This window comes from Amblyomma americanum, chromosome 7 (genome assembly GCF_052857255.1).
Source record: "Amblyomma americanum isolate KBUSLIRL-KWMA chromosome 7, ASM5285725v1, whole genome shotgun sequence".
Classification (NCBI taxonomy): domain Eukaryota; kingdom Metazoa; phylum Arthropoda; class Arachnida; order Ixodida; family Ixodidae; genus Amblyomma; species Amblyomma americanum.
Genome location: NC_135503.1, coordinates 27089722 through 27152875, shown reverse-complemented (window position 1 = coordinate 27152875; position 63154 = coordinate 27089722). Strand labels below are relative to the sequence as shown.

The 63154-nt window shown below is 47.0% G+C and overlaps 2 protein-coding genes and 3 pseudogenes across 3 annotated transcripts; all 5 read right to left on the bottom strand.

Annotated features, from left to right (window-relative positions):
• Positions 1-2899: 2899 nt before the first annotated feature.
• Positions 2900-20057, bottom strand: LOC144097627 (uncharacterized). The gene is made up of 10 exons (XM_077630282.1): positions 20047-20057; positions 19167-19321; positions 18482-18650; positions 14117-14336; positions 12921-13018; positions 10466-10668; positions 7741-7928; positions 5792-5931; positions 4937-5214; positions 2900-4138 (listed from the first exon to the last, which is right to left on the bottom strand). The coding sequence occupies exons 1-10, from the start codon at positions 20055-20057 to the stop codon at positions 3246-3248; spliced, it is 2355 nt and encodes a 784-aa protein (XP_077486408.1). The 3' UTR covers positions 2900-3245.
• Positions 20058-20081: 24 nt separating this feature from the next.
• Positions 20082-51558, bottom strand: LOC144097028 (solute carrier family 22 member 7-like). Its single transcript, XM_077629818.1, has 3 exons — positions 51436-51558; positions 22228-22685; positions 20082-20199 (listed from the first exon to the last, which is right to left on the bottom strand). Exons 2-3 carry the CDS (start codon positions 22648-22650, stop codon positions 20092-20094), a joined length of 531 nt encoding a protein of 176 aa, XP_077485944.1. The 5' UTR covers positions 22651-22685; positions 51436-51558; the 3' UTR covers positions 20082-20091.
• Positions 34363-35309, bottom strand: LOC144096795 (very long chain fatty acid elongase 4 pseudogene; annotated as a pseudogene).
• LOC144098721 (very long chain fatty acid elongase 4 pseudogene) lies at positions 42761-44799 on the bottom strand (annotated as a pseudogene).
• A 7834-nt stretch (positions 51559-59392) lies between the features above and the next one.
• On the bottom strand, positions 59393-61110 carry LOC144097026 (very long chain fatty acid elongase AAEL008004 pseudogene; annotated as a pseudogene). Its single transcript, XR_013306892.1, has one exon. The product of XR_013306892.1 is annotated as a very long chain fatty acid elongase AAEL008004 pseudogene (transcript).
• Positions 61111-63154: the final 2044 nt, after the last annotated feature.

Sequence of the window (63154 nt, the reverse complement as noted above, 5' to 3'; positions counted from 1 at the left end):
GTGTGCGTAGAACAGATTTTTGCGCAGCGACAAATTTCCTATCCTCGCTTGTAAGCGGCGTTAAAAGCAGCGGAAACCATCGGGATCTCGACTAATAATGCCGCTTATGTCTGTGCCGCTACGGTTTTCCTAACGCGCGGAAAAGGCAGTCGGTGAGGAATCCATGATTGTAAGCCGCTACTCGCGAGCTACGTGGCGGATTTTTTGTGCTGCTAGGTAGATGCACGTCAAGAAAAATTTATTATCTCGTGAATGACGGTCGAAATGTAACTATGTGTTACTTAGCGCCTTGTGAGCTCGATTTACCTGGCGCCTCCGGAAAGGCACACTCGCATTCTGTGGTGGAATACGTTTATATTTTTAATCTTTATGTTATCGCCTGTCCGAATCATGGAATGCTGTTCATCGAGCGGCATGCATCGCGCTTTACGTGTAGACGCTCTGTCGGTGCGCTTCGTGGATAGCGACGCTGAACCAAGACGTTTTGTAACCCTATAGACTGGCCATGGAGCACGTGATGTTTTTCAAAGGTAGTCAAGCGGCGCCGTAAGAATGCTAATATTGTGACGGTTGAATAGCATCCACTGTCGACGCGATCGGCCAACGCGTACAAACACCGAGAACAACCTATGAGCTGCGCCAAGTCTCCCCTCTCGTAGCCCAACCTTTTATCAGAGTCATGTCTGAGCCGCAGGCCACCGCCGCCGCTGGATGGAGCGCTCTTCGTTTTCAAAGCTGATTAAAGGTCGCCTCGACAAGAGGTGGCTTGCATTTCGTTTCCAGAATCTTCTTCACGAACCCTGCTCACGTGTGCACAAATTTCTTCAACGCGATTTTCGCGAAAGACAGAGTATGCGTTTCTGATCCCAGACTACCGCAATACGGAAACGCCAGTGTAACTTGGCGCCGATTTTTTTTCTTTTATTGTTCTTTGGTGCACTGCAAGAAATACGCAGACACTACTTGCGCAGACGAATGCAATTCAGCTCGCGCTGCGCTGTTATGGATTCGCCTGTGGTTGAAGACGTTTCATTTAAATAATTCTTGTTTGGAGCGCGTTCGTTGTTTTCGTTAACATTTCTATACCTTCATTTAGGTTACCTACATCCAAAAACCACCTCTTTACTGCGCCGCTTGGGCTACTCTTTAAAGAAAAACAAAGTTAATTTCAGATGTATTTGATCATGACGGTAATGCGTATGTTGTCTGAAGTTCAGGTCTGCTTTCGGAAGGGCGCAGCTGCAGACGCAATGTACTCCTTGAGCGAGGCATATCTGTTAGACAGGCGACACGACTGGGAATATAAACCGACGGCGACAGCTATTTGAAACCTCTCCACTCATTAAAAAACACCCTAATTTATAGCAGCCCTCCCACGAACTCCCTGAATATGACTTTCTGACGTGCAACTAGCCTGGAACAAGGCGACGTACTTGAAAGGCGACCAACGGCTGACATTGAGGGGAACCGTGCATTTACAACGACATACTAGAATGCCGTTCCTAAAATAAACAATGTTGTGCAAAATATCAAACAGCTTTTTCTTTCTATTTAAACTTCTACTGTGCATCACTTCCTATCATTTCTCAGCGACCTTTGGATCCGGCAAACCTTCGCCCCTTCCCCTTCCCCCCCTTTTTTTTTACCCTTTCCTGGAACGAGGACGAGAAGCAGAAACACGAAACAGGACAGCGGCCTTCCTGTGTTTCGTGTTCCTTCTTCTCGTCCTCCTTCCCTTGCGCTGTGTCAATCTGTTTCAATGCGCTAGCGCCGAATCACCCAATCTCAGATGTCACTGATTTTTGTCACCGATTTTGGCCCCAGGCCTTTGGAAGTGTTGGACGGGTTAGTTGCTTGGCCTACTTTCGCAAAATCGGTCCGTCTTGTTGTATGACGCCGCCACCGTCCAGGAGTCCTCCATCGACTACCAAACCACCTGCGCACTCCATCCATCCAAACCCTCCAGAATTCTCTACCCGCCACCAAACAACCGGCACGCACCTTCCGTCGACATCAAGAAGAAGAAATGGGCTTGGACAGAGCATGTATAGCAGCAGCAGCAGCCTTACGCAGCAGGAGCAGCACCAGACGCCAAAGATGTTGACGCCGAAGTGCAGCCGAATTGAGCCCCCTCCTCGTGCCGGCGTCACGCGCCTTTCGGCTGTACACCATCATACGTTCTAGCACTTCAGCCAGTAAATCAATCATTTCCTTCATCATTCCGGCCTCATACTGATTGGGGCGGCACATGTATTGCGAAGGCAAGATAACCGCTGGTCCTTAAGGGTAACGGAGTGGATTCCAAGAGGATGCCTTGCGTGCAAGGGGCGGGAGAAAGTTCGGTGGGCGGATGAGATTAAGAAGTTTGCGGTCATACGGTGGGCGCAGCTGGCAAAGGACAGGGTTAATTCGAGAGACATAGGCAAGGCTTTTTCCCTGCGGTGGGCGTAGTCAGGCTGATGATGACGACGCCCTCCTGAAATCGCAAACTTCCACCGACAACCCATCCTCCTCTAAGCTCCGCCAAAGTTCATGGTCCAGAAGTCACCAGCCACTAGCAACGAACACACCTACACTTTCACCCACCCACTTTGACTCTACACCCACCGCCCATCCACTCATTTCCGCCCTCCAGACTCCTCCATACACGAGAAACCTACGCAGGGCTGGAACGAAAGAGGGACGGCCAAATACAATGCAAAGCTGTGACGGGATAGCGATCACTTACAACCAACACGACTACAATACTGCACAGCCAAAACAGCTAACGCTGATTTGTCGCATCACATGGTATGGGCACCTGTGCATTTTTATTGCTGGGATCAAACAGTTTCGTTTTCCTCCTGATAATAAAGAAAAAAAATTATCCAAACACACGACAATAAAATCTCATTCAAGGTCTAAAGGTCGGTAGGGGAGAAACCCCCTCTAAAATACTGCCGCTAAAACGAATGGTAATTGAGTCCTAAATAAAAGACCGCGCATTCCTTGCGATTCAGCTTGGTTTACATCGGCCAAATAATCAGCCAACAGAAAGCGAGAATATTTTCGGATCATTTACGGCGCTATTGTACGCAGATAGTATCAATGCTGAAAAAAAGTCCAAAGACTAGCGGCGATAGATTTTTGAAAAGCCTTGAAGCCTATGCTAGCGTGCACTGTTGGGACATATGCCTAAACGCGAGTCTTAAATCAAGCTGAAACCCTCATTATAGAGAAGCGAGAACCTGGACTACTCGTATACACTACTTGCGGTTATTAAAATGTCTATGTCGTTGCCGCTTCTTTGTCTTCTTCTTGAAACCTGAATCCTTCGTCGTATGCGCAGTATCAGTGAACGACGACGAAAGTGCTGGTGTCTCAGTCATGCTCACATTGCCGGAATCGACACCAGAGGGCATGTCCGCTGAACGCAGTCTTTGAGAGCGAGCTTTGCCCTTGTGAGAACTCGCGGTTTCCGGAGTTTTCGCCAGGGCCGGTGTGACGGCGCCACTGCTAGCGCCTGCTGACGACAGTGGTGTCTGAACGCCGCTCGGTGATCCGCTGTGCAGTTTAAGCGGCGATCCAGGGCTCCTTGTTGGGCTTCCTGGTGCGGAGGGTGTTCCTACTACCGGATTCGAAACCCTTCCTTGACGCATACCAGGCGAGCCTCTTCGACTCGACACCGCGCTTGATGATTTTCTGGCGGGCACAGAAGAGCCGGGTGCTTGGTTTGACTCAATGGTATCCGAGTTCGGAAGCGGTACGGGCTCAAAGAAACTTCCGTCGATAGCTGGAGACGGTTGGTGGCCAGCAGCATTTTGATGCGCAGAAACACCGTTCGTATTAGCGAGGCCGCATTCTGCGAGGCTTCTGCTAGGCTGATTTTCAGCTTTCCCTACTAGCCCAACGCTACCGACGACTTTGGGGCCAGTTTCCCCAGAACTTCTTTTCACTGATGATGCCTGTGGCCTTGCAATTGCAGCGAGTTCCGTGGCTGATGGGGCAGCATCTGGCTCACTTTCTGCAGAGAGCGCGTGCTCTGAGGTCCGCTTTGGTACGTGCAGTCCATCCTGTTTCTGACGTTTCGCAGCTTCTACCGGCTTCGTTTCGGGCTTCTGGCTCAGTGGCCCCTGTAGAGGCTTCACGGTGAGGTCCTCTGCCAAAAAAAAAAAAAAAGTTGAGAAGGGACACAGATTAAACGCTGTACCTGAAATGAGATACAAAATGTTAGGACATGCACCTTATTGATATTAAATTCTCGAACACAAGGTCATCTTTGAATTTTATAAAACAATGTCGTTAGTCTGTGCGAAGTGTCCACATTAACGCTGGAAAACAGAATACCTTGGTATTTAGACATGCTGATTATGCATTATGTAAATTAGGATCCAATAAAACTATTCTTCGTTCTTCTACAGCCTTTCCTGTATTAGGTCTATAGCTCACATTTTTTGTGAATGCCCTGCCTACAACACCGAAATACAGTCTCTCTGCCGTGCACTGAAGCATCTCGACCTGCGCCCACGGACGGAAACGAAGATTCTCGGCCTCTGGCCGCGGTGGTCGTCGGCGGTGAAGGCCTCCAAAGCACTGCTCCGCTTTTTGAGGGCTTCTGGCCTGCACGATAGGCTGTGACTTTACTGAACGCTGTGACTTTGCATAGTGACTAATTTCCTGCAACTGTCTTTTCTCCTTCATCTTTTTCTCCCCTCACCCCTTTCCCACCGTGCAGGGTAGCAAACCGGCTATTCGTCTGGTTAACCTCCCTGCCTTTCCTCCTCCTCCTCCCCCTCCTCCCCTGTATTAGACGACCCTACTTGAAAAGTAGATCGCTTCCAAGTGCATTTTCAATTTGCCTAGCTTTGTTACTCGTATAAATAAAATCCTTTCCATGGGATCATAATACAAAGCCGTAAGTGAGAAGCGCTAATGAAGTAAATTGAAGCCTACAGACCTGACGACCGTTGACACGGCACCGCACCCGGCCCACCCACGCAAGGCTTGTTGCTGTGGCTGGAAATGGTCGTACGATCGTCGATAGCGGCGTTCGCCGCAGCCAATCTGTCAAGTCTGGAAGATCTACGCCTGCCGCTGCTGAAAAGCTCCATCGCCGCAATCAGGCGGAACACGTTAGTCAGATGAGTGGAGCCAGTTTCGGCCCACGTCTCGGCATAGGTGTCCCTCCGGCGGTCCTTGTGACTGCGGCCGCCAGAGAATCTCATCGGGGCGAAGCTGTTGGTTCGCAAGAGCAGGGCGAAAACACACGGTTAATGGGGAATATGCTGCGCGCTTTCGTCGCATCTGGCATCTAAATTGCAGAAGGATCATTTCAATTCGCTTTTCTCTCAGTTTCATTTCCAAAAGCAGAAAATCGAATTTTCTAGGTTGCCTTGCTGGTTTCGGGGAAACTTTTTTTTTTGTTTACAGATACTGCGATCTTGCGGGAAGGTCACAGCAGGTGGAAACTCTAGTCTGTAAAATATAAGCGCACGATACATTTATTGGTTGATTGATTGATTGATTGATTGATTGATTGATTGATTGATTGATTGATTGATTGATTGATTGATTGATTGATTGATTGATTGATTGATCGGTTGTTCGATTGATCGATTGGATTGATTGATTGATTGATTGATTGATTGATTGATTGATTGATTGAGATCGATCGATCTATAGATTTTCCACTTATAGTCACTGCCATCAGATTCCTGAGGGGAAAGGGTTGCCAGCTGTGAGTGCTCCACCACCCTACTTTTGGAACAACACTCCCAGATATCAGCTATGACTACAAGAAATACGAACGTACTCGAATAGGTTCTGTTCGGTCTTGATTTCCTCTGGAAGGTGGGCCTCCTTGGTCTCCGGAAGCTTGGTCACAAGGAAACCGGTCAAGCCGCAGATCAGGGACAAGGTCGCGAATACCGCCAACCGCCACTCGTACTTGTCCTTGAGAGACAGGGAGAAAGCGCAAGCGGAAAAGGATACAGAAAATTACCCGCCGAAGTAACAATCCTGCACGTGTCACCAAGTGTCACAAGCTTCGTCGACAGTGAAAACACCGAATATAAAACGAAAAGAACAGTCGTGGTCGCAGACAGTTTTGGTCACGAAGGCAAATTCCTTGGAGGCACCAACGCTTCATCTTTTACTAGATTTGCAACTGCTGTTCAATTTAAGCCCGTGCCTTCCAACTCGATATAAGTGTACGCTGTCGCAGTTTTCACAGAGCCTACAGCCAAAAATGTCTTCGTCAAAATGTTTTTAAAATAGAGTACTGCTCTCAAATAGCTAAACCAGTGTGGCACAAGCAGCTGAAAAGTGTATTAAGCGACCATCGAGAGTGAGTTCACTTGCCAGCCGAAAAATTTCTTCATTCAGCGAAATTAAGTTTAAAGTTTTTGGCTGATTGTACGACCCTTCTAATTTCATAGTTCAAAAAAGACATTTCTCTCTCTAGTGCGAATTTGCAGATACTTGCGTCAAGCATATGATTATGATGATTATTGGTTATCAGGAAATGAAAGTCGCGGTAACTGCCTCACTTCTCGCGGTAGACACCTCAACTGCGCCGTGAGGGAAGGCAGGAAGTTGGGAGTGATAAAAGAAAGGAAGAAAGAGGTGCCGTAGTGGAGGGCTCCGGAATAATTTCGACCACCTTTGGATCTCTAACGTGCACTGACATCGCACAGCACACGGGCTTATTTTGCGTTTCGCTCCCATCAAAACGCGCCGCCGCGGCCGGGTTCGAACTTCAGTACTGGGGATCAGTAGTCGAGCGCCCTAACCACTGAGCCACCGCGGCGGGTTCAAGAACTAACCAAAATGCGCGAGCATTCTTTTAAGATCAGAATGAAGAGACCAAGCTTAGGTGCAGCATCCTAAGGAGTTCGAATGAATGAGTCCACGTCGTACTTATTTTACAAGTGGAAAAGTTCAGCAAAGTTTGTGGTAAATATGTCACAAAATAGAGTTTGAACATACGAATGCACCAGCTCATACTGTCCTGAAAGCAGTAGCGTGAATACGTAAGAAGTCATTACCTAGAGGTGGAAGTATTATGCATTCCGGCATAGCATACGCTGCATACCATGGGAGCGGGCAGAATTCAGGACTTAAAATGCAGACGACTTAGGCATGAAAGATCAGCGCTCTTATCATGCGGTCCTTTGAAACAACAAAAAAAACTGCTTAATTCCAAATAGTGAAATGTCGGTCATCCACGTAAAAATTATTCAGCACACTGCTTCCTTTCTGTACGAGCACGGATAGCGGTATAGCACCGGTGTGTTCCCCCCAGTGCCTCTGGGGGGAACACTCAGAATAAAGGAACACAGGCAAACCCACATTACGAACGATTCGTTCTATTTGCTCGTGCCCTTCGCGTTCTTTTTCAATGATGCAGTACTAAATGGTGCCACCGGACAATGCGGTAACGATGTCCCGTTTGCTGGGCACGTTTTCCGGCATCTTGCTTTAGCTTTGAGGTCCCTCTTTGGTGGTTTCAGTACCACATGCGGCTCTTGTATTGTCACAGTGGTCGATGTACATATAAGTTTTTATGCAACACAAGGATTCGTCTCATTCGGTTTGCCATCTTGGCAGTGGTTAACGTCTTGAAAGAAAAAATGCACGGCTGCATTTGATCCCAGTGCCTCTGTTTTTATCAGAACACTGACGTTGACTCTTTATGATGACCTATAAGTGTGCTGCACTGTTATCGACATTGGCACAAAGAGGAGCACAAAAATCACTCACCGTCATAGACTTCCCGTAGATCAGAGGCGCTATTAATGTACCGATTCGGCCGAAGGCGGCGCAGAGATTGAAGCCCAGAGCCCTGATGGTCGTAGGGTAGAGCTCCGCGGCGTAGAGGAATACCACGGTGTAAGCAATGTTAATAGAGAACCACGCTACCATAACAGTGAAGTAGGTCTCCACTTGATCTGGCGGAATAAAAAACAAGGGAGAAGAATTTGAACAGCTGTTTTGTATATTGAAAGTCTAATTCCTCCATTTTCATGCTTACAGAGTGCTTGGTTTGGTTTATGAGGGTTTAACGTCCCAAAGCGACTATGGCTACGAGGGACGCCGTAGTGAAGGGCTCCGGAAATTTCGATCACCTGGGGTTCTTTAACGTGCACTGACATCGCACAGTACACGGGCCTCTAGAATTTCGCCTCCATCGAAATTCGACCGCCGCGACCGGGATCGGACCCGCGTCTTTCGGGCCAGCAGCCGAGCGCCATAACCACTCAGCCACCGCGGCGGCCAAAAATAAACAGGCATTCACTAGGATGCGAACCCATGGTGCCACGAACATTTTTTTCGCTGGCCACTGCAAGAGATCGCTATGAAGTCTCCGCAGCCTTTCACAGAATGCGTTACTCCAAAAATTCACAAAGTACCCTCAAAGCTTGCCTCTTGTGTCTGTCACAAACTTGGCGCATTCGCATTTACGAATAGGAGATTCGAGACTGTCGTCTTATTGAGAATAAATATGGTAGCATTTCTTAGCTAATTAATTTGTATCCGCCATTAAGTCAGCCTCCAAACATAAAGGTTTGCGTTACAAAACATACAGTGAGAGAGTCCGCTCTGCCATTATTTAATCTCGCCAAAACAAAGCGGTCGATACTCAGAAAGGCTCTCGAACAAATTCTCGATGGCCAATGGTTCGATGATAGCGCTATTTTTCTCCTACTGTGTCAACGCTGCTCTTGAAGTGTAGTCGTGCATAACAGCCGCCATGAGAGCCGTGTTTTTGGTGCCTTGCTTCGAGGCTGGTCGTGTTAGTCAAACAATGAATAATATCGCTTCATATCGGCGGGTAATTCGAATGTTCGAAAGCGGCAGCAAATACTATGTTAAATCCTCCGCGCATTGCGCCAGTTAAATTTTATCGAATCATAATTTTTTTCAAGTTAATGCTTAACCTTCAAAGCTTTAGTCATAGCATGGAAGTGGTGGCTACACTCTTAACACGGGTAAGATTCTTTGCTTCGAAACAAGGCAAGAAATATGGCTCGCTTGCAATGTATATGGCATAAATAAACCCTCGTTAATTCTGGCGGCAGATGTCCGCACAGAAATGCCTTGCAAAGAGGCTGAGCCGATCACATCAAAAAGCAGTCAACGGCAGCATAACCCGTAAAGCAGCATAAGCCGTGCACTCTGTGTATTTCTGTCCGAGATTTCAAGATCAAGGCGTACGCTTTTTGCACCCAAGAACACCTGTCAAACTGTATAAGGTGCCGTTGTCGACTATGTGAAGACTTTGCCTGTCGGCGCGTGAGTAAATGATCTGCAGAAGCACATTTCTCATGCTTCATCTCTTGCTTTGAAGTCCATGAAAGGTAACAGAGATGCATTTATGGCTCACGACCCGGTCCGCTTCTTTTTCTTTATACATTCCCACGTTATCTCTTTATTTCTGTTGCTAGTTTCCACTTAAGCCCCTGACGAGGAAGAGGAATAAATTTTATTTATAAAAATAAATAAATAAAAATAGCTCTGGGAGGGCTCCTAAACGTCCGACTGGTCACCTGGGCGAGGCGTGAGGCAAAGGTCAGAGGGCTCCTAAACATCCAGGAGCCCTCTGGCCTTTGCCTCACGCCTCGCCCTGCTAACCAGCCTTCGCTAGCTCATTAGGTTGGCGGCAAGCAGAGCATCCTTCCAGGAAGAGCGAGATAAGTTCAGAATGGGCCCGACAGCCCGCGGTTGCAGGCAGGCCTAACGATAATGGTAGAGGTCGGCCGCTGGGGCCTGACAGTGTGTTGGGTATAAGGCCGGGTGAATGCGGCTCGCTATTACCGGCTAGGCATAAGAGTTGTTCTGGAGTTGCCTCCAAACTGCCCTCTCGTGTGTCGAGTGAGTGGTGTGGCGGTGGGCAAAGGCGCCTATATATAAGAGCCGCCGCGGTGGCTGAGTGGTTCTGGCGCTCGGCTGCTGGCCCGTAAGGCGCGGGTTCGATCCCGGCCGCGGCGGTCGAATTTCGATGGAAGTGAAATTCTAGAGGCCCGTGTACTGTGCGATGTCAGTGCACGTTAAAGAACCCCAGGTGGTCGAAATTCCCGGAGCCCTTCACTACGGCGTCTCTCATAGCCTGAGTCGCTTCCGGACGTTAAACCACCATAAACCAAACCAAGCCAAAGGCGCCTATACTCTTGCGGTAGTAAGTCATGATCGCTTGATAGTAAGGGATGCCGTCGTTTCCCCTGCCACGGGGTTTGGGACAGGGTTCCATCAGCGCTCGGAAAGTAATTTCTCGAGCGTACGCCTGAACGCACAGATTACCGAGGAGACCCTCCGGCTCATGGAATGTCATAATGACTCAAGCAGCACTCGAACTGTGCCCTGCCGTACAAGTCCTATCCGCAGCCATCCGAGATGGAAGCCCGCCTTGCGCACGAATGATTTGTGTTTCTGCACATTTCCGGGGCTCCGTAGCAGCAGCCCCCATGTTTCGCATAACTAAGCTTACCTTTGGGCAGGACAGCGGCAGGTACGCAGCTCGCACAGGTGGCAGCGAGCGATCCGGAGAGAACCTGCCTCCTCCCTCGACGAACGATGAGGAAATATGCCGCCACTGGCGCCACCGAAGCGACCAGGAATTGCGATACGTTGCTCGCTGACTGGGCGAGCACGTCGAGGGCGATGCTGTAGTAGGTAATCGAGCACGAGAACCTGCACACCCGTGAATGGAATCCGCCATGCGCAGGATTTGATGAGTATGTGCAGCTCAACTAGCAAAAATTTATGGATTTCTTTGAAGTCCTAAACTCTGAAAGGACGAGCGAATCAATATTCTCAAATAAGGAGGGCAGAGTCCACTGAAGGGAGAGAACAAATAGACGGGAAAATATATCATCTTAGGGACGTCTATTCCAGGCTCCATCTTCTCATGTGACAAAACGGAGCCGGACATATGCTGCAGAGTCCCATAGTCTCTGCAGTGTGTTATATCGTCCCTGTTAAACAAGCTCCAAGGGCATCCAGAAACAAACTCCAAGAGCATCAAGACCAGAGTTCTAAAATATTTGGATGCTAGCAATGAAAAAACGCTCCCGACCGCATGACCTGAAAGGAGACTCATTGGGCTGTATATTGTTTATAAAGGCGGTGCCTACACTTTTATAAAGTGCCAAAAATAATAGACAGTTTTAGCAGAGCGTATCTGCGCTTCCGCTCCGCTCAGCCGGCAAGCGGGAGCGCTACTGCGCATGCACCAAGCGCTCAGATGGGAGCGCGCGAGCGGACCGGCAGTTCCGCTCCGCTCGTACGCAATGCTAGCGGAGCGCGGAACGGTGCGACGATCGTGGCTCACGCAAATCCTTCTGTTCTCGCGCTTGTTTGCTAGTTCAACATGGCGGCCGGTTCAACAGATGCCCCATGTGCCGCAACCCCTGCAGAACGCACAGGCGTCTCTAGCCGCGAACCTAGAAGAAAGAGGTTGCGCGCTGATAAATATTTGAGACTTTTGCACGAGGTGGTTGCGCCAAACCCATTCAACAATCTCTGTGTTTGGGAGAAAATGCGCCGAAATAAGAAAATTAACAAACGTCTATCCAACAACAACGTGTGTCTTTCACTTCACATGTTATAAAATGTTCACGCCAAAAATATTTTTTAGAAGTGTGGCGGAAAAATAAAGCTCTTTTTTTTATTATCTGGTATCACTTTTTATCACCAGGGAGCTCCTCGTGCAGTTCGTATGTGTGCCTCCGTTTAGTTAAAAAGCTGTTTTACAGCCAACGCTCCGGTAAGGCTGAGCGGGTACCGTGAGCGGAGCGGAGACACAAATACGCTCTGCTAAAACTGTCTAATATCGCTCTTATGAATGACATCATTTGCTTGACGTTATTTCAACCAGGGCATGTGGTTATGTGATGCATCGTGGCCTCAGACTTTCCCCGCACGCTGGAACGCGTCAGAAGCGAATGGCTTTGGACATGCATCAAGGTAGTACATTTTTAAAAAGGAACCATAGCACGACAATGAAGACTTGACGAGAGACAAAGCACGGAGAAGCAATATCCGTCCGTGTCTGAGCCGCGCCTTGTGTCTCGGCTCGTCTTTATTTGCGCGCCATGGCTTCGTTTTGAAGCTTGAACGCAATTAAGTGTCAAGCGTGTGGCCAAATGAGCCGCAGCAATAAACGCCGGTGTCTCAGCAAACTTTTAAGGTCCGCGAAAGTGTGTGCCTCAGTCGCATGAGCTCGAAGGACTGTGAAGTATGATGACTTCTAAAAAAAAGAAAAACTATCGCTGCAACTGAAATAATGTACAATATGCACGTATATAGCCGAATTTTCTTTTCGTGCCATATCGTTATGCAACGCTCCAAAATTTTGGTCAGAGTTGGACACAAACATAGTTTCAAGGTGTTCAAGCGAAATTAAATGTTAACTCATGTCGTTGCATGCTTAATTCATCCAAGCCCAAGAGAACGTAGAGAGTAATGCGTGTGCGTCACGAAGGCGTTTGGACTTCAAGTTGCCATATATACAAAGGAATGTTCGCGTAACCACTGGTTAAGGCATATTTTAAGTCATTATAACGCGAAGACTTCCATAAAATTTCAGGATGCAATTACAGAATTTTCGCACCAAACGCACATATGTTGGACAGGCTTCAGCCGTCCAAGTGTTCATGGTCATGTCCTGACATTCACATGTGAGGTGTCATTAGGTGAAGTCGTGGAATTTATAGCTAAAGAGAGGGGAGGGGAGAATGATTCGTCAGTTTTGTCCCCAGTAGTACATTATGACCAAAGTTTAAATTCATGTCACGATAATTCCAGATGACGTGTCCGGAACAACCTTCCCGCTTTGTTGAACATTACTTGTTCATCTTTGTTTTACAGAAAGCCGTACTCAGCCAGCGTTTGCAATGATCCAAACAGTGCAGTGAGAGTAGAAAACTCCTCTGTGTGCTCACCAGCAAAGGCTCAGCACCGTTCCCGAAAGCTGGTACTGTGTCCCGAAGATGACCAGCAGGTCCCGTAGTGACTTCTCCTGATGCTCTAGGTCTTGAGCCTGCAGGTGCCGTAAAATTTCCCCCTGAGTTTCATGTGCCCAGCGTGAGCCTCCTTAATAAAATGCCCAATAAGACAATAAGAATTATGAAAAAAAGGGAAAGTGCATGGAGAGACGAATATAACAGTGGCTTAAGTGTATCCCTATTGGTGGAGACACATCCAAAGCACGATATACTCATTATAAGACATTCCACGTTTCCATTTCAATAAAATTCCCTCGATTCCATTCGTAGTCGTCAAGGCTGCATTTATGGAACATTGCTCGTAAATGCTACCGAAACCTAACCCGAGATGCCGGTGTTTGGGGATAGACGGGATGGAAAACGTATTCAGCGAGGCTGCCTTGAGAACGGCGGTTGCATTCCCTCTCAGTTTTCGTTACTTTGGGGACTAATTTGATGCAATAGGCTGCAACACTTGATAACGATGGCGCAGGTCGACTAAGTTTCTTGAGTAAGCTTTTCCGGACGTTACACTTTATATGGGCACACTTTATGTGAACAGTTAGTTAAAAGCAACCACCTGCACTTCGAATCTCCTAAATAGGCACATTTCTGTTAAAGAAAATTGGCAGTGGCCTAACGCGGCTAACCCAGGAATCCAGCGAAAAGCGAGGACGCTTGCTAAGCGTGTGAGGCCCGTCCATGGCAGCTCCGCTGCACGCTCGCGACAGCCGTTCGATATATACCCACACGACCACTTTGCTATGACGTGGTTTCACATGGTCTTACGACACCCCCTCTGATGTTCTTAAGGTCAGAGTAGAAGGTCAGTTCAAAGGTCACCCAATGTCAAAGATCAACTAAAGGTCACGGATCAATGTCAGGGGTCAAAGGTTCGACACCATAAATGTACGACATATGGTCATACACGGCTGACGTCGTTGGGCTGAAGGTCGTTCAAGGTCACTCTCCAGCCTACGCGACGACTTCTTTACCTAGCGTAGTCAAGCTTTCCGCTTCAGAAATTCGGTACCGTTTCCGGACCTAACAGCATCGCAAGTGAGTAGCACTAGATGTCCTCAGCCTGCACGGTCGGCCCAGCATTTCTTAAACCAGTGTTGTTTCTCTAAAAATGGGGCGAAGTTTTTCCGCACCATTCCCATTCGCCGAGGCGAGCAATTCTTTCCACTCTCGAGATCCGCGTCGACGCTCTTGCGGCACAGCATGTTGATAGGCTGCGTCTTGATACGCCTGCAGACGACCCGGATGGACTTGGGCGGCATCCGGTTCTTGCGCAGCACGAGAGACACCACCACACAGGCATCGCGGATCCGAAGCGTGGTGATCAGCCAGCGAGGAGACTCCGGCAGAATCCTGTGCAGATACGGAGGAGGCCTTGAAGCAAGGCAGCAGCTGAGCAGTCATAGGAGTTAGAGATTGAGGGCGACGCCATTTAATTTTTGTTATTAGGAAAACTCATTTGTTTTGCTTCTTTCGTTTCTGTTGAAATTTGTTCGATAGAGATTATTGTTCAAGGAAGATTATTGCTGATAAAATTGGGTCAAGAAAATGATACTTTTTCACCCGCGTTTCGACTAAAATAATCAGTATAATAACTCAGGCCTGCTTCAATTCACCCTCGATGTACCTTAAAACTGCACTGCAGTAGTTGTCCGAGAAAATTTGTCAGAGAAAATTTATACACGGCAATGCTCGTGGGAGAGCCACTGAACAAATCAGACGTACAACTGGTGAACGCATGGGATGCGACGTAATTTTGAGTACTTTAAGTTTTTAATACAATAGGTTTAACTGTCGATCTCACAATATATTAAAGCTTTTTTTTTTGTCTGCTCGTAGTAACTTGCCTTTGTTAAATAACCGACTTCCCTTCACAGTCTCGGTGTTAAACTACTACTACCTTACGCCGGAAGCTCGCAAAGGCGAGAGCAGCCTCTAGTAAAACAGGACTTCCAGCTCTCGAGTGCAACTCACTTTCACGAAGCCATATCGGTCGCTTCGGCGCAGGCGGTGGCTGGAACAAGTCACTATTTTCTCCACACCTTTCTGTCACATCTCTTTCTTTTATCTGCTTTCTGTTCACACATGGTAGTGATGGTGCCTCGGTTGGTGCCAGCCGACAGGCCCGCGCACTTTTTTCTCCTTCATACACCCACTTGCTATTGCCAAAGCACGAATCCTCGGATTGGAAGAATGTTCAAAAGATGCTGTGTTTTGTAAAAGCTTCCACATATCAAGCAGACTATTGACATTACCATTGCAGAAGCCGCATCTGAACGTGAACATTAAGAATTTCTGGAAAGCTGTACTCATCATTTATCGTCACCACGACCATCATCATTGATTATACCTTTAAAAGCCAAGGCCATTACATAAGGGAGATGATAAAAGATTCAAGGTATTTCTGCACGAGAGATATAGCAGGGATAACCGAAGGATAAATCACAAAAGTGGTAATCAAAAACGCTTAATAAAGGCCAAGGGCCGCACATTCAAATTTTTAACTATAACAGCTGAGTGACAACAGTGTACAGGCACCAGTGCTTGATGTCCGCAGATAAAACCGAAATGCGCTTGGGAGATCCTCAAAAAGCACGCCCTAAATCCCGCTTTCAGGTAGATATTTAGAGATATTTACAGGCTGCTTCTTGCTATCACCCGACCACCTCTCTTATTTACTCATAGGTTTCATTGCAGCACCATTTTTCTGGCTAATTTCATTACTTCCTCCTTGTGCAGTGGCGTAGCCAGAAATTTTCTTCAGGGGAGGGGGCTCATGCTGCATCGCGGCCTCCTCATATAATTTGTGGAAGGATAAAACGCAAAAATAATAACTGCATTGCCATTGTCATTGACAATGCCATTGTGTATTAGATAACGCTGCGCACTGTCTAGACAAGTTAAATATGTATTTTTTTTAAATAAAAGGACGTATTCTTATGTCTTAAAAATCGTGGCAGACATGATTACAAAATATAAAACTGAGCAGGGGACAAGACACAGGAGAGAAGGACACAGGACGAGCTCGTCCTGTTTGTTTATCTTCTGTGTCTTGTCCCCTGCTCAGTTTTATGTCTTGTAATAATGTAATACCAACTATCGCCTTATCGTTCACTCGTGGGAGACATAACTGATATTAATGCTTCCATGTTTTTGCGCATTTAATAAGTAAAAAAATATCGCACGAAGTCTAGAACTATATCGGTCCGGAACCATCAAAGCAGTGCGTGCCGCTGATATGGAAAACGTAAAGACCATGAAATTAGTAAGTAGAGGACAAATATTTTAATTAATATTTGTCGTTCAAGAACCTTTACATTTTTGTACATATGCAACGGGCAGGGAAAAATCCCAGTGACGCTGTCCTTTGCACTGCGCAGCAGCAGCTGTCAGCGGTCATGTATTGCGAGTAATTGCACCGAAATTTTAGTCGCAACAGCGAGCCATCGACAGGCCCTTGAAAGTTTGTGCTAGGATGGGGCCCTTTGCGTTACATGACTCCAGGTGCATGGGCGTTGCCATGAATACCAGCCCGAGTTCGCAATGTTCGCGCCAAAAATGTCTTCTAGTCTGGAAAGGACACTGTGGGTGACAAAATCCAGAATGACTTCCGGCGCCGGTGGTTGTTTTGGTCAGCGGTGTGTGACAGTTCGAAAAAATTTGAGGGGGGGGGGGGGGGGCTTAAGCCCCATAAGCCCCCCCCCCCCCCCCCCCCCGCCCCCCTGGATACGCACTTGTCCTTGTGATATTGCTTGCAGTGCCTCCCATATTTTATATATACCTCAAGGCCCCTGTGTTCTTCAGCTGAAGGCAGCCCCAAATCTTTTATTGTTACATACAATAACAATGCTTACTCCCACGCTGGATATCAATCCTGAAGCCTCTGCTTGTTGCCCAAACTTGGGCTGCACTCCTGCATACAGCATACACTGGACTCAAGGCTTTGACTATGTAGAAAGTGGCTCCTGTCGGCGGGCTGCAGAAGCGGACTCAAGTTTTTTGAGACCGTCGTCAGATGGCACCTAAAACTCCCGACGCTCTCGACCAACTAGGGCACCACAATTTTTTGCGGCTCTTAAGAACTCCTAAGCCGGCCTCTTACCGTACAGGCATGGACAAAATTTTACAGGATGCATGTCAGCGGAAAAACAAAATACGTTTGTGCGCTGCCTCACCTGCCAGTTAGCTGGAATTTGTTCCACCGAATAGAGCACATCGGTCGCTCATGCTTCTGGGTTGTTCATGGAGTTACTTTGCCCGAAAGCGTAGAAATATTTTTTTTTCGCAAATCCGCATCCTGCATCCCGCAAAGTAAACGGAGCAAGCTGTTGCTTTCGAACCTTCTTCGCGAGTTTCCTAATTGAAACTGACACCTATTGCAGGTGCATGCTGGTAGTGGTCGTTGGTGGCCTTTCTGATGGACAAACAATGTTTTTTTTTTCATTTCTACTAGGGAAGGCGCGATTGCACTTGAAACGGAATAGCGTGCCCTGTTTACTTAAGTCTCCACCTGCACTCGTCGCAACGTGGGACATTATAGAAACAAAGAATCTTCGATAATCGTCTAATGATTTTCAAGGTGGAATAAGCAACATTGATAGTTAACTGATCTCGGAGTTTTGTCTGGGGAATTCCTAGGATCTGGCCATGTGATTCTAGCCTGACAAGCATTGTGAAGCACTTTTTTGGTGCATGGATACCCGAGGAAATCTTCTCTTACGCACAAAAAAAAAACGATGCACGGCTATGTCTGCAGCTTGAATTCCGATCTTTACAAATTTTCTGTCGCAGTCGCATTTCCATGTTTTACATCGACGTATTTAGTGGCGTGGTGCCGGGTGTCTCACGATTTTGGTATATTAATATCTTTGTTCGCCTCAGCTGGAAGTCTAACCCGTGCCATATGATCAGATAGCCTTCCGTACACTTGTTTCCATTTGAAAAATCCTTGGAGCAACCTTTTTATTAATATCTGTGTCAAAGTTCCACAGCAGGAATCGAGCAATAATAACGGCTTCGTATTGCGCAAAATATCCGAATGGTCGTGATCAGTACCACCTATATTCAAATACGCGACTTGCCTATGTGCCATAAAACCCAACACAACACAACACAAATACGCGAGTAATTATTCATCAGCACCGCCAAAGCGCAGCCGTGCGATCACAAGTTCTGTTTTACACCGGATTCGTACATGACCATTGAGCATTGATGCATCTTTTCAACACCATGCGAGACTATGACTAACGCAAGTCTTGAAGTTGACTAATTATACACGTCAACCCCTTGACAACACTTCTCCATGCTTACTCTCCAATCAAATATGAAAAGAGACACCTGCGTACAATTCGTAATGAAGGCCGGCAAAGCCTTACAGACACTTGAGCACTTGACAATTTTTGAAAAAAAAAAATGGGAGGGAGCGGGAGGGGTGTCCACGTGTTCTTCAGGTGTATGTCCCGTTGTTTTTCGTTGCGCATTTTAATGACCACACTCACCAGATGCTGGTTAGGAGCACCGCGGTTGGCAGCATGACTGTGAGCTGCGCGTCCCGCCACTCGTGCACCAGGGCCAGGATCACGCCGCCCAAGGCTATGCCGACGCTGTAGCCACAATACGTGGTCGTGCCGTAAAGGGCTCGGTAAGGCAGTGCGACGAACTCCACCACTGCGGTTTCGACACGCAGGGAATCCATCAAGGTGGCATGGAAAGCTTCTCCAAGTTTGACCGCACAAGCAGACAGACGGCCAGAAACGACTTCGTTACCGATTCGGCAAAATTCCCTCTGTTCTGAACACACGTCATAGGGAACAGGAACTGCAGTCAACCTCAATCAATGTATCCCGGATGACCCTTCGGTATCTTACGCGTTCCTCTTTCACATGATTCTGTCGTGACGAAGTTATCATTTATATATTGTTGTATGACGCAGTCTTCGAGAGCAAGCGGGTTTTCTCCTTTTAAGGACATAGCCTCGGGCAAACAAGCAACTCGCAATGGTTCCAAAAAATCATCATGAGCTTACTGGCTCTGTGCAATTTCTCTTCCTTCTCGTCGAAAAAAGACATTTACTTCCGCTTTCCGGAAATGGCTCCATGTTTGGCAACCCTTTTCGGGCACAAACAAAGAACGTAGTCGTGTGTAATGAGTACTAAAAACCATCCAAAGCAGCAGTGGACTTACGCAGCACGTAGTTCGTGTAGCAGAGTGCCGATAGGGCCGCGCCCACCACAAACCGAAAAATGTTGAAGAGGACGAAGTTCTGGACGCTGTACATAGACAAGCCCACCACCTCCACGAGCACGGCGGAAAAGCACACCACAGGCCTTCGTCCGATTCTGCGGTCCACAGAGATCGAATTTTTTGTATTAAAACAAACACTCGTAGATCCATCTTTGGGCCCGCGTTCCAATTGTCATGCCGTGACGCATACTGTCCTCAGCATTTAACTGCAAGGTAGGTATTAATAATAATAATAATAATTGGTTTTTGGGGAAAGGAAATGGCGCAGTATCTGTCTCATATATCGGCGGACACCTGAACAGCGCCGTAAGGGAAGGGATAAAGGAGGGAGCGAAATAATAAAGGAGGAAAGAGGTGCCGTAGTGGAGGGCTACGGAATAATTTCGACCACCTGGGGATCTTTAATGTGCACTGACATCGCACAGCACACGGGCGCCTTAGCGCTTTGCCTCCATAAAAACGCAGCCGCCGCGGTCGGGTTCGAAGCCAGGAACTCCGGATCAGTAGCCGAGCGCCCTAACTACTGAGCCACCGCGGCGGGTCACAAGGTCGATATTGCAGCCAGTTATTTTCTTGAACGAGCTGCTGCATGGGAAACTGCATTTGCTGTAACATGATCCTGTGGTTAGTTAATATTTACTTGCCAAGACGATGCGTTCATCATATTGTGTGTGGTGTATCGATGGTTACGAATTGTTTAATAACTACGCAATACAACCAATCTCTGTGGCGCCACTTCCTCTTCGCTCCCCCAAAGTTGGAGCGAAACGGGACTTGAGCGAAGTGAAGGCTCGGCGCAAACCGGGCGCAACGCATGTACTGTGGCGCCATCTAGGCGAATGAACTGCATACCAGGTGGCTGAGCCTACCTGTCCGCCAGAAGACCGGACACGGTGAGCCCAAAGAACGAGCCGACCAGGAACGCTGTGTTGATTGCAGAGTAAAGCCACTCCCTGTCGCACACCAGATCCCACTGCGAAGCGATAAAGTTTCAAATGTGGGCCGCTTCCAACGATAATTTCATTTGTAAAAACATGTCATTTGAGCACAACGCAACCTGCTCGCTCAAATATTAATAATAATAATTGGTTTTTTGAGGACAGACAGACAGAAAAACTTTATTCAGCAAGTTTTAGACCCAGCTGGGTCCCTGGGCCACTGCGCGGTCCCGCACTGCATCAAGTAGGTCACGCCGGGACATGACGTCGGCAGCCCGAGTCACCGCAGCAAGCTGCGATGTCGGGTCTGCAGACATAAAAGGAAATGGCGCAGTATCTGTCTCATATATCGTTGGACACCTGAACCGCGCCATAAGGGAAGGGGAAAGGAGGGAGTGAAAGAAGAAAGAGGTGCCGTAGTGGAGGGCTCCGGGATAATTTCGACCACTTGGGGACCTTTAACGTGCACTGACATCGCACAGCACACGGGCGCCTTAGCGTTTTTCCTCCATAAAAACGCAGCAGCCGCGGTCGGGTTCGAACCCGGGAGCTCCGGATCGAGGAGTCGAGCGCCCTAACCACTGAGCCACCGCGGCGGGCAAATATTGTGTTAGCGCTTTTAAGCTATATTGTGTCGGCCTGTGTCAGAGACGCTGCAACTAAAGCCCGAAGTATTGCGGGAACTTTGCGTTCTGCTTTTAATAGCATGGTAACTTAAAAGATGTTTAGAAATGAACAAGGACATTTATAGTTCTGCGGTTTTTTTGCAGGACTTTTTGTGCGAACGACGCGCACGCAGGTGCAACGTGGTTAAACACTAAATTCTACCTTAAGTCAGAATTTCCGATTACAATATATATGAAATGAACACAAACACGATGCAGCTGTAGCTTCAGGCGCTAAAAACGGCAGTGTACTCTGTGAATAAAAAGCTGGGCATCACCACTTCACTACGGGTTGCAACTTAATTGTGCGCCACTGCAAAGTATTTCTTTTTCTTTTCAATAAATATAACACGTAACGCTTGCAGGGTGTGATTCTGCAGCGCACTAATATCACAGATAGAGTCACTGGTACTCCAGTACAAGCAACGTGGAACTTGGATGGGCTTTTAACGAGAGAAAATTGATCTAAACACATTGCTCGCTTATACGGCAGTGTAAACGTAATCTCACTATCACGCTTAACAGCAACTTAATTCCACTTTCACATACATATGGTCTCGGTTCACCGTCTCATAAGATAGATATCAGCTTCAGTTGCAGTTCACTCACCCTGGAAACTTTTGTCCCATATAGTAAGCGAACACACGGGATGAGGGCAGCGGTTCCATGTGAACATTAAAAAATTATGAATAAAAAACAACTACGATGTCGGTGATGGTGATGTCTTCTAGAGGTCTATATAAAAATGCTGTTTTTGAATAAGTTATCCACTGAAGCGAAACTGTGCAACTTCATCTGGAAGCAAGCAGAAATAATTGGGCACCAAATCCACCATACCCTCATGGAGGTCTGTTCCGTGCGGTTTGCAGGCATTTCACAGGTGTCAAAACGATGTACCCGTGCACATGTGCGCCTAACTTACCGACTAATGCTTGAGGACTTGCATTTGTGTAGTGATGAGAAGACAGACCTACGGAAAAAATGTCGACCTCAGTGCCTGTCCATTGCTATCGGTTGCTCTGGAAGAGAAACCTTGGTAGCACGAGCCCCATCGGTGGCAGTACCTACCACAGATAGGGCTGTACCTGCCATGGACCTGCCACGGAGTACCTGCCACGGGCAGTGGCGCACTTTAACGGCTTCACCACTGCGCCAGGAATGGAATGATGACTGCCGGGGGTCTATGAATGTAAAGTCTTGAATGACCGATCCCGAAAATATGGGCATTAATTAGCACAATGCGCTATCACGTCATGCCCTTAAGGCGGAGCTTAAGTGACAACTCTAACTTTAATTTTTTTTTTGCTAAGAAACTGCACGGGAAGCAGCGGTTGTTCCTGGTCAATTAATTCAAGCATATGCACGCACACACGAACATTCCGTGCAAGCTTGGCTCACCTCCTGGACAACAGATATCGTGCCACCAGGGACGTCGAAGAACCTCCTGGAACACGGCTTGGTTTCGCTAGTTTCGTTACCGCCTAGCTGCGGCCCGGCCATCGTCGGCCGCACGTACATCAGGCACCGGCTGAAGGAGCCGTCCGGTCCCTTGGGGATGTTCATCTCTTTCCATCCGTCGAGCGTCGTGTTGGGCGGAGCGTCCGGCAGCTGGCACCAGTGGTCCACGAGCTCTGGCCTGGAGACGGCGTACAGCATGGTGTGCAGAGCAAAGACCACCGTCGAAAACGTGGCGTAGGCTAGCATCGTTCTGTGGAAGGGACCTGTCCTGCCGATGATCGCCGATAGGTCCTCTTCGTGGCCGTCGGAGTCCTCGAGGCTTTCCTGGCGCGACAACGCTTCCCGAGGGCTGGGCATTGGCATCCGCACGCGGAACGGGAATTGGAGACTGCATCCGCCTGCGAAAGTGCGTTCGCGGGACGTGGGTTGCGCATCCAGCCTTATGTGCTGTCGAAAAGGCTCGGTTAAAAATCGGGAAGTAGTTGTCACTAAGTATTTCTGCTCTCAAAGATGGCGATTTTCTGTCGCTGAGCTAAGCCGGGTATTTTAAACGCTCCTGATCACCCCTCTGGAATATGGGACGTTATCAGGAAAAGAAAAAGATCCTAAAACCAACGACAAGAGCGAAGAAGTTTAGTGCATTAGCTGGCCTTTTACATTTCCTTGAAATCGAATTCATTCCTAAGTTTCTTGGGTTTTCTTTGAAGTGCTTAGTGAGGACTATCGCTCCACTTATAAAAGCCGCGGCCAACTCCGTTGCCCAACGTAACCTGTCTTCAAGTAAATAGCACTAAGTACAGACCCCGACAACGGGGCCGTGCTGGGGCTGGTGTGGGATGCTCTTCCATCCAGTCGATTGGAGAACGAGTTCTGAGGGCATTCCTGGTCTAAGAACGGAGGCTCTGAAACAGCGTGAACGGCGGTACCTTTAAAACGATGCAGGTCGATGCAGATTACCCGAGATTCGAGTCGTCAAAAGGGCAGATCAGCTGAAACGAAATTACGAGACTCACGCGCTGCAAAATGATGGCAGTGGTGACTAGGGGACCAGTTAGGAAAAGGAAGAAAACACCAAGTTGCCACCAGGTCACAGTTAAAAGTGGAGTGAAATCAATCCTGATTTTCCTCGGTTTGCTCAGTATTGTCCAGAAATTAAATAACTTTGATACTCTGACCAAGTTCCCATGGGAGAACCGGCGTTTCGGTGCTAACTCGGCACCTTCTGCAGGGTTGACAGGGTGAACACAAGAGACGCGCTTTTTCTGACAACAGCCACTGGGGAGGAGAAGGAAAAGTTTTATTAGAAAACTATACTGTGCTCATCTTCTTGAGTTGAGCCCTCAGTCCAAGACTCCGTGTGCCGCCGCGATGCTGCAGGCCCGCCAGAGCACCTGTCTCTGATCTTAACCACCACCATCATCATCATTAGCCTGACTACGCCCACTGCAGGTCAAAGGCCTCTCCAGTGTCTCTCGATTAACCCTGCCCTGTGCCAGCTGTGGCCAGACTATCCTCGCAAACGTCTTATCTCGTTGTCCGACCTAAATTTCTGCCGCCTCCTGCTACGCTTCTCTTCCTTTGACATCCAGTCTGTTACCCTTAAGGACCATCGGTTATATTGCCATCGCATTACATGCCCTGCCCAAGCCCATTTTTTCCTCTTTATTTCATGGGTTGCCGCTAGTAGGCGGAGAAGGGGGAGTGGGAGGGGCCAGAGCGACCACAGTATTGAGCGGAGAGCAACAGGAGGAGCGGCCCAGCTTTCCCAAAAACAGGGTACCTCGCTGGGTACCTTATTCGGGGACTAAACGTTGTTACTACTGTGATGAATGTGTGCCACGTGGGCAGGTCCAATAGGTGTGTGTGGCGTTGTCGAGGTTGCCGACGTTGTGAGCGAAAAAGCAGGTGGCCAGCCTGCCACCTACATACAACCTTTTTACCACAGCAGGCGGTAAACTGTCCCCCGATTGTGATGCAACTGTCCACTTTAGCAAGTGGGAGTTAAATTAATGATTGGTTGCAAGAGGTTGCGCGAAGTGAGCAACCAAGGTATCACACGCCCCACCGGTAGCAACCTGCTATGGCAGTGCCGCATCGCTTAACCGTTGCACCACTGCTCCAGGAGTGGTGTGAGGACTCCCCACAATCTATGAATGCAAAGTAGAGAATGGCCATGTCCGAGAAGTTACACGCAAAGAGGACCCCAGGCCGCTCAAGGGAGTCATCAAAGCTACCACGCCATACCCTTAAGGCGGAGCTTTAGCCTCCCCCGAAGTTTTTTACCGCCCTTGAGGGCGACTAACCGCGCGCACGGCGAGAGAGGTCTGTTCGGCTGACGACGGCGCTAAACTGAGGCATGAGCGAAGAAAAGCTGACGCGCTAAAAACAGGCACCGTCAATGAAAGCAGTGGCACTGAAGTCAACCACGTCTTCTAGTATTCGAGCTGCCACTCCACATTGATTAAAAGAGGAAGCGCGAATGACATAATGGGTTCGGAACGTGCAAGGACGAGGCATTGTGACGGAGGTCCTGGGTGTGGATGCCATTGGCAGCACGTGATTTTCTTTTCGTTTATACTTCTGTATACTTCTCTCCTGTCTGAACTGTTTCCTTATTTAATCCCCATTGCAGTCAACATTACGATAAAGCTAAGAATCACCCTACGCCTTCTATGAATCGACTGTGTGAAAATATGGGGGGAACAGCCTTCTGCCCCGCCCGCACTCCCACTCCGAGGATGCAGCGTTCCCGCTCGCTAACCGCGAAGGGGTCGTGCTCGAGGGAAACAAAGGGAGGGGACGACAAAGCGTGAATACTCATGTGCTATTTATTACACTTGCAATTAATCCACAGAGCGGGCCAGCTAGCTACAAAACATCAACGGGGCATTCCTCGGAAATGGAAGGCTACGTAAGAAGGACTTCCGACTTAACGGCTGGGGCAGGGGCGCGACTTCAGGGATATCGGCGGCGAACCTTTGTATGCGCCGATAATGGCGGCCGGGTTTTCCCGTGCGCGCCGCATTCTTGGGGCAAAGCCATCAGCGAGCATTTGCCGGGGAAGGTGCCGAGAGCGCGCGTTTGCTGCGCGCGTTTCGCTGCCTGGAACCAGAAGTCCAGCGGCAAGGCACAACGGATCCCCGTGCGCCTACTGCAGAAGGTGACGAGAGCGTGCGGCTGCAACCGCTCACGACGCTGGCCGGATCCCGAGGAGAGTCTGTCCGGTCCCGCAGAATTCCGCGAACCTACGAGGTGGCGCTCCCGTCGCCGTTCCCTTTCCCCCATGAGGGAGACTTCCCTCCTCGCCGAGCCGGTGCTGTTCCGAGTCCCGACGCACACCGATGGAGATGGTCAGCCGCGTCGAAATGGAGGGGGGAAACAGGTTTCTACAACTGTTCACACTTCAATTTTGCAAATCTTAGTGAGACACACCGATCACTAGACTTCTGTGCTGAATTTGAAAGCGGAAGAGCGATATTGCATGAGAAGGTGAATTTCGCTCTTGACGCACATGTACGCTCAGAGCACTCAAAGCATACTTCCATGCTATTGGGGATCATCGAGAAAGATCGCCGCGCGCGTGATTCAGCCGCATGCTGCGTTACCCGAGCTGTTGGTTTTGACGGGACAAAAGCGAGGCGAGCGGTGATGACCGCCACCTCTGAACTCGCTTTGGCGGTACACAGGAAATTTACCCTTCAAATAATTGAGCATGTGGACTCGCCCCACTACGTTTTTTTTTCAATTCATTTATTTATTCTTTATTATGAAAAACCCTGAAAAGCATCATGCCTGCCCACACTTAGACTCGCCTTCTGCGTCACTGAGTGCCCCACCTTTTATACTAGAGATATTCTTATATTAAGTTGCTAGTCGTCATCTGATGCGTCGAAGAGTGCTATCTAACAAATTAAAAAAAGTACACGAACGACTTGGCGCAACAAACGATGTCAATGTGATCTTTGCAGGGACGTTGTCGGGCGACACCGACGCCGGAAAACAACAGATGTAAACAAAAAATCAGCAGATAGAACTTCTAGTACGTTGGAGAAGTACGGAAACCTAATAAAATAAAATCGCAACAGGTTGATACCATTGGTACCATAGCGCCTTTGGTGTGTGTGTCTGTCTTTATCCTCGTCTTGATTTCGTGCTACCCCGTATGCAATAAATCATTGCTACCATCCTCTTATTCGAGAACAGCAATACTGCGCCGAGATGGGGCACCGAATGAAAGATGCCATGACGATGAAAGGTTGTTTACCACTTCATAGGAGCACTTCGCTACCAGACAGTTGAAGATTAGACACAGCAAGCAAATAAAAATGTGTGTATAATTTCCGCGTTTACAACCTAATGTCATTACGTTATAAAGTCGGTTTCCATGTATAGCAAGGATCAAAAGTTCGATGAGATGCAAACAGTGCCCCTTGGAACCTAAGAAACACAGAACTATATGCTAACATTCATGAAGGTCACCCCTAATTGGCCTGCCAGAGCACCCAAAAGCTTCGCGAAAGTTGTCAGATTGAAGGAGAAGATAGTTCGCCTCAGAACTTCGGCAGACTGGCGATTCGTTCACTTGCTACAGGACAGGAGTAGTGGAAAAGAATCAGGAAGAACAAAAGCTGGCTTCGCGATATTTCATGTGTCGATAATTTGAACGCTGAATTTCAGTGCTGCCCGCGAGCGGCGTCCAGTGTAGCGTCTAAACTTAGACTTGGAAACTTATACTTCGTCACAAGGCACGTGTGACGGCGGCGCACGAGTGTTCTCGTCGTCGCGTCGCTCCGCTTGAAGCCCAGAACACTTCTCCAAACTGCATCAGCCATCAACATCCCGTTGGTGCTAAACGAAACCACGGCATCCAGTGTGGATGTAATGCGGACGGCAGCATAGTCGTTTAAAGGAAAAATCGCAACGTTTTTGAGCACCCGTGGGCATACCATCCCGGCGTGCTTTTCATGATTTCAAGTCGAGGAACGTCATCGGGCACAACGATATTGTACAACGCCCATTTTGAATCCCGCACAAGGAGATAGTTGCGAACATAGTCATCGCCGAGCACAGTCAGCGAGAAATCCAGGCGAAAAACCTGACTTGGAACAGGGAGGCGGGTGCCCTCGAGGAAATTTTTCGTGGAGCTGGCATCCTCTGGCGCCAATAGCGTTGCTGCCCACTCACCCACTGCTTTTGCAATTGAGCGAGGATAAGCGTCCAACATGTCGTCCTATTGCTTGCCAGCGTTCAGAGTATATGTTCTGTCCAGTATCAGCAAGAGACTGACAATTAATGATGACCTGTCTTGGCAATAGGAAGAGTGTCGTTGTCGTATATTTCTGTAATAACTCTGTAATTCAGTACCAATCAGAAGACGAGTCGTGGCCTCAACAAGAGAGAAGACTACGCTCTTTGCTTGTGTGGCGGGATCCAGCAGAAAAACCAAGCAGCGCTTGAGGATTGGTGTGTAGGAGTTCCGGTAGACGACCCTGGTGATCGACCCAGTGATATTTTTCAGCAGAGCTCGCCACTCTTCAACCGTAAGCGCTGAGACAAGGTTGTGTATCTCCGTCAGGTTTGAAGCTGTGTATGCTAGCCTCGGTATGACGCGAAAAGCCGCGGCCATGTCGATGAGCTCACGCTTGGAGACGTTTAAAGTTTGCGTTGAGCGTCGAGTCGAACGCTATCGTAGACGACCTCAGCCTCTTTGCTCACCCATGGTTTATGTCCAGTGATGAAGCCGTGATGAAGATGAATTTTTATGGCGCAAGGGCATTTGTGGCCAAAGAGCACCATGGCACAAGGTAGTTTTCATTGCACAAGGTGGCGTCAAAGACCCATTTCCCAAGTATTTCACCCTAAAGAAGCCAAGAAATAGGCAGGGGAAAGCTTGTACCCATTGTATCACGGGTGAGCACCCGGCGGCATTGGGGATCGAACTCCGCACCTCCCGCATGCGAGGTGGATGCTCAGACCACTAGGCCACCGTTGCGGTCAGTGATGAAGCCAACTGCAATGTAATATACATTTGACACATTCCTGCAAGGAAGTTGCTAGAGCACATTCTCGCGCATGAAGAAAACTGGGAAGCCAATCAGGTACTTCAGGGTGATTCGTACAATAAGCCGCACTGGTGATTTTAGACTGGGACCCAGAAATTCCAGTAATGTGGAGGTCGCCTGGGCACCGAGGCGTTCGCCTTCGGTCATAGTGGTGGCACAACTTCGATAGTATTGGTAAGCGAGCTTGCCTGCTGGAGTGTTGGAATACTTGTAGTCCGAGGTGCTGTTGATCCTTCGAGCTTCGAGGAGTGCTCCGGTCGCTGCTTCCTCACTTTATCTGTCCCATAGAAAATCGTAGACTGACTTGGGCGGGTTGACGGTTTCGCTGACGATTCTCGACAGCAATGTCACTTGTTCCTCGCAGAACACTATCTCTCTGCTTGAAGCAGAAGGAATCTCGGGCGATTTCACTGCGATGATGATGACAGCGCCGATGACGATCACCAACGGGATCGAACACAGAAGGCTGAGCAGACAGAACTTCAATAGAGTAAATTGCTGGGCTAGTTGGTTCAAGATGCACAGATGGTGTTGTGTGTGTGCCTCCTTGTTTTTGTCCTGCGTCAGTTTTGCCGGTTCCATCATCTGCGCACACAGAACTTATGGCGGCCCCGCTATAAAATCCCGCAATTAGGACGCAACATGTCCCCTATGATTTTCTTAGTCTTCGTAGGACAAGCCAACAAGGCTGCGCCATGAGCCAATGAATAGTATTTTTTTCTTTTTATCTCTCTCTAGACTTCGCGGCTTTGAGCGAGTGCCAAGCGCTGCAGTCTTCGCATCTTTTCGCGTTCTTCAGGTCACTAATATTTCTGGGCAGCAGTCTCTGCTATTGCTATATCGTCTGTAAATTAGCATACCATTATAACTTGCCATTATTAATTCCCTATACTGACAGTCTTGAAGGCCTCATTGCGATTGTGACATTGGCGTCCAAAATCTTAAATGCAACGGAACAAGAGTCCATTTAGCTACTTGTTTGCCAAGTTAAATATTTGACGTGTGTCTTCAGTGATTTTTTTATTTTTCTACAAAATAAGAACAAATCGAATATGAGAAACGACCCCCAAGTTCCTTGTTTGCTTTCCTACTTGGTTTTCTTTTTCACGTACAAGAACACAGCTATGAAAGTGCGTAGGAGCAAGAATCCAATAAGCAAAAGTGGAAGTAGTATGCATGAAACAATGTCCTTCTTATTTCAACTTTTTTTTTTCGAATTTCCCCGCCCAGCGTGCGACATGTTCACATGCAAGTTGACGATAAGACTATGCAAGCAGTGGCAGCCCTGCGGCTGAGCGGTCCCTGCCAAGGCGAAGCCTCAGTTATTTTTTCTCTGCGGGTGCAGTAGCGGGCGTTTTGTTTGCAGTGAGGAGCTATACATTCTTATCAACCCAGGCAACCAGCACGCGTAAATTCGATCAGTTCTACAAGCTATAACAGCATCTACCCACTCACCAGCTGTAAACATGTATCTATGTAGAACTTATTCTTCTAAATTCAACATGCAAAATTTAAGCTCCCGAATCGCGCACATTTTATTATAAAAAAAAACGAAATAGGATCACAAATGCGACGCGCAAAATTTAAAGAAGTAGGGTAAGCGAACAAAATGTAGTTGTTCGGATGGCACAGCGCAGTGCGGGTTGAATACAGAGTCTGCATCCGTGAATAGCGCTATCGCATTCCACGCTCAAAACAAATAGGCCCCGTAATGATTGGATCAATGTAAAAGCAAGGAAATTAATGATTACGCAAGGCATCAAGCTGATAAGATCCCTAATGGTTGCCCAGTAACTATTACATTTCCAAGTGGTGCAGGGTAAAGCACTGTGCTTCTTTAAGAAACGGGAGAACATATACACACGCTGGCTTCGTTATTCATACTGGCGAAATAAAATACAGTAATGGTGACAAAACAAGACAGATTACCAAGCCTGTGTCCATCAGTCGCTATCTATTATTCGTAGCCATGGTACAAACAAAACCAGTATTGTTAACTTGAAAGAAACACGAGAGCTTGCGATTAAAAGTTAGTTCTAGCATTCAGGGCCACCAGCATTCTCTGCCTTGACACCGCAACCGAAGGCTTCGCGGAAGTCGTCCGAGCGAAGAAAAAGATGGTTAGCTTCAGAACGCCGGCGACCATATGGCGCATGCTTTGTAGCTGGGCAGTAGTAGTGGAAAATAATAAGCAGGAAAAACAATTGGCTCCGGGATATCCTCTGAAGTTGATAGGAATAGAATTTAAGCGTGGTATTCCAGTGCTTTCTTCGAGCAGCGTCAAGAGCGGTGTCCAAGCTAAGCTCGGGATGGTAGAAAAAGAAGCTTTGTTCAGTCCTATTCTCTTCAGTCAGGCACACTTGGCGACGCTCAAGTCTTCGTGTTGTCGCGTCGCTCCAATTGGAGTTCAAAACACTTGTCCAGAGAGTATCGGCGATCAACATGCTGAAAGTGGCCAATGGAACAACGCGATCAATTCTCGACGTGTTGTTGACGACGAGGTAAACACTGATCGGAAGGACTACGACGTCATTGTAGAACAGTGGCTTCCGTCCCAATATTCCTTTCAATGTTATAAATTTAGGGACGCCGCCATTAACTGTGATACTGTACAGCGTCCATTGCGACGCGTGCATAAGTAGATAATTTTGAGCGTAATTATTCGTAAGCGTTGGCAGAGGCAAGTCCAGACTGAAAACTTCGCTGGGGAGGAGGAGACGTGTGCGCTGGACATATCTCCTCACAGACTCCACATCTTGTTGTGCGACTAGAGTTGCTGCGCGTTCACTTACCGCCTTCGTAATTGCGCTGAAGTAAACTTGCAACATGGTGTCATGCAGTTGCCCGGCGTTCAACGTCTCCATTAAGTTTACTAGCAGCAAAGGCAGAACCATTACGTACGATGCGTTGTGGCAGTACATAAAGTATCGCTGTCGGATATCCCTGTTGTCTTTCTCTAGTACAGTGCCAATCAAGAGACGAGACGTCGCCTCGACGAGTGAGAAGACTGCATTTTCTGGCCGTGAAGTTGCATCCAGAAGAATGTCCAAGGAGCGCTTGAGCATGGCAACGTCGGAGATCAAGAAGACATCTCCCGTGATTCTCGACCTTGTGACATTTTCCAGTAACGCCCGCCACTCTTCTACAGTAAGGACTGGAACTAGGTTGTGCAGATCTGTCAGGTTGGAGGCAACGTAGTCTTGAGCTGAATCCAGGCTCACACGAAGAGCCATATACAACTCGTCAACTTCGAGTTCAGACACATTCAAGGACAAAGCCTCGTTGACTCTGCGCAGCGCATCGCGTCGAATTCGAAGGTAGATCTGCTTGGCCTCTGCGCTCATTACTGGTTCCGGATTGGTGTCCAAGGTAACAGCAAGGTTATGTACGCTAAAGTGCAGTCTCTTAGGCAGTGAGCTGGGCCATAGGTCGAACATGGCCTCGCTCAAGAACAGCACCGGAAACATGATGGCGTACTTCAGGCTGATTTCAACAATGAGACGAAGGGGAAAATTTACGCTCGGACCAAGAAATGCTAGTAAGGCTGAGGCGGTCTGCGCGCCGAGGCGTTCACCTTGAACCGTGCTCATAACACAGCTTCGGTAGTACTGGTAAGCGAGCTTGCCTGCGAGAGTTTCAGAAGGCTTGAAGCCCCAGGAGCCCTCGAGTAGCCGGGTGTCGAGAAGGGCTCCGGGCGCTGCTTGAGCGCTGTATCTGTCGCATATGAAGTCGTAGATGGACTCGCAGGGGTTGATGCTGCGGTTGACGATTCGCGACAGCAATGCCACATATTCCTCGCAGCACGATGCATCGATGTGTGATGTGTAGCCCGTATGAGACGCCCTCAGTGCCATGAGGATGAGAGCACAGAGTGCAGTCGCCACTGGGATCATGCAGAGGAGTCCCACTATGTAGAGCAACGGACCGCGGCAGCACTCGAGAGATGTACGATTTGGCCGCGGGGCTGCTCGCATGATTCTTTCATCTTCTACTTCTGTCGTCAAGAGGCCGCGAGCCTCACGCGCACTGTCTGTTCTTCTTCTACGCCGGTCTATGTAGGCTTCGAGCACGTTCAGGCACCAGCGATCAGTTAGCCATGAGCTTCGCGCAAACGCTGGGAGGAGGTTTTGCTTCGAAGGTTGCACCTCCGTGTCGCCCTAACCGCTGTGGTAACCCGGTCGTGTCCGGCACAGTTCCATGCCCCCTTGACTGACTCCTGCTCCTTCTGCCGCGTTTCTGTCTGCGAGGCGGACAGAGGACACCTGCTCTGAATCTGTGCGTCGCAGCACGCATTCCGACAGTAACACGTAGGTTGACGCGGACCACCCCAGGCCTACCGCCGTGTAGCGCAGATTGAATCTGGGGAGGGGGCACCACCGGGATCTGCTGAACTTCCTGCGAGAATCTGTTGTGAACGTATGTCTGTAGAATGCTTCTTTATCCCGAAAGCTGTGTTGTCGCGATAAAAAAAAATTCATTCGCACATGATCATCCCCATGAGTTTATATATTATTCTAAGACCCCATAAAGACTGCTCCATCATGTGTAATTTAGCATGCTGTTATCTACTTTCTAAAGTATGTCTTTTTTCTGAATGGGTTCATATTTTCGCGCTTTCTAACTCTAGTTTAGAGCCTGTACCATATTTTTGTTCTGTTGCTTTTTTTCTTTTTCGTCAGAACCCACTGTTAATTGTTTGTTTTTCCTTTCTTTTTTGCCTGTTGTGTTTAAATCTTTTACGCGCTGGCTTAGTTGTTAGTTTCTTGGGTCATTCATTGGTTCTTTCGTTATCTTGAAACTCCGTTTCCCATGGACAAGTCGCAATCGTATTTCGTGGTTACGATATGAAATCAGGAGCAAAAGCTATAAGCGGTTTATGAATGTGCAACCCGTAGATTTGGTTGCTGTCAGGTTCACGGACAGTTAGTAGATTGTTTAGTTTGTTTAACACCCTGACGATGAATGAGTTCATGAATAATGTACACAACGTGCAAGTAAAAGATCAAAGATTGGTTTTTATTTGCTAAAGCCACATGTTAAATGCTCACATAAATCATATAATTATCTTCTTACATCGTCACAATGTGCGCTAAAATGAATTCCGCTAACGTGAGAATCAGACTTGAATAGCTGAGGTAGCTGGTTATAAATTTAGAAGAAAAGAGACTTGTTTTCAGGAAGTTTCTAGTGCACTATGAACTGGAAACGGCAGCGGAAATACGTGTAATGACGCGCATAAGTGATTTGCCAGTTTGTGATTTGTTTATCCCTGCCGGTTTGCGTTGCGTGAGATGTGCATTATTTGGCCCAAGGAAACACTCATTTCACTTGGAGATGTACTTACAGCGTTACTTATAGGACAAATTTTCTTTAAATAACGAAAATATCTTTACATAGTTCATCTCAGTCCGAGCCCTGAACACTCACAAACATCAGAGGTGACTGCGAAGTTGTTGTTGGGAAAAGCGATATCCAACGTTCATATAATCCTTCCTCACTACCAGGAAACCACACTCTCCTTCACGCGAATTTCCCTTTTCCACTGTGCATCAATTCCAAGCATCCTCTGGCGTTCGATTGTCCACGCCATCAAATTAAAGAAATTGCTAAGCTGCAAGGCGTATTATCCAGGAACTGAAATGTTACATGGGGATTACAAATACAAGGTGCATACGGGAGTCACTATACAAAAACCTTGAACAAATTTGGCTTCTCTAGGCTATGAACAGTACATTCTAGGCTTCCTGAATAGTATTTCTGCAGCTTTTCTCTTAAGGAATGACTTAAAATGAATGCACTTTCAAGTTGGGCTCATTAAGTCTTGCCTCTTCCATCCCTTATTAATCTGGCTTCTTGGGAGAAGCAAATGGCTACGTTTCTCTTCCAACGAAGATCAATCAACAAGAATCTAAAAAAAAAACTGGAGGAACACAAGCTTCACTTCCATTCTGCAGTGCTTCAAATCGAAAACAGACGTTGCCAAAGTTCAGCCAAACAAAAATCCAGGTTTCACTTATCTCTGCTTGGGTTTAGCATCAGTAGAGTCCAGGTTCTTTTCGACGGTCTTCCTCCGGGTGTACGTTTGAACGTAGAAATTAATGAAGAGTACAAGTCCGAGCAGAAGCTGAGCAATGGCCAAAAATGCGAGAGTCTTTGGGTAGCCGCAGTCATAAAAAATTGGGATAGTGATGTGCCCAAGTACCACAATGAACTGAATTATCTGCAAAGTGGTAAGGTATTTTTTCCACCACAGGTAGGGGTGCGTCACCGGCCCAAGAGCCGCTAAGAAGTAGTACATGTACATTATAACGTGCACCGCCTGGTTGATGAGTAGCCCGAGCAAAATCTGACCGTCGTTGCTGAAGTTCAGCCACAGCCAGCCACTGAACACCACGAGGGTGTGATGAATCACGTGAAGCGCGGACACCTGGGAAAACTTCTTGCGAGCCACGAAGAAGAAAGTGTCGAGAAAGTCGGCGATGCGAACGTACAGGTACCAGTAGCTCAGAGTCAGGATAGCCAGGGACTGCTCGTCGGTGCCCCTGCTGATGCCCTGGCACAGGAAGCTGTATCCACCGCCGAAGTAAGTGAGTCTGGCGTAGCGGTAAAAGAAGTAGGCGTTCGCGACCGCCGTGGCAATGTTGTACGCCAGGATTGCATACCGCAGTCCGTACGGTTTCCGGTCCTTCATCCATCGGGGACCACCGATCTTTGCCGCGTAGACGTAGGCCACCAGCAACGGTAAGATAAACCGGCCTTCGGTAACCAAGCCCCATCCGTCTATCCTGGTGTCGCGGACGGACCACACGTATCTGTACAGGTCCTGCGCCGACGCTAATACGCTGGCCGCCATGACTCCTGCACGCAGTTCGACTAACTGCCAGTCCCGCCGGTCCTCCGCGGAGGCGTGCACCGTCGCTGCGCAGATGGACGAAGGCTGCACAGCCGGCTTGCGGAGGATATTCGGAAGAGACGAGTTTGTCAGCCGTCTTGCTGCACTTCACACGCGTCGTGCAGGTATCTGATCGGCAAGCGTCTGTCTTCTCGCAAGGAAAATAGCTTCTCAGCGCATGTTTCCTCAATGTCGGCTTTTTATGCAGCGTTCCTCGGGTCAACAACACTTCGCAGGCGGCAAATCCAGAGACGCGTGCGTGATCCGCGTGTGTACTTCTACAGTGACGTGCGGCTTTTTTTTTTTTCGGGCTTCAGCAGGCACAGCGTATTCGTGCCATTGTTAATTCGTAACTGAAGACTGTGCTGCGAAAATCGGCTTTTAGGAAAGTTGGCGTGAGAGTGAATTAATGGAACTAAACTAAAGAGTATAAAAAACAAAAACAGGTGGCCAGCGATGATCAGAAACCTGTGGACGAGTCCGTGACGTATTGTGTGAACAGAAAATCTGTTCGTGGTGGGAAAACGTTCAGACAAGCACTTGAAGGAAGGTCAATCCGGGACATGTTCATTGTCATTTGTGCCAAGGATTTTCCTAGGTACGTGTCTTCATAATCGTCCTCGATGCGTTACGCAAGTCGTAAGAAATCCCAAACGTCTGCAACTCTGTGGAATGACAGCTTGGAGCATCATTGTCATTATCATCAGCCTATGTTCACTGAAGAACAAAGCGCCTCCCCAAAAGATACTGCAAACTCTACGAAACTTGCATAAAATTTCATTTTCACATGAACATTTCGGTTTACTCCGTAAACTTTTGTCGTTAAGAAAACAAGCATTATGAATAACAGTACTAAATCGAAGACAATATCTTAGCACAGAGTTATTTTTAATGTTTGAACATTTTTATTTTAACAAGAGCGCGAGATACGTCTGCGCGGACATTATGCGCAAGGGAAATGCAAGGCAAACCTTACGGAAACATTATGCGCAAGTCAAACCCCGTTTTCCACGCTTTCACCAAGTAAGAGGCGTCAACCCCACATCTTGCATACAAATAAATGCAACTGCCAAACTGGCCAAGTTGTCACGGGATCTAGATTGTCCAATCTGATGACGCAACAACTGTGGAGTGCGCGTAAAAAAAGCAACCTACTTTATGAGTCTCCCCGAAGCTATAGAGAGATTGCAAACGTTGGGGCAAAAACGTCGCTTTTGGCCGGTTCCTATCATTATTATATCACTATCTAGAGTTATACCTTTCAGTACTGTGTATAAACATGAGTAACTTTACGTCTTTATATATGTTTACTTGCTTGCCGTGTATATACTTCGTGCTGATGCTTTTTATGTAATGATTAGAGACGGCAACTGAGTCTTTGCGTTTATTCATTTTGTAGTTGAGGATGCTTTCAAACCTAAAGATGAGTTGCAACAAACTACACCAGCTTTCGCCATATGTTACCCAACGAGGATGGTAGTGAGAGTATAATGAGAGATATCATCAGCCAGAGGTGACCTCTTTTACATGATACATTGACGGCATATGCGCATTTGTTCAGACCTTCTGTTGTCTTTCATTTCATTTTTTAAGGCACAACTCACAGCCCAAAACTCTGTCAACCCCCTTCACTTTGGCCTAAATTACGGCATTTCTAGGGACTACATCGGCTCCGCCATGGCCTAGAAGGCAGGCCGTACATTACACCGTCCTGGATTAATTTTTGACAACTTCAGTTCTAACGTCACCAAAGCTAGTTCACCTACATCACAGTGTGGCCTTCACGTCCAGACATGGATCCCTCGAATTCGTGCTGATCGCCGGAACGGCGTAGTGGTTTAGCTTTCATAGCACGTTTCACTTCTACGTAGGTCCAGGGGAATACTTTTCTTTCTCCAGAGGCGTTTACAACACGCATTTCGCAACGTATTTCGTCAGATTTAGGTCATTACTCGAGAAGAATTAATTGGCTTGACCATGGTGCTTCCTGTTAACTTGTGGCAACACGCTTCGATCGGTAAAAAACCCTACTAGCGCTTTTCGGTTCGTGTTAGTTTTAAGCTATTTGCAACACTTGGGTGTGTACTCGTTTCCCGCGTGTGAACGCGACCGTTTCCAACGCTCTCGAATAGTGTTTTTCTTCTATATATTCACCTTTCGTCCCTGTCCTCTTGGCGTCCTTGATGAGTGTGAATTGGCGCCCTGTAGGGGTTACGCAGCACCGAGCGGTATGGACCTCCTGCGTGTTTGTAAACAAACGAGGTGGCGCTGCAGTCGCTAGCGAGCTCGTGGTAGGCAAAAGGTCGGGGAGTGGCGTCGCGGATAGGTGTTGTGCGCGGGTTTTCAAGGCTTGTAGAAGGCTTGTAGGCGCGTTTCCGGTTTCTGCGAATCACAGCAATGGTCGATGCTTCCAACTTAGTAATTTGTCGAAGTACACGAGCTCGCGTTGTCCACGTGCGGCCTATAAAGAGAAATAGTTTGCCACTGTGTATTGTATATATGGTTAGTAGTAAACATGTAGAAAGCGTTCCTGCCGTTTATTTACGCGCTAGGCATTGAATAAAACAAGTTTTGACACTCTGCACTAGCCGGAATGATTTTACTTCGGGACAGTAGTGAGGGGAAGTGCTGGCGTTGTTTCGCCGGAGCAGACATGCGCTCATCGTCTGCTGACATACGTACGTGTCGCGCTGCGCGAAAAGTGGGGACAGAGTCGTGTCCCCGATCTCCTGTCTCGCTTAGCGCTGTTTTTAGCCGCATGACCACGCACCAGCCAGGCCGACTTGTCCTCTTGTTAAGCTGGTCGATTTGGTGAAAATTTTTGATTTCTAGAATTATTTCCTTTCCTAGCCCTGAAGTCTAGTTTCGTGACGAAAAATTATAGCAACATATTGAGTACAAATTTATAAATTACGCTTTTTAGAAGTGTGGTCGTCAAAAATTGTGAGGTAATTTCTTTGATTTCAGTGCCGCATTTCTTTGACCAAAGCGAAAGCGAAGATGCCATAAACGAGGGAATAAACTTTAAGGTTCGTTTTCTGACCTCTCACATTTTCTGCGACTGGATCACTCACCTTCGTAATTCGCATGAAAATCAAATGATTCCATTTGTCGCAAACTATTCCTGAGACGTTGAGGAGCGTAATAAATCTCTCGATTTTTTCCCTACACGTGCAGTATTGTGTTAGTTATTTTTTGTAAGAAACGTTTTCATGTAACTATCCATGCATAAGTACTGATCATATAGAAAAACAAATAATCGCGTCATCATACAGAACAGGGCTTTATGCACACGCTGGCATAAAAAAAAAAACTGCGCACTATCTACTCAATTATTTGAGACCTAGCTTGGGGGGACTTGACGACGGTGTTAATTATAATTACCCAGAACTGCGCCAGGTATAGCTATAAATAAAAGGAATGACTGAAACTAGCGCAGGAATTTCATATTTGCACCAAGTTTAGTTACATATCGCATGCATGAATAACGAAAACACTTTTCATGCCGCGTCCCCTCAATCTCGCCACGTGTCTGTTAGTAGCACGCCTGCGGCTGCTTCTTTCCAAACAAGCTTCGCGATCATGTATTACCTCATGAAACATGACACATGCATGATGCAATGAAAAAGCATATGGCGTTTAGCACACTTAAGGTACGCTATTCTAAGCACACCAACGCGACCGCGCAAGATTGACACAACTTACCAGACTTCTTTCTACTCGAATGAAATAATTACGTCGTCATATCAAGAAACAGTTTCAAGTAACTATTAAATGTCGCAAAACGCGCCATTTAAACATGGTGTGCTATTAACAAAAAAACGCATTCCTTGGGGGCGAGTGAACCTGTCGGCGCCCCGTACACTCCGGCTCAAGGTGATAAGTACGTGTGCAGCTACATGTCTTTTTTTTTTCCTTGAGCAATTATCAGCCTACTATCCTGAAGTTCAGGTGAATGAACGCAGTAACTTGCATGCATTAAGTGCATTGAGTGGCAGTGCCTATCGACTCCCAGACTTCGCGCTTTACTACCGTGGCCCAATGCCTGTTAGCCAGTTTCCGAATGCGGCATTTATGCGCGAGAAACCTATCGAGGCTAATTTAATATTTTTTATGCTACTACGCGGATCCAGCAGTGACGCAGCTGGTCAATATATGCTGCTTCTGCAGTGCACAGGCTTGAAGCAGCCGCCGGTAACTGCGGCAGCTGCGGTAGGCACGGGCAAGCAGAACCTGTTTTGCCTACCATGCGAAAGTCGCTGCTAACATCAGCGCCACCGCATTTTCGTGACGTCGCGTGGTGAAGGAGGTCCATACATGCTGCACAGAAACGTCGTAGCGTTGCAGGTGCGTTGAAACAACGTGTCCTACCACACTCAGTAGCTGAGGATGCAGCTCATATTTACTCAGTTCCCTTTCAGACTGCAAACATATCAGCTCCTAAATACATTGCTCATTTTTCTAGGGTTCGTGTGCGGAAAAGTAGCAGAGGCCGACGAGGCAGGAGCTTGTTTTAGTGCTCTATTACTTATAGTGCCCATTCCCTGATTTAGCCGTTGTATGTATGTATGTATGTATGTATGTATGTATGTATGTATGTATGTATGTATGTATGTATGTATGTATGTATGTATGTATGTATGTATGTATGTATGTATGTATGTATGTATGTATGTATGTATGTATGTATGTATGTATGTATGTATGTATGTATGTATGTATGTATGTATGTATGTATGTATGTATGTATGTATGTATGTATGTATGTATGTATGTATGTATGTATGTATGTATGTATGTATGTATGTATGTATGTATGTATGTATGTATGCATGTATGCATGTATGTATGTATGACTGAATCCTGTTTTGTGGCAGGCTGCTAACCAACATGTCCATATTTGTGTGTGTGTGTGCGTGCGCGTGTACTCATGACGTACTCATGCGAAGCGTACAAGACCGCAACACATTAATGCTCGTGCATATACAAAAGGAGAAACCTCCGAAAAAGAAGAAACACACGCTTCATCAATGATAAGGTTTTATTTTATGGGATTGAAGTTGCCAAAGTGAGTCAGGCTATGAGGGACGTCGAAGTGGAGGGCTCCGGATATTTTGACCGTCAGGGGTTTTCCAACATTCACTGACATGTTATAGTACACGGGCCTCAAGCATTTCGCATCCATCGAAATGAGTTGCATGTATTGATTGTGGGATATTGTAGAAATAAAGTATCGGCCTCACTGCTTGTCGTTGTAAAGCGTTCGTGATATGGTGCACCTCCTCAAGTGGTAGGCCTGCATGCTCTTGCAAGGTTACTTGCCTATTTTAGAGGAAGTTTCAGTTATGTTGTTTAAATTTTCAGTTAGATACTACAAGGCTATTCCAACGTTCCTTTGTAATGTTTGCAAAGCGTTTAAAGAAAAGGTCATAAAGAAAAATATATCAACATCAGACCAAACAAAGAACTAACATTGCTGTAACGTTTTGATGCTACCTGAGAATGTACTTGCATACCCAGCAATTCTGGACTAAAGTAATTTTGAACGATAAAAATTCATGATTACAGTTTTTTCATACATTTTCAGATTTCACTACAAAAATATATCTCCATATTTCCCGTCGGCACGCTTGCATTTTTTTACTATTAACGTTTTTGCTGTCGTCATAAACGTTCCACATTGCTTTTTATGACAATATTTACTACTCGATGCGAGAGATAGAGAACTTTAAAAGAAATATCTTGCTACTTATCAGTAGAGTGCCCCATTACCTTCATTATTTTCATAACAGTACCTTGAAATATTTCAGTATTCAAACTTTTTGTCCAATAATGCTGGAAATGTTCCACTAGGTCACTTTTGGTGCGTGCTCTTAATGCCTTGGTATATTTTTAAAAAATCCTACTTGAGAAAAAAAGACTTCAGAGGGTAACGATGTGATTGAAAACATCAGAGAGATGGAACGCAGGGCAAATTGGTTGATGCAGTCAAGAATTTAGGGAGCCCTAATTGACTCCGATCATGACCAATTAGCACGTCTTGAATGCAACATATATATTGGGCATATGCTGTTAAAATGCAGATAGCACATGGGAGCTGTACAATAGCTAGGAATAACGCAGTAGCATCGTCGAAGGATGTTCCTTCTTTCGGGTGGATTGCTACGGATGGGAACGAAACGAAACGGCCCTGCCAGTTGCCCAAAAGGAGCATGGTCTGTCCGAGAAGTTCCCCGCAAAGCGACTTATCACCTGTTGGCGTTATTTTTCAGGTCATGGAGCAATATTTGTGTGACCTGTGGAAGGTTCTTATACCCGGAGCTGTATACATATGAGCTGGCGTGAGATCTACTGCAGCTGTAAAAGCAATTAGGCAGACTATGGTTCAGTTACAGAAGCCCGGGATAGATACTAATGCATGTACTGTAATCGAGAGACGAAGTGCATTCGTTTAGTTATCTTGCAGTGAAAGGAGACTAGAAAATGTTTTCAAAGAGAGAGAGAGAGGTTCTCCTTACATGTATATATACAGGAGAGCTCTCTCCCGGGCCCCTAATTTGCTCCTACTTATTATAAATGAAAATTTCCTGCCAAAGCTTTCGCAAAGAGTGAGCAAATATAACAAACTGTCCACTGCTTCAACATTAGTGGAAGTCTGCATGTTCAAATGTCGGAGTCGTACAGGGTTTAATACTTTTGTTTTGTGTCCTCATGAAAAGTAGCTCTAGTTGGTCTTCATCTTCCCGCCATACAAAAAAAAAATCTCGTAAGCTTAGCAGATTATAGCGCATAGGTGTATGCTCAAGTACACACAAAGGCACACTACTTTAGTGGTGAAAAAGAATTTGTCAGGAAACCCGCTTGCTGTTTTTTCGCGATGCCATCGACAGATCGTTATTTTGGCAGTGGAAGACACGGCATGGGAGAAGAAGTCTAGCTAGTTGCTGTGCCTTGCAGTGTGAAGTTGTACAGGCTCCATTCGCTGTATTCTTTAAATAGAAGTTCCTAAATAAGGATATCAACGTTAATTATGGCGAAAGCAGTACGCTATTGACAGTATTTCTCATTTCTTCCGTTACTGACCCCAGAGAAGCTTATCGAGGCTGTGAGTAGCGCATATTCCACGACTACAGCAGTGTATCTGGCATAGATCTAGCGTCACTGAACTTGTTATAGGGTAGCCAGCAGTATGGAGGCTATGGTCGGTGTTGCAAGGACATCACAGATTTTAATCACCTGACCGAATGCGTGGCTGCGCGCCGCCGATGTTGGCACAAGCGTCTTTATTTTGAGCATGAGCAATCCTTATTCCGTACACGCACAGTGGGGTTGGAGCTGTTTATGCCGTTTCTATGACTCCTTGGTGAAAAAAACAGCGCACAAGCAGACACAGACAGAAAGAAGGGGACAAGCGCTTGTCCCCTTCTTTCTGTCTGTGTCTGCTTGTGCGCTGTTTTTTCACCAAGATGCAAAACCAACTAGCCCATTCAGCTGCTTTACTGTCTATGACTCCGCCATTTGAAGTGACTCAATAGTCTGCTTTCATCGGTGGCATTGTCTGCTGGAGAAAATATATACGATTTCAGCTTGATTGCTTGTTTAGCAGGATAAACCCCATGCGATGAACACCAGCTAATGCGTGAATGGGCTTAAATCTATATCTTACAAACCCAGTGTGTGCAGCCGTTTTTAACAGCGTAGGCTAGAGCGCGTCGCACTCTGTTGAAAAATCTAAATTTTTGTATGCTCGCATTTCAAACATTTTTTACCTTCCATTGCCTGTTTATTTTTTTCTACATTTCACTGTTTTTTAACTGTTTAAACAGCTCCTCTCTTCAATGCCTTGCTCCGTGCATTCAAAACATAAAGGTGAAAAAACATTTTACTCATGTCAGCAAGCATGAAAACAAATTCTCCGTTGCAAAGATCCACTGCAGCGTTGCGACCGCACGAGTTACAAATAGGTAGTTCACAGTTACTACAGAGCACCTTACGGCGGAAATATACTGCAAGCTCCGCCTGCATAAAGTGAAAATAACAATAGGCATTTTGCGTGTAACTAAACACTCCGCTGCATTTCGATCGGCCATAACCGCAACCCTTTTCTTTGGCAAACTTATTACCAGCGAAGCACCGCGATGCTTTTCATTCACACATTTACAGTGTCCTGATGACTACCGAAAGCGTTTATAATTTACTGTACTGTTCGCACTTCTGTACTAGCTGTAAAATCTTTTAGCACTGTTAAAAAAACATAAGAAGCCAAAGTTGCATATTCTATGCTGTACAACAAGCTAATCTAAAATTGAAACTGAAACAAAACGAAGAAGCAGGCGAGTATGGTCAGATGCACATTTCACGAGGAGCCAACAAACTACCACGCGACACAAGATTACACAAGCGAACCTCGCTAATGAAGTTTTTATACTATTACCGTCACGTCTTAGCGTCTCTAGTGGCACTGCTGAGCCGACAAACACAATTGGATCGGTTGCTTCCGTCTTCGCCGAATTAAAACCTGCATAGCACTTCACTGCTCCTTCGGTTTCGATGCTTCGTCAATCGCAGGTCCAGACATGCCGCCAGCCCTGTAGGTCTTCAGGTAGAAGTTTGTGAAAAGAACCACTCCTAATAAGATCTGGGCCATCGAAAGCAAGCTGAGGGCTCTTGGGTAGTCGCACCCGATAAAAAGCGGCAAAGACATGTGCGTGCAGACCACTACGAGCTGCGCAATCTGAATGGTAGTCAGGTACTTCTTCCACCACAGGTATCTCTGCAAGCTGGGGCCCAAGGCTGCGAGGAAATAGTACGTGTACATGATGACGTGGACAAAAGCATTCAGGCAAATCCCGAACACGGGCTGGCCGTCGCTGCCAAAGTTCAGCCATAGCCAGCCGCTGAGCACGACTTGAGCGTGGTGTGACACGTGGAGAAATGTGATGTGCGAGAACTTCTTGCGAGCTACGAAGAAGAGAGTGTCCAGGAAGTCGGCGATGCGAACCAGGAGGTACCACCAGTTGAGACTCACGACGGCCATATCCCGCTCGCTGTCGCCACTTCCGGTCCCCTGGCACAGGAAGCTGTATCCGCCACCCAGGTACGTCAGTCGTAGCATCCGGCACATGACGAACAGGTTCGCCAGCACGGTGAACACGTTGAAAGCCAGAATGAGCCCCTTGATGTCGTAAGGCTTGCGGTCCTTCATCCACCGTGGGCCGCCCACCTTGGCTATGTACAGATAACCGAGAACCAACGGTATGATGAAGGTGCCCTTGGTGACGTTGCTGTTCCACGACTCTATCCGTGCGTCCCGGAAGGACCACATATAATCGTACAGCTCCCACGGGTACGTGAAGAAGGACGTCATGGCGACCGAGTTATAACTATTCGCAAGGAGCTCACTAACACCTGGCTAATTTCGATGGGGAGCGGCTGCTACGGTTGAGTACTCGAGGGGTCCTAAAGAATTGTGGAGTCGACAGATGCGGCACAGTCCTGGAACTAGGTAGTATTAGGTGTCTTGAGGGCCGGAAAAGGAGGTTTTGTGAGTGACCCAGAAACGCAGGCATCTTTTTTTATACTCCGCATTCAAAGCGCTACCTTGCTCTTGGCGCCTGTTCGGATAAGAGGGCGAGCGCGCACTATCTGCGAGCAATCGTCCTTCGTTGAATCTGCTACAAGCAGCGTCCGATGGCCTGTGCTAGGCGCGTTTCCAAGTGTACTGCATGCGATGCCTTCAGCTTCCGCACCAGCCACCCGTCCTGTGGCATTAGTCTATTAGTCTATGTCAAAAGCAGGTGGTGAGGCTGATGTTTTAGTGTAGGTTCTATGCAATACAACCACTGGACAGATGCCCTACTCTGTAATATAATTAAGGTTAAAAAGTGTGGAGTGCTGATTTAACAATGTCACCTTTGTTTTTGTAGCACAATGAAGGATATACTGTGTTTCATCGAGCACTTCAAATTTCTTAAAAACAGACTTAAAGATCAAAAACCTCTACAGGAGGAAACTCTCAGCTGCGGGGGACGCCAGTAGTTGTAAAAATAAGTTAATTGCCTAGCTGATTAACTATGGTTTACTAACTTTTCAATTATAATGATTGGCGGTTATTGCCTACGACCAGTGTGTAAATAAGGAGAAAACAATACCGTATCATTTTTAAAGTGAAGAAAAAGCCATGTTCTAAAGCCCTACATAGCGAGAAAACCTTGCGTTTTTTTTTTCCCCGTATCAAGCCGAAACTCAGCGCATGACGAGCGCCGGAAGTCTAGTGCAAACGTAATAATGCCCGCTGGTGACTTGCTGCAAGGACAGCAGCAGCCAATTCGGTATTGATGTGCTTTTTTTCCTGGCTAGTAACCCTTGACGCTGCGCTTAGACCGCGTCCGCCGTTATCTTTTGCTTCGCTCGGTACAGGAAAACGGCTCATCACCGCCGTCGATTTTGAGAACCCGATGGGCACTGACCTCGCGCTCTGCCTGTGCGACTACCACTGGAAGTAGACTTTGATTTTGTCTTTTTTTCGCATCACGCTAGATTCGTAAAAGGAAAAAAGCCACACTTCTGTGACAGCGTGCAGATTTTTTTTCCCTCTTTAAGGTACGCTAGACGCATAAGTTCCCAGAATTAAAACTAGTGTAACTAAAACCCGAAGGTGTGCATTAGCGTACAGCTTGCACGTTTCACTGTTTTGTGTTGGCTTTAACTGAATTCAGTTTCGGTCGTTAAAAAGGGCACCGACACCTCTTGAAACGAGGCAGTTTCGCACCCGGAGCGAAGCGGTTCTCGCCCCATAAAGTAAGTGTAATTTTTTAATATTTTTTGCGTGTTATAGATAAAACGCTGGCAGAAATAGGCTCTTTAGGCTGTGTTGTTACAGATAAAATAAAAGGAATGGTTCCGTCTGCGCATATTCGACTTTAATAGTAAAAAACTTGATTCGGACATATATGTCCCTATGTGCCACAATAGAAGTTCGGTTCTGTTTTGAATTTTTGGATGTGAGTGAAGCTGGTTTCCTTTCGCACTCACAGATGTGAAGTAAGAAAAATCAATGGTATTTGTTTGAGCATAGTGTGTGGCTGTTATCCATCCTCATTTATTTTTCCGATCGCTGTTTTCTGCCTGACAGGAGGACACGATGCACAAAAGAAGCCGGTCTGTTATGGCGGTCATAGCCGATAAGAGCATCTGTATGGTGTTAAATTACGCTAGCCGTATCTAGTGGCCTGACTTTACATCTCTTGGCTGCCGCCATAATTTGTTGTGCGCCGACAGAGGGATGTGTGTATACATAGGCGTATAGCTGCGCCTGCCTTGAATTTGGGACGCTTGGGTTGGTAGCGCGTGGTCAAGTGACGCCTACCTCATCTTAACTCATGTAATGAAGTAGTGTGTTTGACCAGAGTCTCGGTGTTTGATACAACACCCGGGAATGCTTTCAGGTGATATTCTCACACGTTCTTACAGATCTTCGAGGTTGGCTGGCAAATTCAACGACTAAGCACGCGTTTTGATGGGTGTTGTGTTATAGTCTGGAGTCAAGTGCGTGTTAATCTCACACTTATAAAATCATTGCTTTCAGTGTTTACTAATGCGAGTTTGCTCTTACCTACCGCTTTCGTTTGCAGGGTGCTCGCAATAAGTTCAGGATTCTTTATTTTTTAAACTCTCACAAGAATAACGGAAGTTTTGATAAACAGCTCTTTATTAACTCAAAATCAAAAAACGAAAAAGCAGCTAACCCTGCACTTACTAAAGACACAAACAACTAGCCCAACTTTATTCTAGGAGTATAATTCATACAGGTCCGCGCAACCAGTTCTTCTCAGTGCTATTGAATTTCCCACGGATTCTATCAACGCTATTAGCGTAGCCCCGAGGTGATCTTGATCTCACCTTCAGCTAAATATCAAGAAAAGCGATGGCGAAACAACAGGTTCATTGATATCTATCCCAGCGTAACTGTGGTAACGACCTCATTTCTCCTTGTCTGGCGGCACCCCATTACGGCTCTCTTGAATAGCCTCGACACACTTTCTCTTCTTTTTCACCATTACCTAACTGTCTGGCGGTTTCGAAGTAGGCAGAACGCGCCGTCGGCTTGCATTTACTTGGCAAGCAGCACAGCGCAGAATTCTGGTCTCAGAATCGTCTGTTTCGAAGAAGTGACCTTTCATTCACCTTGGCATTTCTTCTCCCCCGCTTAAACCGAGCGTTCGGGGCAGAAAAACGCAATTGAAAAGTTATAGACACTGATCGGCGGAGTCTCGATCGAGGGATCAGACGACCGTGACCGCATTCGACCAGCAGCCAAGTGAATATCGCGAAAATGTTCGTGCAGAGATCACGATATGTTTAAGGAGAGAATGTGCAAAAAAAAGAAAAAATAACCCAGGTGACGATTCCCGCTGAATGGCGCTAAACACATCCGTCGATTTCCTCACGGCCGCTCGATGCTAATGATGGGCGGAAAGAAGATGCAGAGACATTGTGATTGTCAGCAGCTCAACCGCTTCCGGGTTATTGCGCTCGTGTAGATACATTGCAAGAAAAAAAAGGGACATAACGCGCAGGCGAAAGTTGTGCCTGCTGCTAAGAGCTTTTTTCTATTCTATTTTTGCCACCGTAAGTTTTGACGTCGGGTGCACATATCTATTATTTGGAACTATTCATTTCCTGCTAACGCTTCAAGGAAATGGTGGGGGGGAGGCTGCATTTTACATCAGATGTCTTTTTAATTAGGTAATTGCGATAATTGGCTTTTTTCATATAGGACAGCGTTAATTGGAGAGATATGGAAGAGGCCTCTGTCGTGCAGTAGCTCAGACAGTTATGGTGATGATGTCTTTATTTTACACGACTCTTCAGATCACATGTGCGTTGTATAATGTATCCGGCTGTTGAACCGAGCTCAGTACAACATGCGAATGCGTGAGACAATTTTCAAGTATCTGGATACGTTGTGCAAGACCCAGAAATTTGCCTGTAAACAGAATTCAGAATAACAGCTTGCCCGCATCGTGTCCTTCCATTTTAATTCGCACCAAAGGGTTCGGTTGTCCTGTTTGCTTCTCTTATCGGCTGCTACCAGCATTCTTTAAATAAGCTTTAATGTCCACTCAAATCTGCTATCTGCTGCGACCGCCGTGAACACCTTCCCAACGATGTCATCTACGCGCTTTTAGCGTCGCGATCTTTTCATCCATAGTGATATCCATCCGCAGGTTTTCCATTGGCCTTCGACGCCATCGTTTTACATTAAAAGCAAAGCGCACCCCGAGAAACGTGATTGCATCGGAATCTTTAACGCGTGATATTTCTCACGGGCCTGACTTGCGTCTAATCACTTGGTTATCGACGCAGGAAAGAGCTTGATTATATAAGGACAAATAACGTCTTGTCTGGCCCTCTGGCATAAAGACGGCGCGTTTGTACGTTTCTCAAAATCGACACGCAGTGGCGCATCGCCATGCCGTGGCGAAACCAAGTATGCCGCTCGCGGAAATTGAGAGAGAAAAACAATTGCGTCATTCATTTTTTTTTCTGTAAGCATTGAGCCCCTATAACGTACTGCAGGAATGAACACAAGAAAACTTAGATAGGGAATATGAATGTCGCTTCTGCGTGCAAACAATTTGCCCGAAAGTTTTACAAGGAAATCATTACTGCGCACGAAAGAAAAGAATGGATTTTTTTTTCTTTTCATCGATCGCGCGTACAGGAAAATCTTTTCCGCGTAGAATGGGAGAGAGCGGCCATGTTTGCACGTCACTCACGCGGGGATGTCAGTCATCGTGGCTATTGTTTAAAGACCATAAGATGGTGCTTTGCGCATAATGTTATGGTCGTTATCAACTGCGGGAGTTCTGACAGCGCTACGTATTTGCCTGGAGCAAGCGAAGCGTCCCGATGCGCGCTTCGGGAGAAAGAATACCCCAAGGACAGCGAACAGGAAGCCACTGAGCCGTTCAAGCATCGGGTAAGGTCAGTAGGTTCTGAACCCCCTCGACGTTCACTCTCAAGGAGGGTCCTGTGCAAATATATTCTACAATGTTGCCTCGTTCAGCACCTTCGCATTCTTTAACTGTTTTTGAGGATGTGTTTACCTTTGTCAACGGCGTAGAAGTGCGCGCGCGTCTATGAGCCCCTTTCTTACTCCAAGGTCGCGGGATCGACCCCTGCCCGCGGCGGCCGCGTTTTGAATGGATCGAGGCAAAATTCAACAAAGCGCCTATGGGCTGCGTGATGTCAGTGCACGTTATAACGGAGCCCACGGGGTCGAAATTATCCCGGAGCCCTTCACTGCGGCGTCCGCCATAGCACATGGGATGTACCACATACCGCACATTTAATTACCTTTAATTCTGCACCAATCCTTCCATATTCCAATTCATGAGACCATCGCTATCGGCGATTAGCTTCTATCTTTACACGCAGGACAAACCATGCCTTTGATGGAGTATACTCCTCTCTGTCGGTTGATTCGTTTCGTTTTAATGGTCGTTGTAATTATCATCAAAGTTATAATCTCACTGCCACATCCGTGCTGTATTCGACTGGGAAGCATAGGGGGCCCGGTGGAGCAAAATCTTGCCCCCCCCCCCCCCCCTCCCCTCTTCCACTCACGCCTTTCTTTTTCAGATGACAGATTGAGAAAAACAGGTTTATCTATCGCTAAGCCTGTGCCCCCCCTCTTGTTTTCTTGCGCTTTATTGTGAGGAAATTTGAAGCCTTCTTTTATAACGGTAACATTTCTGGGCGGACAGCTAAGTGCCCGAATGCGGTCAATTAGCTGTCATACAAAGTGCAGCTGGGCATCTGCTGGCGACGAACGTGGCTCCAAAGCAGAGCTACTTCCTTGAGTAGAAGTAGCCGAGCATGGCCCTCTAATCGCGTGTGCGTTTTGGCTGTGTCACGGCTTAATTGGGCAATTTCATGGCTCATTTACATCTTATAATTTATATAAACGCGTGAAGGAAGCAGATAGAACCGACGAACCTGACGTTATTGTGGTCATCATACATTACCTTTCCGCACGTGTGAGCAGAATACGGTAGGAAATGGGCGCGTTATTCGTACGGCATGTGAGTTCATATGCCCCGGCCCCTCGCTTTGTGACTGAGATGCGGCGTTAGTGCACGCATCGTTACAACTCAACGAACTCGGCGAGATTCTCTATTAAACACAGTAAATCACAAATGTTTATATTGAGCTTTTACACGCCAATGCAAAAGCGAGACATGCCGGAGCGGAGGGCTTCGGATTGACCGATCTCATGGAGCTCTTTAAGTGCAATGCAACGAAACCTTGAAATGCACCGAATCCCCACTTCAAGGTTACATTCGCACGCCGCATTCATCGAAATGCGCTTCCTGCGGACGGGATCGTAACAACGGAGCCGTTCTCGGATTTGGTCCTGTACGCGATGGCTGCTAGTGGCTGCGCAAGTGGTCTGTTAAAAAAGTTCTCGCTATAAAGATTTGTGGTTCATGCTGGTGCGAGGGAAATTAATTTTGGACGCTCCAATGATATTTACGCATTTGGCGCATACTTCTATCAAATTAAATTTAGTTACTTGAATAAAACGAAGTTTATTTAACTGGGGGCAGCTGGAACGGAGTCGTCGGCCTTTCTCGTTTGAATATAGGCAGTTCAGGCATGCGCGCGGGCTCGGGCTCGCACATGCGCACAAGACACGGGCCATGGTTGGAGTGCTAAGGATAGGAATAAAATAACAGCGCTATAGCCCGTCTAAATAAAATAAAATGAAACCTTCGTTTCGTGCAGAACAGAATCGGCAAAAATGATGCCGAAGGCCGAGGCGAGGCGCCTTTGTTCAATGTGCAACTTGAGGAACTTGCCTCTTCTCATCTTCGGTAACTTTATAGTTAAGACACTTCGGCGCGCATGACCCGTCCACTTCGTAAACACAGAGTTCGGGATGAGTCTGCCCTCTCAATGTACTTATGCAACGATAAAACGTAACCTCGAAAAGAACACCCAGTGATGTCCACAGGCTTGACTCTACATTGCGTTTAACCAACCTCCAGGGAAAACTACGCGGCGTTGAATGCTCGTCCTATGCACGCACACTGTACAACGTAAAAAAAAAGACTTATTACATTATCGACAAAATGAGCTCTCACTGAATTTTATACCTGGCAAACGCACACAAAGTAAACTTTTTACCTGAGCTCTCGCCAGTACATTCATTCACAAGTAGGGCAAGGAATCCTCTGGGTTGCTTTTCATCATTCTTCCAAGTAAGGCTTGAAAATTTAGGATGTGCATTCGCGATGCAAAGCTGCCCGGTATCCATTCTTTGATTCTGCCGCTGACTACACCCGAGTCTGACACGCCGACTGGCAAAGCGTCAAGAGTTTCAAGGCTGTCCCCTATGCTGCACGTCGCCGGGAGACGAATGGAACGTTACGCGCAAATGCGGCGAGAGTGCTCTTGGAAGAGTGCCTGCTACGTAAATTAAGTGTGTGTGTGTGTGTGTGTGTGTGTGTGTGTGTGTGTGTGTGTGTGTGTGTGTGTGTGTGTGTGTGTGTGTGTGTGTGTGTGTGTGTGTGTGTGTGTGTGTGTGTGTGTGTGTGTGTGTGTGTGTGTGTGTGTGTGTGTGTGTGTGTGTGTGTGTGTGTGTGTGTGTGTGTGTGTGTGTGTGTGTGTGTGTGTGTGTGTGTGTGTGTGTGTGTGTGTGTGTGTGTGTGTGTGTGTGTGTGTGTGTGTGTGTGTGTGTGTGTGTGTGTGTGTGTGTGTGTGTGTGTGTGTGTGTGTGTGTGTGTGTGTGTGTGTGTGTGTGTGTGTGTGTGTGTGTGTGTGTGTGTGTGTGTGTGTGTGTGTGTGTGTGTGTGTGTGTGTGTGTGTGTGTGTGTGTGTGTGTGTGTGTGTGTGTGTGTGTGTGTGTGTGTGTGTGTGTGTGTGTGTGTGTGTGTGTGTGTGTGTGTGTGTGTGTGTGTGTGTGTGTGTGTGTGTGTGTGTGTGTGTGTGTGTGTGTGTGTGTGTGTGTGTGTGTGTGTGTGTGTGTGTGTGTGTGTGTGTGTGTGTGTGTGTGTGTGTGTGTGTGTGTGTGTGTGTTGACAGTGTACGAGTTGCCTGGGAATCCAAAAAACTTGCTATTCAGCAGCTTTCCGGCGCTATTCCTGCAGCTGTTATGACAACCAGAAACGCAATAGTAAATAGAGCTGCGTAAGTTAGCTGCGCGTTTTCTGATTGTTCCTGCGCAAAGCAGGAAAAATAAGAAAACTTAAGAGGGAGCGCGACGCCAAGCGACCAGCCTTCGCAAGCCATGCGCTCGTGAATTCGCTCCCTTCCCCATTTTTTCGCTCTCCCAATCAGTCCTTATTATTTTGGTGTTGGTATGTTTTAGTGCGCGCGTCTGCGTGGCGCGGGCGTCTACAGCGAGGAGGCTGATCTACAGTCAGTCTGCCGCGCTAATCCGCGCATGCGCGCGCCCAGCGGCGCTAGATATCACCGCACGCTATCACGTGTCGTGGTCACGGGGGGAGCGGCTCTCTTCTTTTTAATGCATCTTTACTTTTTACGACTAGGCTTCGAGTCTCTCGCCGGATGCTCCCTCCTCAGTTTTTTCCCTCCATGACAGCGTCGGCGGTAATGGCAGCGCCGGAACGCTAACAACCGCTTTATTTCCGCGGCGTCCCCGAGATGGCGCAACATATACAGCTGAAACTGCAGCGCACGAAGCCTCGCAGGCTGAGACGCAGTTCGGACTGAGTTGGAACTCAGTCGCACTATCGAGGTGATCGACTAACCAATGGGATACTTCTAGCTAGCTAGCCAGCAAAGCTGGAGGTTTTAAAGGAGTTTCTCTGTTGCGGTGATAGAGCTAGTATTTTTGCACACTGTCTCACAGTCACCAGGTAGGCTTACAAATGTCTGGGCTTTTATTTTGCTCTGCTTTAGCTCAGCCAAGTAATGCAAAAGGGAGGCATCGGCAGTAAAGCCGGACAACAGCGGTTCAGTTTGCATAACATTTAAAAAACTAAACACAATTTGTATTTGAAAAGGATGAATTTCCAGACAGTGCTTCTACGTTTGACAGACTGGTTAGCGAAATGCAGAGAGAGAAAAAAATTCCTAGCATGGCGGTACCCGCCTTCACCCCGATTCATAAGGGACGCTGTTAACGTCCACCTAGCGGCGAGCGATTCAGTACATTTACTTACTCTTCAAATAATCAATAAACTGCTCACTGCAATGTAACCATTAAAAACTTCTTTCCACACGGGAAGCAAAATATAATGCTGTAAGAACGTTTGCATTATTGACGCGTTTAGCGGTGTAGCTCACCTTCAAGGCCCAAACAACTTTGGGGTCGCTGCGATGAAACTTCGCATGATACGCCTTGCATATGACAGCATTCGCCGAAAATCGCTCAGCGACTGGGCCGACTTTTTTCGCTATGTAGGGGCTTTTAAAACGGCAGCCTTACGTGTCATATATAGGGAGTGCCGTTAAGGAGCGTTCTTTTCTTCAAAAACGCGAGAAGCCAGAACTAAAACCCGAAGCAACTTAAACAACACCAGACTGCTCTTTTTTGTGCACGCGTTTCGAGGAAATAGTAGTTACGAACTAGCTCTCACCTCTGTCTCTGTGTTTCTGATAAATGCATTCAGTTATGCCAGCCATTTCGTTTCTGATCAGCTTATTCAGAACGCACTGGGAGGCTGCTTGAGAGAAAGTTCTATCTTTCTCTGGAGCATAATTCCTGGAAGTCACGAAACTGTTATGGCATTGTGTGCTGCTGCACCAGTTTCAACATTTTTTTTTATGGACTGTACGTGTATTTCTCGCATTTATCGTGGCGTGCCTGCACTCATGAACTGCCATGACCAACACGTGCGCCACGCCCGGTTTAAAGGAGGAATTGCAAGCACCCCGTGGGAAAGTGGGCATCCAGTTCCATTCACACGTGTACTTTCCTCGGCCGCCCTTGACGACCACCGCTCTTTGAGGAAAATGTGTAGCCATTTCGTAATGTTACACACATAAAAGCAGAGCTCGTTAAGAGGCCGCCTGTCGAAATCATCCCTTAAAAAATAATTTTTGAGCTTCAGTTGACGCCTTGTTTACCTCTTATTGAATCAACTGGTAACCGACATGAACCCAATGTATGTTGAGCCTACTCAATATCGGCTAAACAAAACTTTGGTTGGCTACATTCAGCATAGTCTATATTCGAGAATTCAAGTTTATTTTCAGCTTTAACAGGTTTTACAGAACATACAAATCATAAATTTAGGCCCATTGGGTGCATTAGCCGAAACATGGAAATGCACTCCTTTCAGAAAGTATTCGATAGGGCAAGTACTCCTCTCCATTGCATATTTCGGTAGATTAGGAGTACAATCTCACATAAATGACAAGTTACGTGAAAACCGAATATGTTGTGATAGTTATAAGTACTGTGGAACATTACAATGTTCTGTGCTAACACGTGGCATCATCTAACTGTTCATAATGAGCGGGTTTCTCCAATAGAGAAAATATCTTGCTTCTTGCACATGTAGTTCTCGGTTTTCGAAATCCTGTGTTAGCCCATTCATTAATATTTTTCTAGCTAACTGCAATTCAGGTAATGTAATGGCGAGCCTTGAATACTTTAATTTAGTTAAGCTAAGTCTGTGCGAATAGGACAAGAGTCAAGGAAACGATTACAACATGAGGCGTGCGCTGGCGTAGTGTTCGTTTCCTTGCCTCTTCTCCATGTTCTACTCACCCAGTCTTACGTTTCCTCGAAATGAACCAACTAGCTCGTAAGAACGTTCCACTGCAGCTTTATTTCTTTTTTCGGCTTTTCTTTTGGAGGCTGTGTGAACAGCAAACTACCAGGGGTTGGCTGATGATGACGATGATGTGAAAAACAATGTCTTCTGTGGTCGCCAGGGAAATCAAGCAGATCACGCTTGCTCTACTTACGTGATTTCTCTTAGCATTAGTGTCTTCTGCATCACAATAGCAGTGACCAAAGCCAGCAGGCTGTTGACAATAGACATGCGGATTTCAACACAATTTTTGTTGAACGTAGTCCACACATTAATTGTTGAGTAATGCCTGTTGTATTTATGTTGAATCGTGTTGAATCGTGGATGTCGTGTCTAAGACTAACTAAATGAAATCGGCACTAACTTTGGCATACGTCGTGTAAACAGAACGTTATCACACTATGCATATTAAGAAAGCATTTAGCCCCTGTGAAGACTTTTCTTGCACAGAAAAAAGTGCCAGTGGTGCAATATGCTCTTTCAGACATACATTCTTTGAAGGATTTGTACGTGCACTCATAAAAAGGCGCTTAATTAGTGCTTTATTTCTGTTGTTTATGAATGAATCAAAGTCATCAACTAACAGATCGTCGCATGTGAAATTTATTACTTCTGCTACACATAAAATGAATAAATAGTAACAGTAATAACTGATATACCTTTGCTGATTGGCAGGCCACTACCTGCGCAGATACAGACACCCCTGTACAGGAGTATATAAGGGTGAAGCTGAGGTGGCGCTTAAGATGAAAAAGTTGTGAACTCTTCGTCAGTTCCTGTTATAGCCTCGTGTGCAATACTGTTCCATGCTCTTTATCTGATGGCTGTATAGGCGAGAGTGTATGTATGAGTGTATGTATTTATTTATATACACACACGTGTGTTTGTGTGGAGCACTACGTGACTGGGGCTGTCAGCATCACGTGAAGGCAAAATTGCAGCAACGAATATACCGCCGAAAACCGTATCGGTAGTTGGTCATCCGGTGCAATACGAATTTTTACTAGAGGCGAGATTCAGAATGATTGGTTGAATCACACCCGTAATATCAACATGAATTCAACACGAAAGAAATGCAGAAATTTTCATGAGAATGTTCAACTTCAGCACGGTGGCCACTTTTCTGTTCACATTCTAGGCTGCCTAAACAATCGATCAACACAACCCCTTCCTGGTCTCAACATGAATTCAAGATAGCATGTTGAGCCCACTCAGAAGAACGTCAACACGACCTCAACGAACATTTTTGTAAGAGATATCCTGTGTACCAGACACCAACACAATTGCCCTCTCCGAAGAAGCACGTGGAAAAGAATCATTTTGACGTTCTCACTAAGTGGTTCACACTAACCTTAGTTTCTGCCTTTTTGATTACTGGTTTAATTACGTAAGGCCGCGCTTAAAGCATTGATAAGGGCATTTAATGGCCCAATTGGGCATAGCCTTGAGCACGGGACTGGGCATACACTTATGCTGTGGGCCCCATGGCCACTAATTAAACAGAAATACGAGCAACCCGAGCAACGTGACGCGAAAGCCTCTCGTACTGGTGTACTTATGGACGTTTGCAAGGGTATGATTTATTAACGATCGCCTGAAGCAGGCAGAAGTTCCCCTGACTTTATTGCAGCCCCGTATATGAACGTGTCTTCAGCTCTTTGAGGGCTTCGCTTGCTTCTTATAGGTCGCGAAAGGAAACAAGAAAATAAAACTAGTTTTTTTTAAACACTATGCTGTTTACGATTCAAAGCTCCGTAGTATTTTATTTGAAACATCTGACTACTTTGAAAGTGTTTAAAAGTTTCCGAATACAAATAACTTCGTTTCCAATCTACTGTTCGCCAAGTAGTCGCTAACACTTTGACGGTGTATATCTGCGTCCAGAAATAGTTTGGTTTGCTGTATCAAGGTTTAACGTCCCAAAGCGACTCCGGCTATGAGGGACGCCGTAGTGAAGGGTTCCGGAAATTCCGACCACCTGGGGTTCTTTAACGTGCACTGACATCGCACAGTACACGGGCATCTACAATTCCGCCTCCATCGAAATTCGACCGCCGCGGCCGGGATCGAACCCGCGTCTTTCGGGTCAGCAGCCTAGTGCCATAACCACCGACCCACCGCGGCGGAACGTGCAGATATGACTTCTCTGGTTAGAATTACATTGTGTGAGGCAAAAAAGTGAGGTAGACTCTGAAGGCACAAGCAATAAATAAAGAGCAAAAGAAGCTGTTGAAAGTACCGTAATTCATAAAATAATCAAATTATTATTTGCTAATTATTTTTATTAGTGCGAATTGAAACGTAATGTTGCTGACCCGACTCGAACACCGACAACACTGTACATATTTCTTTCCGATAAGTTTTGTCATATTTTTTTTAATCCACCACTTGCATTATACCTAAGCTGGCTTGTGTAATGTCAGCATCAGTGCGTTCTCCCGGACCCGGCATGTAGCGGGACAGCTGTAGATCTAATGACGAAATCTATGCAGTTATGTACTGGCTTCGTCATAATGGACACAGAAGATACTCGCAACTCCACATGGACGCCTGCAGCACACCGCATAACTCCAGGACGCACTACGTCCAAGGCGCAGCATACGTCAGTAGCAATTCAGCCCGGACTATCATCGAAGTGCGTCACACTCCTCGACGCCACTTTTTCTTTTAATTTTTAGTTTGTTTAAACGGTGGCATCACTACGCAAAGAAAAGGGCCAGCATTGGTTTGCTCGCTTTATTTGATCGCATTACTGAAGCGGGTCCTTGTCAGAAGAGGCCCACGTGTAGTCATCGAGGAAATCGCCGCTTTGTGGTTTCAGCACTTCGCTTGCTTATGTCGAAGATGGAAAGTACAGAAAAAAGGCAGAAAGAAGCTTGGCATCCCTCCCGGCTGAAATCACCTGACGGGCGCCTTGCGGAGCATTTCGCCGATGCCATTTGGGAAATCAAATAGACTTACGTCCCGGGCTCGCAGTCGCCTCCAAGTAAGGATCATTGGAAATTAAATAAAGATGACCTAAACGCTGAACGAAATGTTAAGACGATGTTAAGCAGGGTTAATAATTTCGTCTTATGTTCCAGGCAAAGCCGCGGCGCTTTTATCTGCGTCCTTAACGTTATCTGCAAAGCGTCCACCCATTTTAAACGTCCGAAACCGCTAAAAAAGCTTGCATATTTAGTCGTCAAAGCACATCTCCTCAAATCTTGACAGCTACGATTTTGGTCTGGAATCGCAAAACCTGCCAATTTGCAAGAGGAGAGCTGACAATTTTACAGAGCGCATTCTGTCTGCGTGAGGCGGACCCGCCTGCACAGGCCAAGCCACGGCTACCGCATTTAAGTGCACTATCAAGAAACCCAGATGGCCAAAATTCATACGAAGATCTCCTCCACGGCGTCTTTGATAATATGCGTTCAGCTTGGGGAAGGTAAACACCACATGCTTACCGACCCAGCTCCTTGTCGGACGCCTGCCCAGTCTAGTCTGCGGACATGCGCCAGTTATGCTTGTACATAAAAACGTGGCTCATCATCTCAAAAGCTTTTCTCATCCTATGTTATTCCATCGATAAGCGGTATTTACCGCCTAAGAACAATGCGTACAGTAGCAGCTCTCATTGAGAAGCACTGCATCCTTCAGGACTACCATGTGCCTCAATTTTCTTGATTTGCATTCGGAGCCCGGCACCACACGCACGCCGCCAGCAGCGTTCGGAACTTTGGAACGGGAGGCACGGCGCATGGTACCTAACCAGCAGCAGAGCTCAATATAATCTTATAAGATAGGACAGCATCCAGGGCCAGGATAATGTGACGGTTCTGTTTCATTACTCGTCGCCACCGTCGCTACTGCCTGAAGCGATGCACGTGCCTGTTCTCATTGGGATTGGTCAGTCGACACGCTGAACGCGAGCAGTGCAAAGCGATCAAAAAGAATAATTTTACATAGGCCCAAAGCACCCGTTTAGCTTCATAGTGAGGCTATTGCCTTAGGCAGGTAACGCAATGCAAGTCCAAAACAGCAGGGTATGGCTGCTTGTTTTCACCCTAATTTATTTTCGAACTGAGCCGCAAACTAAGAGCCTTGAGCAGGGAGCTCGGGCCACAGCTTGTGCGTTGCAGGTGGTATCGAACGCGACTGTAACACGCAAAACTGCTTCCTGTATGTCCATATGTACGAGGTTGACAAGATAGGGCTGAAACAATAAATACTACTTGAAGTATTGGCTTCAAGGGCCACAGTCGAGTCTAGTCCCTGCCATGTAACAGGCGGCAGAGAGCATTTAGAGCTAGTAAGCGTTTCACTGCGATTGATTCATTCATCGACTGAAACCAAATCGTTCATAACAAATTTCTTTGCGTGGTGTTTGGCAACTTGATTATGACCTTCACTGGCTTGAAATAACCCCACGGAGACGAAAGGAAACGTGCCCTTCACATAGGTAAGGGATGAACACTCACAGGTTATACACACACAAAAATCACCAGTAGTATTTCTATCCCGTTTTATTCGTAAGATGAAGTTTAATTTCTAGTGAGCGGTGGACATATAAAAGGCAGTTGATGTGGACACAATGATTCGAAGGTTTTCAGAGACACACGACAGATTGAAACATGCTAATTTTTGTCTTTGCGGCTACAACCTTACTCTGCAATGCAACCAGCTAAACGGCAAGCCTAACAAATACAGATATGAATGATTAATATTTCGAACAGCAAATTGATATGGGAGATGAAATAATTGTGCATGGGCAGGTTCTCGTAAGTGTCAGCGTAAAACAAAGAACAGCTCGCTGGTTTGGCAAGACCTACTATTTAATTCGGCCGTATGCGCAAAGATAACGAACGCGAGTTGAAGCTGTCCTGTAGAAAGCATCAAGAGATAATCACAGCAACACATGGGTGCGCATATCGCTACGCCGAAACATAGCACACGTTAAAATAAGATGGCGCGCACAGTGTCATTAAGCCCAGACAATTTTCATTATACGTGCAGTTTACTTGCTACGAAGATGTCCATCTTAAATTGTCACACTAAAAGTCAAAAAAATTATTCAGTCTTGCGTGCCTTCACTGCATCCGAGCTTCCAGGGGCGCGCGACCTGTACGTATTGACGTAGAAGTTTACGAATAGCGCTATGCCGAAACACAGTTGTACAATCTCGATGATGCAGAAGGCACGTGGGTAGTGGCAGTCATAGAAGAGCGGAATTTGCATGTGCATCACGACGAACACCATTTGGAAAATCTGAACAGTGGTGAGGTACCTCTTCCACCAGAGGTGCTTCCGAGCCTCGGGACCCAGAGCAGCTAGGAAGTAATAGGAATACATTAAGACGTGAACGGAGGCATTGACGCAAACGCCCAGGATGACCTGACCGTCGTGGCCGAAGTTCATCCAAATCCAACAGTCCAGGACCACCAGGAAGTGGTGCACGACGTGCAGGAACGTAACGTGGGAGTTCTTTTTGCGCAGCACGAAGAAGACGGTGTCTAGAAAGTCTCCTATCCGCACAAACGCGTACCACCAGGCGGTGCTGAGAAGTGCCATGGTGTTCTTGTCGACGGCCGTGTAGTCGATGCCCTGGCAGAAGAAGCTGTACGCTCCGTTGATGTAGGAGTGCTTTAGGAACTTGGCAACGAACAGGGCGTTGGCCACAACCATGAAGAGGTTGTAGAGCAGGATAGGGCGCTTGAGTTCGAAGGCGGGTCTGTTCTTCATCCATCGCGGACCACCAATCTTGACAACGTAGACGTAGGCGGCCAGCAGAGGTAGCATGAACCGCGCGTCAGTGATGATGCCCCAGTCCTTGACGCGAGGGTCCCTCAAAGACCAGACCTTGTGAAGAAGGCTCGTCGAAGGAGGCCACGAAGTCGCCATCAGCGATTCATTCATGATGCCGAACGTCGTTGTACCGCTCCAGCAGCTCGGAACACAACTGTCGTCGTCTCTCGAAAGCCACTCAAATACTGAATCGGCGGAGGCGGCGGCGGCGGATGCGTCGGGCGCTGTTCGGTTCCTATCGTGAAGCGCTGCTGCTGCTGCGGCTTTGATCTTTCTTTCTTTCCTGGTGCCAGAGAGGCCCGCTTGTTTCAGCAATATCAGATCCGCGGCATTCGAGCTGCGCTGTCGCGTCAGCTACTTTCCCTTTCCACGCCGTGTTCCGCGCGCTCCTGGTGGCATACACGTTCCAGGTGCTCCGTTAGTGCCCCTCAACCCCCCCCCCTTTTTTTTTCGGTTGTGCCACTTTAGGAGTGCTTTTATGATAACCGTTTCTCGCAACAGGCACGCGAGCACGTGAGTCGGAACAAAATGTAACTGTTAACGCTATCTACAAACGAAGAAACCGAGTATTCTTGGCAATGGACCAAGCTCCAGAGACGAGGTGTATTCCGAAACGTGTTATACTAGCCATTTCCCACGGATGAAGGTCGTGCTATTACGCCGAGAAGCGGGAGAGCTTCGTAATGCGCAGTGCGTGCTCATTTCACTCCTGGGCTGCAATAGGGTCGATAGCCTTCCGGCTGTGTAGCCCTCCGTGGTGGCAGAAATGCCATGGCACGCACCTTTGCAAGCGAAGCTATCTATCTTAAATGACACGCAGGGATTCTGCAATGCGAGAGCTATCCTACGCGGGGGGGATACGAACGTCTGCTCTTCGCTGATAGAACGTATCACGTGTTCGTCGTGACCGGGTCACGCTGGGCGCGCCAAGATGAAGAACGTGATGGAACGCACACTTGTCTCAAAATGGTCGTCCGAGATTTTGTCGTTACGCAGCACGCAATCAAAACTAGCTTTGAGTATACAGCCAGCGAACTTCCAAGATCATCACTTGGACCTGAAATATCGGTATTTCTTTTGTCGAACGCGTTTCCATTCATATTGCGTACTACAGCGCTTATTTGCTGATACCGTCTTAAGCAAAGGCGCACCGGCACTTGTTCCCTCAGGAAGATAAAAAACAAAGGAAAATATAAAATCAACCTGGAACATATTCATAATGTTTTCCTACTACCGGACCACGTGGGGCGCAAGTAATCTGGTCCGACAACTTATATATTTGTGAAGCATTCATATTCTCTCCCATTCACGCCCTAAACATACCGTACCTAATCTATCATATAATCATACCATATATATATATATATATATATATATATATATATATATATATATATATATATATATATATATATATATATATATATATATATATATATATATATATATATATAATATATATATATATATAGATACCATATAACCTAATTTTGCATTAGCAAGACGCAAGTTACATCTTGTAGATTGAGAAAATTTTGCCATTTTCATCGTGCTGCTGTCAGTAACGCTTACTCACGGCTGAACGTTTACAACACCCTTAGGTGTCGCATTAAGTTAGATTAACTGGAACTAAACGCTGACCCACATAGTTGGCATTTGCCTGCTTATCGAGCAAAATGCACGGGCTCGGCGCGCGGTCTCAGAGTAAGCTGGGCACGTTTGTCGCTGCCTGGACGCGCTCTGGGGTGCCGGTGTACCAATAGTAAACGTGTCATCGTTCGCTTGCGCGACTACCTTTCAGCGGCGATGGCTGTGAGGAAATCCTGAGCTTCCGAGGATCGCAATAATACGAAGCGCTCGCAGCGAAAGCAGCCGCTCTCGCCACGCCTCTCTCCATCCGATTGCCGTCGCGTATTGTTAGCTGCTTCCTGCCAGAAAGTCGGCGCACGTTTGCGCTATCGGAATTGAAGTGGCTCTCGTAACAACGGTTACGCGAGGCGAACGTTGTGGTAAAGGCAGCGAATGTCCTTGACCCTGCTGCGTAACCCGGTCGCAGAAAGGCTTTTCTCTCTCTCTCTCTCTCTCTCTCTCTCTCTCTCTCTCTCTCTCTCTCTCTCTCTCTCTCTCTCTCTCTCTCTCTAGCGCGGTCGTCGTGCAGCTCGTCGTCTCTGAACTGTTGGTGGTCAGTTCAGCGTGTAGCTGGGCGCTTTAGCACGTAGAGAGAGAGAAAAAAAACTTTCATTTAGAATAGAGTAATTCGCAGGAGCCGGCCGGTCGGGGCCCCTAGTCCAGGGCTCCGCTGGCGGCAGCTGGTCGACTTGCGGACCAGCTGG

What these genes read in the sequence shown, in the direction of transcription:
- LOC144097627 (XM_077630282.1), bottom strand. An exon ending in GTGCTCCTAACCAGCATCTG is followed by an intron (nt 14,337 to 18,481) that starts GTGAGTGTGGTC and finishes GTATCTGCACAG; the next exon opens with GATTCTGCCGGAGTCTCCTC. An exon ending in ACCGAACAGAACCTATTCGA is followed by an intron (nt 5,215 to 5,791) that starts GTACGTTCGTAT and finishes GCGAACCAACAG; the next exon opens with CTTCGCCCCGATGAGATTCT.
- LOC144097028 (XM_077629818.1), bottom strand. Translation starts at nt 22,650, where the DNA reads ATGCCAATGCCCAGCCCTCGGGAAGCGTTGTCGCGCCAGGAAAGCCTC. An exon ending in CGATATCTGTTGTCCAGGAG is followed by an intron (nt 20,200 to 22,227) that starts GTGAGCCAAGCT and finishes ATCGCTTCGCAG; the next exon opens with TGGGATCTGGTGTGCGACAG.